The 72,089-nt window shown below is 36.1% G+C and overlaps 3 protein-coding genes and 1 pseudogene across 17 annotated transcripts; 2 read left to right on the top strand and 2 right to left on the bottom strand.

Annotated features, from left to right (window-relative positions):
* Positions 1 to 22,751: 22,751 nt before the first annotated feature.
* On the top strand, positions 22,752 to 26,356 carry LOC110823025 (pentatricopeptide repeat-containing protein At5g50280, chloroplastic-like). Of its 14 annotated transcripts, none has more exons than XM_022053292.2 (5): positions 22,754 to 23,282; positions 24,756 to 24,844; positions 25,072 to 25,160; positions 25,416 to 25,504; positions 25,957 to 26,356. In XM_022053292.2, exons 1-4 carry the CDS (start codon positions 22,867 to 22,869, stop codon positions 25,476 to 25,478), a joined length of 657 nt encoding a protein of 218 aa, XP_021908984.2. In that variant the 5' UTR covers positions 22,754 to 22,866; the 3' UTR covers positions 25,479 to 25,504; positions 25,957 to 26,356. The 14 variants fall into 14 exon arrangements, 4 of the variants coding, with proteins under 4 accessions (XP_088067780.1, XP_021908984.2, XP_088067777.1 ...); XR_002541318.2 differs by having other exon boundaries at positions 22,755 to 23,282; positions 25,416 to 25,761; XR_015816424.1 differs by having other exon boundaries at positions 22,752 to 23,282; positions 24,756 to 24,915; positions 25,393 to 26,356.
* Positions 26,357 to 29,653: 3,297 nt separating this feature from the next.
* CEP1 (Cysteine proteinases superfamily protein) lies at positions 29,654 to 31,747 on the top strand. Its single transcript, XM_022053305.2, has 4 exons — positions 29,654 to 30,234; positions 30,459 to 30,694; positions 30,808 to 30,948; positions 31,316 to 31,747. Exons 1-4 carry the CDS (start codon positions 29,787 to 29,789, stop codon positions 31,577 to 31,579), a joined length of 1,089 nt encoding a protein of 362 aa, XP_021908997.1. The 5' UTR covers positions 29,654 to 29,786; the 3' UTR covers positions 31,580 to 31,747.
* Positions 31,748 to 31,813: 66 nt separating this feature from the next.
* On the bottom strand, positions 31,814 to 33,726 carry LOC110823040 (peptide methionine sulfoxide reductase-like; annotated as a pseudogene). Its single transcript, XR_015816226.1, has 2 exons — positions 33,270 to 33,726; positions 31,814 to 32,318 (listed from the first exon to the last, which is right to left on the bottom strand). The product of XR_015816226.1 is annotated as a peptide methionine sulfoxide reductase-like (transcript).
* Positions 33,727 to 44,480: 10,754 nt separating this feature from the next.
* LOC110807947 (binding protein) lies at positions 44,481 to 64,580 on the bottom strand. Its single transcript, XM_088210670.1, has 14 exons — positions 64,344 to 64,580; positions 63,528 to 63,766; positions 62,434 to 62,603; positions 62,116 to 62,324; positions 59,804 to 60,012; positions 59,584 to 59,686; positions 57,977 to 58,140; positions 56,563 to 56,701; positions 50,790 to 50,966; positions 47,427 to 47,563; positions 46,592 to 46,918; positions 45,911 to 46,050; positions 45,722 to 45,819; positions 44,481 to 45,147 (listed from the first exon to the last, which is right to left on the bottom strand). Exons 2-14 carry the CDS (start codon positions 63,692 to 63,694, stop codon positions 44,671 to 44,673), a joined length of 2,517 nt encoding a protein of 838 aa, XP_088066796.1. The 5' UTR covers positions 63,695 to 63,766; positions 64,344 to 64,580; the 3' UTR covers positions 44,481 to 44,670.
* Positions 64,581 to 72,089: the final 7,509 nt, after the last annotated feature.

Raw genomic sequence — 72,089 nt, 5'->3', positions numbered from 1 at the left:
AACCAAAATAGGCTGAGTGCCTAGTTATAGGTCTATGGTGAATTTGATTTCCCCGTCCATTGGCAGTCTGAGTATTTCATCTGGAAATACATATGGGAAGTCTCGGACTACTGGAATCTCTTGAATACAATTCTCTTTCTTAAGTTTGCCTAGTTAGAGAAAACAGTAGGGTTAAAGTACTCGACGAATAAGAAAACTTGTCATCAAGGAATAAGTACTAAATGATTTTATTAATTTGTAAATGACTCCTCATTAGTAGGATTGAATACAACATTCTTACTAAAACAATCTACGGTGGCGTGATACGTCGCTAGCCAATTCCTTCCTAAAATTACATCAAAATCCCCCATGTCTAATTCTATTAGGTCCACACTCAATTTTCTATCTGCTATCTCTACGACACAAGCCCTATAGACAACTTCTCCCAATAGTGTCATACTCCCAGCAGTAGACACAAACAACATATAATTAAGTTTATTACTTAATACATTAAATTTGGATACAAAAATAGGTGAAACAAATAAATGCGATGCACTAATGTTAATCAAAACATGAGCAAGATAGTTACAGATAGTGTACATACCCTGTACCACGTCCGGGTTGGCTTCAACATCCTGCTGGATGAGATTGTAAGCCCTGCCCTAGATAGGAGCTCTGCCCTGATTCTGGTTCCTTGGCCACTCCCCCATATAATGTTGGGCACTACCACATATACGACAGGTATTGTTGAGGCGGTAGTAGAGTTGGTCCATGTGATCCCTGCCGCAATGTTGACAGATCTTACCACGTCCTGCCACTAGAGCCTGAGGGGGAGCCTGGATAACCGGCCTGGGCCTTTTATTCTGTTGGACAGACACAATAGGTGCTGGCCTGCGGGGTGGAGCTGAGGGTCTGAGGTTCCTTGCTGCCTGAGGGAGGGTGTGGAAGCTCATCTCCACCAGTTGTGCCTTGGCCAGAACGGTTGAATAAGTCTTGAGCTCCAGCACGAACAAATACTGGCTGATCTCTGGGCGGAGGCCCCACTAGAATCTCTTAGCCTTCCTGCCCTCATCCAACAACATCTCAGGGGAGTATCAGCTTAACTCCAGGAACTTACGAGCATATTCTGACACAGTCATGTTCTCCTAGACCAACTGGACGAACTCCATCTCCTTCAAATGTCGGAGGTGCTCTGTGAGGTACTCTGCATGAAAGGCTACTAGGAACTATTCCCAAGTAACTGGAATAGGCAGGGTGGTTTGTCTGAGTTCCCACCAACGGTCTGCTTCTCCCACTAGCATGTAGGTAGCAAGGGTGACCTTCTACTCAGAAGTCACCCCTAAAGTCTTGAAGGCCTTCTCTGTCTCTGCCAACCAGTACTCGGCATCTTCAAAAAAGGATCCCCCTACAAAAGTAGATGGGTTTAGTCTCTTGTACCTTTCTATGTAGCCTGAGTCAATCGTGGGAGGAACCAGGTCCCGTGGAAGAGGGATTGGCCAGGCTGAGGATAGACTGGGGGGCCCTGTGGTGGTACTTGTTGATACGGTTAGGGCACCAGATTATACTATAGCAGTGCTGGGTGGTACTGTGGCTGGGGCACCGGATCATACTGCGATGGTGTCGGGTGGTACTGTGGAGGAGCAAGGTCGTACCAGGGTGGCTCGGGATCCTCTCGCTGCAGGGGTGGCTCAACCTGTGGCAGCGAGGGAGGGTCAGGTAGCTCTCTCTTCTCTTCTTGGCCCTGCTGGGCAGTAATGAGTCTCTCCAACATCTCAAATATCATGTCAACATCTTCCCTAAGTGAACCATCCCCGGCTGCTCGGTTTAATGGGAGTCTTCCTTTCCTCATCTCTCTATACCTGCATTTCACAAGGAATGGTTGAGTGACAATTCATTGGTTTGGTTTTTCTCTAAATACCATTATGGAAGGGACGGGTCTGAGGAATGTGGCTCTGATACCAATTGTAACGACCCCGGAAATCCAAAACAAATATATAATAATTTAAGTGTGGAAACGAAATAAAAGGTTAAGGTTTACATCCCTTACACAATAACTTAAAAGTATTAAACAAACATCACAGAATAAAATCTCTGAAAGAAACACGAGAAATGATAAAAGTAATGGAAAATATAAAGTATTTAGCATCTACTCGCAATCTTCTTGCAGATCGGGCTCGAGAACCAGGTCCTTTTGATCTGAAATGGTTAAATAAGGGGTGAGCTATACTATCCCAGTAAGAACATCATACTATATCACCGGCGCAGAAGCAAAGGTTTGTAGAAAATTAAAAAAACTAATAGACACTAAATTTAAACCAATACATTTATTAAAAATAAAATCATTTACCTTTCACTTACAATTGTGAAATTTACGAAAATAATTTATAAAGACAATAACATCATACAGATCATAACTTCATGCACAATCAGTAACATAGAACATATCATAAATTCATATTCATTAACAATAACTAAATCATAACCGTTTCTCATTTCACCAGCCCACTAGTATCCATGGGGATCCATAGGGGTGTCCCACCTACACGTGAACCCTTTTCTTTAATAATCTTAATTACAAAGCCGTCCCCATACCCCGTCCGGTATGAGCGCCAAGACATTAAATCTCAATACTCCGTCCGGTATGAGGGTGAAGCGTGTTGTCCCCATACCACGTCCGGTATGAGACAACGTTCACAATAGGGTTTCCTATGAACCCAGTCCATCCACCATCTCCCAGGACATCTAGTGAGGCTATCATCTTATACGTTTATTAGATCACACCCTTTTCCTGTTTTCCCTTAGTCTCTGTTACTAAATCAAACATAATTACATAAACAAATAAACATGCATCCGATAATGCAATCATATCTTAAATCTCAAAATCAAGAAGTAGTCAAGTAAGGCAGTAATACATGCATTTAAACCATAAAATATATAAACCAGATACTATCATACTTTTAGACTGTAAAATAAATCAACATGAATCAATAGATAACAATGTCCGACTCAGGCTCCATTAACAATCTGTAATTAATTATGCACATCTTATTTAATTTGTACAAAATACTGTATTATTATTTATTCAAACTTTAATTCTATAATAGGAAATAGGGTGAGGGGTCCTTACTTGATTTGACGTAGAAAAACTAAATGGTTTACTGCGCCTACGGGCGGTACCTGGGTTCCTTGAATTTTTTTTCGGGAATTGAAACGCACTTACAGTACCTACAAATGTCCCAATTAAACCCAAAAATCAGTCTCAGGGCCTACTTGGCCAATTTTTAAAATCCGGCACAGCGACTCCGCCGTGCTCCAGCGACAGCAACGCTGTTTGCGGCGATGATCTGCCTAGGTTGGTTGTTTTCGGCCCTTTTCGGCCGAATTCAGCCAAATTTGTATCAGTTCCGATGAGAAAACACACTTAGAGCCCTCGGTTGGCCGAAAAACATAGAAAATCGAAACTCACCGGCAGCGGGGCTCTCCGGTGTGGTGGCTCCTCCGGCTTACATTGCGGTTGGGCGTTTTGCTCCAGTCAACCTGTAGAGAAGGAAACGGTGATCACAACAGTGGAAAAATCACATCGAACGGGAATCAGGAAGGGTCCCATCAGAGGCATTTTCTAAAATATCCTGCGGTGGTGCCGCGGGCTTTGCTAGCGTTTTCCAGCCAATTGACCGGTCTTTTACTCCGATTTGGTCATGGGTGTGTTAAAAATTAAATTCTGAGCAAATGGTGAAATTTTTACCTCGTTTGGCAGTCGAAAATTGCTCTAGTGCGACGGCGGGTGGCGACGGTCGGTTCCTCGGCGGCTGAGCTGTCTTCTCCGGTGAGGAGTTCTTGCGACTAGGGTTAGGGTTTGGGGGTAGATGGGGTTATTTATACCCATCCGTTTTTTATCCGAGCCGTCTATCGCTTTTGATCGGGACTGTTCGATCGCGATTAAATAGGGAGTGAATCTAGACCGTTCATCGCGATTCAATCTGGGCTGTCCGCATGCGATTCAATCTGGACCGTCCGTGCGCGATTTAATCTGGGTTGTCTGTGCACGCTTCCAATCTAGGTCGTCCGTGCGCACGAGAACATACCTCAGTCATTCGATCGCGCGCACGCAGATCGCCCACGTGGCTCCCCCCTCCCCCCCGCGTCAGCGCCTCTGTCACCTAGCGCGTCCTGATTAGTCGGGGCTACTGACCGGGCATCTGACGTGGCGCAATTTTTTTAAATTACGTTTTGATCCCCAATTTCTAATTTTTCTTTCAAAAATACCCTTAGAACACAAATTTTCACCCCTTTTTTTCAAAATTGTTTTCAATTTAGTCCTTAACAAATTTTTACCCCTTTTTTCATTAAATTAAAATAAAATAAATTAAAATAAATTAAATAAATAAATAACTATATAAAAAAATAAAAATAAAAATAAAAGAAATTATTGGGTGTTACATTAAGTACTTGAGAAGAACTAAAGACCAATTCCTCATCTATGGAAAATATGAGTTTAAATTGGAAGGTTATACCGATGCAAGTTTTGCTTCAGATAAAGATGATAACAAATCTATATCTATTTATGTGTTCATCTTAAATGGTGGTGTAGTGAGTTGGAAAAGTTCCAAATAAGTTACGGTAGCTAATTTAGTGACCGAAACAGAATATATAACGGCAAGTGAAGCTGCTAAGAAACTATTTGGATGAAGAAGTTCTTAACTGAACTTGGTGTGGTTCCTTCAATAGAATGTCCAATTTCATTATTGTGTGATAATATAAAAGCTATCACTCAAGCAAAAGAGCCGAGATCATATCAAAAATCCAAACATATTCTACGAAGGTACCACTTGATTAGAGAAATTATTGAACGTGGGGATGTTAAAATTCAAAAAGTTGATGGAAAGGATAATGCAGCTAACCAATTCACTAAGGCTCTTAGTGTAAAGGAGTTTGACAAGCATAAGTGGAAGTTGAGAATGAAGAACATGATAAATTGGATCTAGTGCAATTGAGAGATTTTTAGGGATATAATTATTATGCTCAATATCTAATTATTTGTGTAATATATTTAATACACTATTATTATTTGACAATTTATTTTAATATGTGACAATAATATTTTAATTATCATATTTATTATGTTATTGTTTAATTTATATGATAAAGTCATTGAATAAATTTAGAGACTTTATATTAAGATGGAGATCTTGATAATGAGAGTAAAATTTTTTATGATTTAATATAAAATATTCTTAATTGTTAGATCATCAAAATATGACAGTAATGATCCAGTAGGATTAATATATATGTAATAGTTTCTATAAAATAAATATTAGTTGATCTCATTAATTAAATTACATATATAGATGATGCATATGGAGATGTGATCATTAAACTAACCCAATTGAGAATTCCTAATGGCTAATATTACTTTAAACTGTCAATAAAATATTCTTTTAAAATAATGAGATGTAAAAATTTTTTTTAACTTGAGATCATCATAGTCATAGAACTATAGTTGAAAGGATATTAATTGTGATTAAATACTTGTAAAATTAGTAATTGATCAAGACAAAATCTATCGACTTTGATAATAATGACTAAATTAAGACCTTAGTCAGGACAATTGAATGAAAGAAGAAAAAAATTTCTTATGTCATTCAATAGTCAGTTATAATTGACATGAAACATGGTTGGTTACCTAATGAGATTTGATAGTTAAATTATATTCTAGGGTTAACGTGGAACAATAATAATGGAATGAAATATTACATCACTTTTTAATAAGTTTTTAAGAGTAATTATACACTTCATGCTATCTGTAACGGCCCCAGAATTTTAAAATGAAATATGTGTATTAAAAATGTCAAATGCGGAAGCGTAATAAAAATTTTAATTAACATCCCTTACACTAAAACCAAAAACGTGCTCAAAGTATAAAATAACAAACTAACTAAAAGAGAAACTCGAAAATAAAAGTTATAAATATAACTACGGAGTCTTCAGGCGTCCCCTTCGCCGTCTTCCTGCGGAACGGGCTCGGGAACAATGTCTTCCTGATCTGAAATGGTTAAATAAGGAATGAGCTACACTAGCCCAGTAAAGACATCACACTATCTCACCGTCACGGAGGTAAAGGTGGGTAGAAAACACAAAAAGACCAATGGAGCATAATTTACAACAAATTCTTTTATCAATAATAAAATCCTTTACTGTCCACCTACCTCGGTGAAGTTCATAAAACAACATACGAAAGCAATAACATTATCATCATCATGAAATTATATGAACTGTATAACATAATACTTATCACGCCTTTTGCATTTCAATCGTTACACAACATATTTTTCCTCATTTACCAGCCTACTAGTATCCATGGGGATCCATAGGGGTCCCGCTACTCGTGAACCCTTAACACTTGTAATCAGATTCCAGGGTCGTCCCCATACCCCGTCCGGTATGGGCGCCAAAACTATAAACCTCAATACCCCGTCCGGTATGAGGGTGAAACGAGCCGTTCACATACCCCGTCCGGTATGGGCACCAAAACACATAAGGTCTCCATACCCCGTCCGGTATGAGAGACCACAATCCTGGTAGGGTTTCCTACAGACCCGATCCGTCCACCATCTCCCAGGATATCTAGTCAGGCTGACTACATTATCCAATTATCAATTTACGTAACCTTTTATTCCCTTTTTTCTCAGTCAGCATCATCAAATCATACACAAACAGGCAAACCAGTAATGTATGCCAAATAAGACAACACACAACATCGGGTTCTCAGTCATTCAATCCATAATCAATAAAACAGTGAAATATGTACACGAAACTATGAAATGAAAACATCAGACATCATACTGCAAATAAAACTGTAAAATAGGACAAACAACAGCTGACCGACAAACACACCTGACTCGGGCTCCATTAGCGACCTTAAACAATCTCACACATCTATTGATTCATGAAATACCGTTTTAGCATTTATTGAACTTTAATACCGTGATAGGAAATAGGGTGAGGGGTCATTACTTGTTTTCGGGGTCTGAATACGGCTCTACAGTGCGCCTACAGGCTGTCTCTAATTTTTCCTGAATTTTTTTTCGGGAAACTGAAACACACTACTAGTACCTGCACGTGTCCCAAAAAATCCCAAATTAGACCCAGGGCCCCTTTCGGCCAATATTACAATTCCGGTACGGTGGCTCCGCCGTGCTCCGGCGACGGCGCTGCCGCTTGCAGCGGCGATTCGCCTTGGGTTGGCCGTTTTCGGCCGTTTCCGGTCGAATTCGGCCACACTTGCATCGGTCCCTGTGATAAAACAACCCTAGGGCCCTCGGGGGGCTAAAAAAATTACGAAAAACTGAAGCTTACCGGCGGCGGTGCTCTCGGGTGCGGCGGCTCTCCGGTGAGGTTCATGTTTTGGTGATTTGGCTCCGATCAACCTGTAGAGAAAAGAATGGTGATCACGGTGATATAAAAATTGTATCAAACGGAGGCCGGGAAGGGCCTCATCGGAGGCAAAAATCGAGGAGGGGCGCGGTGGCGCCGCTGGGTTTCAGTCGTGTTTGCTGGCCGTTTAGCCGGGAGTTTGGCTCCAATTTGGCCACAGGGGAACTCAGCATTGAAAAACGAGCTGGGGGTATGAAATTTACCTCGATCGGCGGTCGAAAAACTCCCCGGTACAGCGGCGGGTGGCGGCGGCCGGCTCCTCCGGCGTCTGGTTCGTCTTCTCCGGTGAGGGCTGGCAGCTAGGATTTTTGTGGTCAGGTGTGGGGGGTTTATTTATACCCTTTGCCTTTTAATCACAACCGTCCATCTTGATTTAATCTGGGTCGTTCGATCGTAATTTAATTTGGATTAAATCTGGGCCGTCCATCGCGATTAAATCTGGGTCATCCGTACTTGATTGAATCTGGGCCGTCCGTGCGCGTGCATCTGGGCCGTCCATGCACACGCTTGATCTGGGCCGTCCGTGCGCGCGGGAACGCATCTGGGCCGTCCGATCGCGCGCACGCGGATCGCCCACATGGCCTGTTCCCGGGTCGGCGTGGCCTTGTCACGCGACAGGTCCTGGTTGGCCAGGGCTGCTGACTGGGCCGCTGACGTGGCTGCTGACGTGGCACTAACGGGGCACAACTTTTTTAAATTACGTTTTGACCCGCGGGTTCTGATTTTCTTTTCAAAAATACCCCCATAATCCAAATTTTCACCCCTTTTTCCCAAAATCAATTTCAATTAAATCCAAATAATATTTTTACCCAATTTTATCATTATTATTATTTTTATTTTTATTAAATTAAATTAAATAAATCAATTAAAATTAAATAATTACAAAATAAATTAAAAATTAATAATAATAATAATAAAAATGATAAAATTAATGGTTGTTACAACTCTCCCCCCCTTAAAGAAATTTGGTCCCCCAAATTTGCCTCTTACTCTTAGTCGAACAAATGAGGATACTGAACTCTAAATTCTGATTCCAGTTCCCAAGTAGCCTCCCTGGGTGTGTGGTTCTGCCACACAACCTTTACAAATGATATTTTCCAGTTACGGAGTATTCTGCTCTCTCGGTCCGTGATACCGACCGGTACTTCTTCATAAGACAAGTCATCTTGGAGTGGAAGCGGTTCATGAGCCAAGACATGAGAAGGGTCCGGGTTGTACTTACGTAGCATAGATACGTGAAACACGTTGTGAACTCGGGAGAGCTCGGGAGGCAGTGCTAGTCTATAGGCAGCGGTACCAATCTTGTCTAAGATTTCAAAGGGTCCAATATATCGGGGGTTTAATTTTTCCCTCCTGCCGAACCTACTAATTCCTTTGAAATAAGTAACCTTAAGAAACACACGATCGCCTTTCTCAAACGCTAGGTCTCTCCTCCGGATATCTGCATAACTCTTCTGCCTACTTTGAGCTGTCTGAATGTTCTTCTTAATTTTAACTATCTTGGACGTGGTCTCCTCTACCAACTCCGGGCCGAACAATCTTCTATCGCCCACTTCCTCCCAACAAATCGGTGACCTGCACGGGTGCCCATATAGCGCCTCATATGGAGCCATGCCGATACTTGCTTGGTAGCTGTTGTTGTAGGCAAACTCTATCAGGGGTAGATGGTCGTTCCAATGGCCCCCGGAGTCAAGGACACAAGCTCGGAACATATCCTCAAGCGTACGAATTGTCCTCTCTGATTGTCCATCAGTCTGGGGATGGAAGGCAGTAACTAAGAGACAGCTTTGTTCCCATAGCTTGCTGGAAGCTACTCCAAAACCGAGAGGTGAACCTGGGATCCCTATCGGACACTACTGTTACTGGAACCCCATGCAATCTGACTATCTCCCGGATATACATCCTTGCCAACTTGTCCAATGAATCGGTCATCCTGATGGCTAGGAAGTGGGAAGACTTGGTAAATCGGTCAACGATTACCCATATGGCATCGTGTCCTGAACGCGCCTTGGGTAGCCCCGATACGAAGTCTATAGTGATATGTTCCCACTTCTATTCCGGGATCAGTAAAGGCTGAAGTAACCCACCTGGGTGCTGATGCTCTACCTTGACTTGCTGACATACCAAACATTTAGATACAAAGTCGGCTATGTCTTTCTTCATCCCATGCCGCCAAAACCGGGGTCGTATGCTTTGGTACATTTTGGTGCTTCCTGGATGCATGGCAAACTTCGAGCCATGGGACTCTGTCATGATATCCCTTTTTAACTCACTGTCATCTGGAGCACACACCCTGTCTTGGAAACGAAGTAGTCCATCGGCAGATATTTGGAATTCTGAGCTCCCTCCCTGTTCTGTATCCTTTTTGCAGGCTACCAGGGCGGGGTCAACTGTCTGGGCTTCCCTTATTCTCTGAATTAACTCGGGCTGGACTGTCAGGCGGCCCAAACATGTGACTCTCTTCAGATCATGAAGTCTAACCTGTTGTGTGGCCCCAATTGGTCTGCATTCTGAAACCATCAAATGGGCTAAGATACCTGTACTTTTCCTGCTGAGGGCATCTGCTACCACGTTGCCCTTACCCGGATGGTATAAGATGTCACAATCATAGTCCTTAAGGAGTTCCATCCACCTTCTCTGACGCATGTTGAGATCTTTCTGAGTGAAGATATGCTTCAAACTCTTATGATCGGTATAGATCTGAAAGGTCTCTCCATACAAATAATGGCGCCAAGTTTTCAAGGCGTGTATGATTGCGGCAAGCTCCAAGTCATGGGTAGGATAGTTCTTCTCATGATTCTTTAGCTGTCTGGACCCATATGCTATAACCTTTCCATGCTGCATCAGGACACAACCCAGGCCCAGATAGGAGGCATCACTATAAACTGTATATCCTCTCGATCCACTCGGTAAGGCTAGCACGGGTGCAGTGGTCAGCCGCTTCTTTAATTCTAAAAAACTTCTTTCGCAGCCTTCATTCCACTCGAACTTGGCATTCTTCTTTGTGAGTCGGGTTAGAGGAGCTGCTAGACTGGAGAATCCTTCAACGAACCTGCGGTAATAACCTACCATTCCCAAGAAGCTACGGATTTCCTTAACTGATGTCAGTTTCTCCCAACCAAGTACCGCTTCAACCTTTTCAGGATTTACTGATACCCCTTCCTATCTGCTATCTCCACGGCACATGCCCTGTAGATAACCTCTCCTAGCAATGTCTCCCCCCCAACGGTAGATACAAGCAACAATGAATCAAGTCTATCAGGTGATACACAAATTTTGGAAGCAAGAACATGTGAAACAAAAGAATGTGATGCACCAGTGTCAAACAAAACATGAGCAATGTGGCCAGATATAGTATACATACCATGTACCACGTCCAGGTCTGCGTCGGCATCCTTCTGGGTAAGGTTGTAAACTCTGTCCTGGATTTGAGGCCTTCTTTGATTCTGGTTCCTCGGGCATTCCCTTGCATAGTGCTGGGCACTACCGCATATGCGACAGGTGTTGCTGAGGTGGTAGCAGAGTCGGTCCCCGTGATCCCTACCGCAGTGCTGGCAGATCTTCCCACGTGCTGCCCCCGTAGCCTGAGGAGGGGGCTGGATGGCGGGTCTGGGCCTCTTACTGGGTTGGACAGGCGCGGTAGGTGCTGGCCTGCGGAGCGGGGCTGAGGGTCGGGAACTCCCCGCTAGCTGAGGGTGGGTGTCGAAGCTCCTTTCTATGATCTACGCCTTTGCTAAGACTGCTGAATATGTCTCGAGCTCCATTACCAGTAAATGCTGTCTGATCTCCGGGCGGAGACCCCACTGGAATTTCTTGGCCTTTCAGCCCTCATCCATCAATGTCTCCGGGGCATATCGGCTCAGCTCCAGGAACTTACGAGCATACTCCGACACTGTCATGTTTCCCTGGACCAATTGAGCAAACTCCATTTCCTTTAGGTGTCGGATGTGTTTAGGGAGATACTCCGCGTGAAAGGCCGCTAAAAACTGCTCCCAAGTAGCTGGTGTAGGCAGGGTGGTCCGCTTGAGCTCCCACCAGCATACTGTTTCCCCTACCAGCATGTAGGAGGCAATGGCAGCCCTCTGCTCAGGAACTACTCCCAAGGTCTCGAAAGCTCTCTCAGTCTCTGCCAGCCAGTATTGGGCCTCTTCAAAAGAGGATCTCCCTGCAAAAGTAGAAAGGTTCAGTCTTCTGTACCTCTCTATGAAGCTGGGGTCGATCAAGGAAGGAGCGGGGTCCCGAGGTAGAGGGACTGGGGCCGGCTGAGGGTGAACTGGAGGGCCCTGTGGTGGCACCTGCTGATGTGGTGGGGGTACTGGAATGTGTTGTGGCGGTGCCTGGTGGTACCGTAGCTGTGGTACCAGGTCGTACCGCGGCTGTGGTGCCGGGTGGTACTGTGGAGGAGCAGGCTCCTGCCGGGGTGGCTCGGGATCAGCCTGCTGTAGCGGGGGCTCAACCTGCGATAGCGGAGGAGGTCCGAGTAACTCCCTTCTCTCCTCTCGCCTTTGCTGGGCAGCTACGAGAGCTTCCACCATCTCAAATAGTCTGTCTAAATCCTCCCGAAGCAAATTATCTTGGGCCGCTCGGTTTAGTGGGGGTCTTCCTCTCCTCATTTTCATGTACCTGCATTCACAAGGAATGGTTGAGTAACGATCTATCGGTGAGTACTTCTCTAAGGCACTATTGTGTAAGGGATGGGTCCGAGGAAACACGGCTCTGATACCAACTGTAACGGCCCCGGAATTTTAAAATGAAATATGTGTATTAAAAAGGTCAAATGCGGAAGCGTAATAAAAATGTTGATTAACATCCCTTACACTAAAACCAAAAACGTGCTCAAAGTATAAAAGAACAAACTAACTAAAAGAGAAACTCGAAAATAAAAGCTATAAATATAACTACGGAGTCTTCAGGCGTCCCCTTCGCCGTCTTCCTGCGGAACGGGCTCGGGAACAATGTCTTCCTGATCTGAAATGGTTAAATAAGGAATGAGCTACACCAGCCCAGTAAAGACATCACACTATATCACCGTCACGGAGGTAAAGGTGGGTAGAAAACACAAAAAGACCAATGGAGCATAATTTACAACAAATTCTTTTATCAATAATAAAATCCTTTACTGTCCACCTACCTCGGTGAAGTTCATAAAACAACATACGAAAGCAATAACATTATCATTATCATGAAATCATATGAACTGTATAACATAATACTTATAATGCCTTGTGTATTTCAATCGTTACACAACATATTTTTCCTCATTTACCAGCCTAGTAGTATCCATGGGGATCCATAGGAGTCCCGCTACCCGTGAACCCTTAACACTTGTAATCAAATTCCAGGGCCGTCCCCATACCCCATCTGGTATGGGCGCAAAAACTATAAACCTCAATACCCCGTCTGGTATGAGGGTGAAACGGGCCGTCCCCATACCCCGCCCGGTATGGGTGCCAAAACACATAAGGTCTCCATACCCCGTTCGGTATGAGAGACCACAATCCCGGTAGGGTTCCCTACGGACCCGGTCCGTCCACCATCTCCCAGGATATCTAGTCAGGTTGACTACATTATCCAATTATCAATTTACGTAACCTTTTATTCCCTTTTTCCTCAGTCAGCATCATCAAATCACACACAAACAGCCAAACCAGTAATTTATGCCAAACAAGACAACACACAACATCGGGTTCTCAGTCATTCAATCCATAATCAATAAAACAGTGACATATGCACACGAAACTACGAAATGAAAACATTAGACCTCATACCGCATTTAAAACTGTAAAATAGGACAAACAAGAGCTGACCGACAAACACACCAGACTCGGGCTCCATTAGCGACCTTAAATAATCTCACACATCTATTGATTCATGAAATACCGTTTTAGCATTTATTGAACTTTAATACCGTGATAGGAAATAGGGTGAGGGGTCCTTACTTATTTTTGGGATCTGAATACGGCTTTACAGTGCGCCTACAGGCTGTCCCTAATTTTTTCTGAATTTTTTCCGAGGGAACTGAAACACACTACTAGTACCTGCACGTGTCCCAAAAAATCCCAAATTAGACCTAGGGCCCCTTTCGGCCAATACCGCAATTCTGGCATGGCGGCTCCGCCGTGCTCCGGCTACGGTGCCGCCGCAAGCGGCGGCAATTCGCCTCGGGTTGGCCGTTTTCGGTCGAATTCGGCCACACTTGCATCGATCCCTGCGATAAAACAACCCTAGGGCCCTCGGGGGGCCAAAAAAATTACGAAAAACCGAAGCTTACCGGCGGCGGTGCTCTCGGGTGCGGCGGCTCTCCGGCGAGGTTCGTGTTTTGGTGATTTGGCTCCGATCAACCTGTAGAGAAAAGAATGGTGATCACGGTGATATAAAAATTGTATCAAACGGAGGCCGGGAAGGGCCTCATCGGAGGCAAAAACCAAGGAAGGGCGCAGCGGCGCCACTGGGTTTCGGCCGTGTTTGCCGGCCGTTTGGCCGGGAGTTTGGCTCCGATTTGGCCACAGGGGAACTCAGCATTGAAAAACGAGCTGCGGGTATGAAATTTACCTCGATCGGCGGTCGAAAAACTCCCCGGTGCGGCGGCGGGTGGCGGTGGCCGGCTCCTCCGGCGTCCGGTTCGTCTTCTCCAGCGAGGGCTGGCGGCTAGGGTTTTTGTGGTCAGGTGTGGGGGGTTTATTTATACCCTTTGCCTTTTAATCACAGCCGTCCATCTTGATTTAATCTGGACCGTTCGATCGCGATTTAATTTGGATTAAATATGGGCCGTCCATCGCGATTAAATCTGGGCCGTCCGTACTTGATTGAATATGGGTCGTCCATGTGCGTGCATCTGAGCCGTCCGTGCGCACGCTTGATCTGGGCCGTCCGTGCGCGCGAAGATGCATCTGGGCCGTCCGATCGCGCGCACGCGGATCGGCCACGTGGCCCGTTCCCGGGTCAGAGTGGCCTTGCCACGCGGCAGGTCCTGGTTGGCCAGGGCTGCTGACGTGGTGCTGACGGGGCACAACTTTTTTAAATTACATTTTGACCCCCGGTTTCCGATTTTCTTTTCAAAAATACTCCCATAATCCAAATTTTCACCCATTTTTTTTAAAATCAATTTCAATTAAATCCAAATAATATTTTTACCCAATTTTATCATTATTATTATTTTTATTTTTATTAAATTAAATTAAATAAATCAATTAAAATTAAATAATTATAAAATAAACTAAAAATTAATAATAATAATGATAATAATAAATAATAAAATTAATGGGTGTTACACTATCTGATTGTTAAAAAGTATTGTTAGACGTCAATTTTGATTAATATATTAGTTTGACTAATTTACTACCGGTTTAATTTTAAACATAAACATATGGAGTCGCACACTAAAAAGTGTTCTAAATTTTGCTAAATAAATTAATTATTTAATAATTAAATTAAAAATTTTAATTTAATTAAATAAATAAAATTTTTAATGTAAATAAAATATTATTATATTTTTTGCTAGTATAGAGAATGTAATTAATATTAGAGACAAATTAAATTTTTTTATTTTATAAATAAAAAATTAATATTTATATTTTAAATTATTATAATAATATAATATCTGAGGTCATTATTGAAAATTATTATAAAATCTAATTTAAAATTAAATTGGTTTATAAAATTATTTTATTAAATAATAATAATAATAAAGGCAACATATATATATATATGGGATATATATAATTGGGTGTTAAAAAGAAAAAAAAAAGAAAAAAAAAAGTCCAAATTAGTTTGGACGGTACAACAAGTTGGACTTGAACTTTATATATATATATATGTATATATGTAATTTGGTGCTAAAAAAAAAAAAAGAAAAAGTCTAAATTAATTTGGACTTGTACAGGAGGAAAAAGTCCAAATAAGAATTAATAACTACTCACGCCACCTATATATAGGTGATATATATATATATATTAATAGGGATCGCAAAATCAGAGAAGGGAAGAAAACAAACCTAGCCGCACACACACCAAAAGAAAAGAAAAAAAATTGAGTGAATTAAAAAAAAAAAATTGTGAAAAAATTTTAACACAAATATTATTTAATTTGTTTGCGTATTCCATTAATTAAGGAATTGATCAGCAAATATCAATTTTAGTATAGATATGCATAGAATGTTTATATTTTCGAATAAATTTAATTTGAGAAACTGTTATAAGATATGTTTTGGATTGTTTATATATTCTATCGCGTGTTATGAATATATTACAATCTTATATCATAAGTAATTATAATTGTTACTTTTCATTCATTTATCATCACAAATATAAAAAATCTATATACTTATATCATAATGGTCATACTTTCTGTTTATCTATCACAACGAAACTATGATCTACTAAAAAATGTTCAATAACTCTTAAACAATTTAAATCCTAAAAAATAAGATAGTGTTTTAAAGTTTAGAAAATCAAATTTACACAAATGAGTGTTTTTTCATCTTTCGTTCTTTTTTTAACAAAATTTCATAACTTTAATAGTTCTTGGACGTGGCCTTGATCATCCTATCTGAAGATAATAAAAAAAAATAGTGAATCATATTAAGTAAGAATAATTTAAAATTTCAATATATAGATTGAATATAATATATTGATACTCATGAGAATCTGATTTCAATACATCGATAAACTAATCTACTATCCTCTTCAAATATACTTCAATTCATTCATGAAGCATCCACGATTACACAATTTAATTTCATGTATACAATTTTGATCCATTCTCAATTGATTTAGCACAAAAGTATAAATATATTGATTATACATTATCACATATAAAATACCTTTCCTCATATACATGTTTATATTGCTACAAATTTCCATGATTCACAAACAACCTACACACATTCACAGAAACTTGTTTTTTTTCATGTAATGTCATTCAGTTACAATCACAGAGAGAAATAATATTTTTCACTATCAATATGGACGTACCCATAATTACGCTTCCATAATGCATAACTACAGTTATTGTTACAAAATAATAAATACTATGTGAGATAGAGTTCATAATCATTTCCTATCCATTTTGGGCAATATATTTATTTACAACTCTCTGATGAGGAATCTTTACTAGATATACCCAGTATATTCCCTAATAAAATTTATTTAAGATTATATTTTGGTCATCCTACTTAATTATATTCATTTAAGTTTCGTGCGGGTTCTATTTTTTTATTTTCAAAAGCCTAATTTATTAATTCGTAAATCATTGAACATATTAATTCCGAATTTATTTTAATTTCAAAGATGATCAAAAGATTTTGATTCACACAATTAACTTCAAAATATTCATTTGATAAAATGATTTTAATCACTCCACAAACTCATATTCACCTAACAATTTTGGTAACTCATCGCGGTAGGATTTGCTATTAATCTTTAGTTATTATAGTTTCTTAATCATTAATTGTTAATGTGTAACATCCCTTACACTAAAACCAAAAACGTGCTCACAAAATATAAAAGATCAAACTAACTAAAGGAGAAACTCGAAAGTAAAAGCTATGACTATGACTATGGAGTCTTTAGGCGTCCCCTTCGTCGTCCTCCTGCGGAACGGGCTCGGGAACAATGTCTTCCTGATCTGAAATGATTAAATAAGGAATGAGCTACACTAGTCCAGTAAAGACATCACGATATCTCACCGTCACAGAGGTAAAGGTAGGTAGAAAACACAAAAAGACCAATGGAACATAATTTACAACAAATGCTTTTATCCATAATAAATCATTTACCATCCACTTACCTCGGTGAAATTCATAAAATAATATACGAAAGCAATAACATTATCATCATCATGAAATCATATAGACTGTATAACATAATACTTATCACGCCTTTTGTAATTCAATCATTACACAACATATTTTCCTCATTTACCAGCCCACTAGTATCCATGGGGATCCATAGGGGTCCCACTACCCGTTAACCCTTAACACTTGAAATCAGATTCCAGGGCCGTCCCCATACCCCGTTCGGTATGGGTGCCAAAACTATAAACGTCATTACCCCGTCCGGTATGAGGGTGAAACGGGCCGTCCCCATACCCCATCCGGTATGAGCGCCAAAATATATAAGGTCTCCATACCCCGTCCGGTATGAGAGACCACAATCCCGGTAAGGTTCTCTACGGACCCGGTCTGTCCACCATCTCCCAGGATATCTAGTCAGGCTGACCACATTATACAATTATCAATTTACATAATCTTTCATTCTCCTTTTCCTCAGTCAGCATCATCAATTTACATACAAACAAGCAAACAGTAATTTTATGCCAAACAAGACAACATACAGCATCGGTTTCTCAGTCATTCAACCCATAATCAATAAAACAGTAAAATATGCACGCGAAACAATGAAATGAAAACATCAGACCTCATACTGCATTTAAAACTGTAAAATATGTCAAATAACAGTTAACCGACAAACACACTAGACTCGGGCTCCATTAACGACCTTAAGCAATTTCACACATTCTTTGATTCAAGAAATACCGTTTTATCATTTTTGAACTTTAATACCGTAATAGGAAATAGGGTGAGGGGTCCTTACTCGTTTCGGGGTCCGAACACGGCTTCACAGTGCGCCTACAGGCTGTCCCTAATTTTTCTTGAATTTTTTTCGGGGAACTGAAACGCACTACTGGTACCTGCACGTGTTCCAAAAAATCCCAAATTAGGCCCAGGGCCCCTTTTTGGCCAATATCGCAATTCCGGCACGGCGGCGATTCGCCTTGATTTGGCCGTTTTCGGCCGTTTCCGACCGAATTCAGCCACACTTGCATCGGTCCTTGCGATAAAACAACCCTAGGGCCCTCGGGGGGCCAAAAAATTAAGGAAAACCGAAGCTTACCGGCGGCGGTGCTCTCGGGTGCGGCGGCTCTCCGGTGAGGTTCGTGTTTTGGTGATTCGGCTCCGATCAACCTGTAGAGAAAAGAATGGTGATCACGGTGATATAAAAATTGCATCAAACGGAGGACGGGAAGGACCTCATCGGAGGCAAAAACCGAGGAGGGACGCGGCGGCGCCGCTGGGTTTCGGCCGTGTTTTTGGCTCCGATTTGGCCACAGGGAAAATCAGCGTGGAAAAACGAGTCGGGGGTATGAAATTTACCTCGATCGGCGGTCGGAAATCTCCCCGGTGCGGCGGCGGGTGGCGGCGGCCGGCTTCTCCGGCGTCTGGTTCGTCTTCTCCGGCGAGGGCAGGACGCTAGGGTTTTTGTGGTCAGGTGTGGGGGTTCTATTTATACCCTTTTACTTTTTGATCTCAGCCGTCCATTTTGATTTAATCTGGGCCGTCCGTTTTTGATTGAATCTGGGCCGTCCGTGCGCACGCTTGATCTGGGCCGTCCGATCGCGCGTACGCGGATCGCCAACGTGGCTCGTCCCCGGTCGACGTGGTTTTGCCACGTGGCAGGTCCTGGTTGGCCAGGACTGCTGACTGGGTCTGCTGACGTGACTATTGACGTGGCACTTTTTTTTTTAACTTAATAAAAATATTTAATAATAAAATAACAAATTTTTCCAAATTTTTCGAGCGTTACATAATGCATTCCCATTATTATTATTATTTAAGGTAATACTTTTATTGCTAATATTACTGTCATGTATACATTTACCTAATCAGGGGTTTAATACGATTTTTCTTTAATTAACTTAATTAATTATCTAGACTTTTACCCCATTACTATTAGGTGAGCCCATTTCAACTTAGACCTATATTACATGCTTCTGGAGTAAAATTAATTATTACCTTTATTTATTTTTAATTTCTTTCCTTTTTTTTTTTTTTTTGCCCATTTTGAAAAGGCTGAACCCATCAGGGGTTTGGGTTTCACTCGCAACTTCCTAGAATTTGATCTGTTTTTTTTTTTATATATACATTATTTTCGATCGCAGGGGTTCTTTTTATACCGAACACGATTTAATCATGGCCGTTGATTTGAATGAGGCGATCTGGCCTCTTTCTGCCGTTCGATTTCCCACATCATGGTCCCATTCGTTCCCGATAACAACAAAATAGTGACGCAAGTTTGTCGCATGTCGCCCTCTGGTTGGCTCTTCAGTACAAGTGAGGTGTCAAACTTTGTCGTTTTATCCCAATTCACTTATAACATTTTTTCATAATTTCAGATTATCCCGAAGTAATCAATTTGTTTTCGATTTAATCCCTGTCGATTATTTCCCTTACCTTTTTTTTATTTATAATTTCGTAACTTATTATGTTATTTTCAATGAATTTATATGCTTATTATACATGGAAATTTAAATTAAAAGAAATTTGCCAGTTGTAGGTCAAACTAACCAGTTAGGATTAGGTTTGTGTAAGAAGGGATTAAGGAGGTTATAATCAGGGGATGCATCAAGTTATCTCAGTAGGACGACGTCTGCTCCTTTTCGGACCATCATTCCCACTCTTACTAAGCAGATAAGTACTTCCATTTACTCTTTCACCCTCTAATAAAACTTCTAAGAATTCCTTAACAAATAAATAAATACTCATTTCAACCCTTTAATAATTTTCAATTATATTTTTATGAAATAGATTTTCCGTGTGTTGGGAATTAGATAATACTTGTTAATAATTTTGCAAAGATTTCAATGTTAGAAAAATAAATACTTTATTTGTTAAATGAAAATAATTTCTTCTTAGTTTTGTTTTCTAAATTTATATACACCTTTTTTTTTTTTTTTTGTAAATTAGTCATGAGTATAAAGAGAATGACTGTAAACATGATGATAAGTTTAGAAATTTTAAAATATTTATTATTTTGTATAAAATTTTGATTATTCCGCAAACATACAATTCTTATATATGTTTTTAATATAGAAATAAAACTTATTCACTTTATAAATTAAATTTGGCTGAGTAATTAAATTGTTCAAAACGATACATAACCAATACTAAATTATGTTCTAAATATTACTCTCCCATTTAATTCAGGACTTCCAATTCAAGAAATTAAATCTTTAGTTTACAATTTAAGTCATGAACAAAAAATTATGTACTGGGTGATGAGAAAATTATGTGTGTGTGTATATTTATAGACATATATATATATATATATATAGTATTTGATGAGGATATTAATTTGTGTTATGGTTGATGAAGCCCATTTAGGTGCTAATTATTATTTTGATAATTGAAGTCATAGTTATATCATAAATTGCTTCCATGTTAAAACTTTTTCTAAAATTTTCTTTATTAACTACATTAATCACGTTTATATAATAAGAATAAGGACGTGTAATTAGGTTTCTAAATATTCTATTCCCTTTCAATTATGCATACATATAAACATATATATATATATATTATATTATATATAGAAAGATCTTAATTAATCTCCTCTGCCAACAACCTTTCTATATTAAAATTTCTCTCTTTTCATTTTCATTTTTAACTACATTAATTACGCTTATATAATAAGGGCGTTTACTTGATTCCTAGATATTTACATCCTTTGAATTATAAATACATGTATATATATATATATAGAGAGAGAGAGAGAGAGAGAGAATTTTGAGTATATCAAGCTTAATTCCACATTTATTTGGTAATCTCACGGATATATTATTGCCACGATATACTTTCTTAATTATTTCCCATTTCATCAACACCCCTACTAATCTATTTTATTGGGAAACAAATATTTATGGTTCCCTAAAAATTTTAAATACCTGTATAGCAGTTCTACCCAAATTTAATTACTACTTAATAAGCTAATTCTTACATAACTATATTTAGTAAATTGAGTAGAAATTAAATAAGGTTGTTACTTGTACTCCAAGAATTTCTAACTCTATATAAACATATATCATAATCTACTATATTTATTTATATTCTCGTACAAGCATTTACAAAAAAAAAAAATTTAAAATATCACATGGAGTCCACTAAGTTCTCTTCCGATATTCTTTTTGAAATACTATTTACATAATCAATAGAAACTATAGTAAGATGCAGGCATTCTTGATAAAGAATACAACAATCTCACGTACGAATTAACTTTTTTACATGCCTATGGCCAAAAAGCCATGATTTTAACAGGTTGTTGCATCCAAAGTATAAGTAATTGTGGTTACTATACAGAGTTTGTTTCAGTTTTTAAACCCAATTTTGATTTCAACATGAACTTCGACTTCTTACCTGCTCATTCATTGAAGCATGCGAGTACAGGCAAGGTCTTTTTCTTTGCGTAGACACCAACTCATTAAGAAGTCGAATTCTTATATATTATATTTGTTAACCAACTATTAAACAATGGCGGATACTACCCAATCCTAAAACTCGTTATTGTACAAGTACAATTACCATAATTGTAGTTCGATCAAATCCTTTGCATTATAAAATTCTCAAGTTATCAAAACCAAGATTATACAGTGATATTCCTACTTACCATTGCGAGATTTTTTATTAAGATATTTGGACTTGGAAGAGATTGCAAGATGTTAAACTTTGTAGGGATGAGTTCATTACACAAGGTACACCTATTGTATTTGCTTGCGGTGTATGTTATTGTCTCACATCATGTAATTGTATACTTGCGTTTCATCAAGACAAAGAGACTTGGGATAGGATTTCACCACCAGAGGAGGCCCTAACTGAGTTGACGAAGCTCGTGAACCATGAAGGAAAATTTAGCTTAGTAAATATTTGTTAGACAAGAGAGTACATTAGATTTTGGGTGATTCAAGATTATAATAAAAAAATATGGAACAAGAGAGTTAATAATAATTTAAAACTAAAATAATAGAGAAAATAAAGTGACTTATCCTTAAATTCTTTTATGGTTCAGATACTGTGGTTCTTATAGATTTTTATGAGATTGTACATTACAACTTCAAGGATGGTACTTCAAATATCATGAAACTAAAGAAATGTAGATATTGGTACGATTCTATTTTCATGTTTCAAACAAATTTTGAAACTATTGATTTATTTTAGAATTCAATGATAAAAGAGTAAGAAATGCAACAATAATTGTATTATTAGAACATTTAACAGTTTTGATCGTTTTCTAAAATCTAATAAATTTTTTTTTTCTTTTCTCTTAATTTGTTAAGTAGTGATTGTGATTATAGTAATTTTTGAATGTATATATGAATATTATATAATTTATTTTTCTTAATTTGGTTGCTATAGTGTATTTGGAGCAATTATTAATAATAGATTTTGTATTTACAATGACTTGAAGTTGCTTCCAGTAATTTTTAATTATTTATAGCTTAACATTATAAAATAATTTATTAACTGTAATATTAAATAATTACTTTGAGAAAATTATTTTTAAACGTTAGCAGTTATGAGACAATAAAGGGGTCGTAGACCTTTCCCCATCTGGCAGTCACGCCGGTGCCAAGCTTTTTCTTCGGGGTTTATCTTCACTAACATCGATAAGTTTCCATATCGCCATGACCTTGCTTCGAAACGTCTCCTGTTTCTCTGCTCGAAGCCATCCAACTCCATTACCAAAGGGTGCTGTGGGAGAAATTATGCCAGTTGCCCAGAGTCTACCGCATAATACCACTTTAGGGGAGATGTTAGGAGCTTTTGAAGGAAGAGTTAGTGAGAGAGATTGTGTGAAGACGTTGGTCCTGATGGGTCGACATGGTCAACTGATTTGCTTCTTGTGGTTTTTTGAGTGGATGGGATTGCAGGAGCCATCTCTGGTAACACCCCGCGCGTGTTCCGTTTTGTTTCCATTGCTAGGAAAGAGAGGGATAGGAAATGAGTTGGTGGTTTTGTTTAGGAATTTGCCTCAGACGAAGGAGTTCTGGGATGTTCTTGTTTATAATGCTGCCATTTCCGGTCTTCTCGCCTGCGGAAGGTATAATACCTTCTATTTTTTATTGCCTTCTTTTGCTTTTTTTTTTTTTTTTTGGTTCTTTCGTGGTTTTCCTTTTGTTATAGAAGTTTGAGTGGGCTGTTTGAGCAGTGAAATCTGCAATTGGGTTTTTTGAAATTTAATTCTCAAAAGTCTGTACTGCGTATTCAAACCTAAAACTTTAGTTACTAACTAGGTAGTTAAATTTTTTTTATCAGTGGAAACTATTGATCTAATTTGGAAGCAACATCCCTACTGAATAGTTATGATTTGAGGAACCTTAAAGATATTTTATTCATAATTAGAGAGAGAACACTTGAATCTCATAAAATTGAGAAGAAAAATGTTTGGTGAGTTTATGCATAATTCTTATTTAGATTCATATTCTATTCCTTATACCAGAACTAGAATCCCTCCTTAGGACCCAAACAGAAGTGACTGCCTCCCTCATTTACAGACCCGATACTCGTTCTAATTTCAAGTCGAGCACTTATTACATAAATAAAATAAAGACCAACCCAAGAAATAATTAACTAAGAAGTAGTAAACCAGAAAATACAAAAGATGTAGGTTGGTTCTTCTTTGCTTTCGTCTGGACATGTGTCACATGCTGATAAACAACACAAATCTCCCCTTCCGGCTCAGTAACATTTTCTGAGTGACAATGGCTCCTTTTTGTAAGGAAGATTGTAGCTGACTTACTAGCTCTCTAATCCTTGCATTTGGTGTCGTAGAAGACATTCCCCTTGTAAAGTTAACATTTATCACATTTGATACTTTCTACAATATGTAGTGTTAGCAACAGTTTGGTTCACCTGTGTTTTATGCCATATTGGTGGAGAAACTCCATGGGAGCAGCATCTTGAACTTTATTTTGGTCACTGGAAGCTGCAGGTACTGAATTGTATCTTATTATGGTTTATTTACACCCCAACGTTTTGTAGAGTGGAAATGAAAGTGTCCTAAGGCTCAGGGAGGTAATGTGCATCTCTGCTTTAGTTGCATCTTCATGCTATAGGTAAATAAAATAGGCTTCTAGTTTGCCAATAAAAGTTTCAGGAAGGGATAGGTTATTTCACCTATCTTCTGCCATATGGGTGGAGAAACTCCATTGGAGCATCATCTGGCCCATTATTTAGTTACTAGAAGTTCCAGAAACTAGATTGTGGATCCCATTCTAGTCGGTATCAACTCGACTCATTTGTTCAGAAATGAAAATGTCCTAAGGGTTATTTAGATAATGCGCATTTGCATTTGCATGCTATAGATACATAAAGCAGCTTTTATTTTCTGACTTAGTTTCTCATTGCAATAGGAAACGCTTATAAATTCTTTTTGCTATATGTTTTCTTTTGCTTGAAATGAAGCTACGTTAGTCACAGGATTTTTGGGTGGTAAATACATAGATAGTATCTCTTAAAAAAGAACTTTAGTATTAATTTTCGCATATTGACTTCTTTATATAATTGTTGCCAGGGTTGGGGGTGTGCTTATCATTCTCTCCAAACTATTATTTCGTGATTCAGACTTCAACATTACACATCTGTCAATCTTCCTTCACATAGGCAAGACAATACCATTGCTAAAAGGATGCCAAAATTTTAGTTTTGTTTTTCTTTCCAGGCTTCTGAATTAGGTCAAGCTTTGTTATCTCATTTTGCACCTTTTTTTTCTTAGTCTTTATGTCATAAATCACAAACTGGAAGTAGAATCCTCCAATTTGTGACCATCTTGATGTGATTAGATCTGATAGAAGTGCTTTTTCTTAGTGACATTCAACAGTGCCTTGCAGATGTTGGTGACAAGGATTCTTCTTTTATTGGCTTATGTGAATGGATTGGTGCCATTGAGCTGAGCTTTGTTTTGGATAAGCTTCTTGGTGTAAGTATGCCATAAGAAATCCTGTAAATATTCTAGTCTACATTATTTACAGGCTTCTGAAATTTTAGTTTTGTTTTTCTTTCCAGGCTTCTGAATTAGCTCAAGCTTTGTTATCTCACTGTGCACCTTTTTTTTCTTAGTCTTTATGTCATAAATCACAAACTGGGAGTAGAATCCTCCAATTTGTGACCATCTTGATGTGATTAGATCTGATAGAAGTGCTTTTTCTTAGTGAAATTCAACGGTGCCTTGCAGATGGTGGTGACAAGGATTCTTCTTTTATTGGGTCACGTGAATGGATTGGTGCCATTGAGCTGAGCTTTGTTTTGGATAAGCTTCTTGGTGTAAGTATGCCATAAGAAATCCTGTAAATATTCTAGTCTACATTATTAACAGACCAGAGTATGAGATGGATTACCAGTTTCAATCAGCTTGAAAGATCTCTCTAATAAGGGGCATATCTAGCCTATGGCTTTAGCAAGGGGCTTTCTCGAGCAGGTCAGTTACAAAATCATGAATGTTAGATCTGGATCTGAGCTGCCTGAAAAGTGTCAAGCTTTGGCCTTACACTTTGAGGATCAAGGAACACCCATTATGATTGGTAAGATAGATGAACTGCCATTCTTACAATCTAGCTGTTGCTTCTCTTGACAAAGGATGGTGCAAAATCAGATTCGTCACACCTGCTGATGAGTGCATTTTTCACCGAACTCTTAATTAAGAGTTCTGTTTAGCTCCTTTGGAATGGATTCTCATTCAGCATGAACTAACTGCTCGCTGCTTGGTGTTAATGCAGGTGGTGGTGTTCTTGCATATACACTTTTGGGAGTTGATTTTAATGAAGCAAGTGGAGATTGCGCTTTTCTTATACTTGACCCCCATTATAAAGACAGTGAAGATCTCAAGAAAATTATAGATGGTGGATTGTGTGGAAGGAAAAAAGCGGTTGATAGCTCGGGAAAGAGGTTCTTCTTACATGATAAATTTTACAATCTTCTGCACGCGTTCAGATTAGGAAGAGTGACTGGGACTTGACATCAGTTTGTGACCCTCAAAGGAAATAGGTTGTATTTCAGGCTACAAGGAACTTAGTTTAAACTACGGATAAGAGAGTAATGTGTGTGAGAAATATGTAGACTAATAAGATTACTGATCATTTGTTGCAGTTCTAGAAGGTCATTGGATATTTGGTTGAATTGAGTTGGTAAGTTTTTTAAAGATTAAATAAGAAACTAAAAATACTAGGAAAATAAGAATTTTAAGTCATTAAATAAGAAAAAAAAGTTAAAAGAGGTGTTTAGATTTTCCTTAAATCTATTTATTTGCATATTATTTATTTTATACATAGGTTAACTTATAGTTGGCAAAGATAATCTGAAGTACCTCTTATTTAATTAGTTTATAAACTTTAAATAAAAGTTTTTTGATGTAATTGCTGAGAATTAGTTGTTTCTTGATGCTTAATCCGAATTTAACTACTACTTAATAAGATAATTTTTATACAACCGTATTTAGTAAATTGAGTAATAATTAAATAAGGTTGTTATTTGAACTTCAAGAATCTTTATTCTATATATATATATATATATATGATAACCTTTTTTTATTATTATTTATATTCTAATTCAAATATTCACACCCAAAAAAAAAAAAAAAGTTAAGAAAATCACATAGAGTCCACTAAATTCTCTTCTTATATTCTCTATGAAATACTATTTAGATCATCAACAAAAATTGCGGCAAAAATGTAGGCTACTATATAAAAAAAATGCAATAATCTCACATATGAATCATCTTTTTTACGTGCCATAGCCAAAGAGCTAAAATTTTATCATGCTATTGCATCTACTATTGTAGATTTTATATACATATTGTTTCATTTTTCAGTCTACTTCTTGCCTGCTCATTTGTTGAAGGTTAAAGCATGCAAGTTTAATGCGAGGTCTCTTTCTTTGTATAGACACAAACTCGTTGTTGACTCGAATTCTTATATATTATATTTTCAAATTTGTTATTAAATAATGGTGAGTATTATCAAATCCTAAAACTTGTTATTGTACAATTGGAATTACCATAATGGTAGTTCGGTCAAATCTTTTGCATTATAAAATTTTCAAGCTATCGACCAAGATCATATAGGAAGGTTCCTACTTATCATTATGAGATTTTTGATTCAAAGATTTGGGCATGGAAAAGACTACAAGATGTTAAACTTCGTAGGGGTGAATTCATTACACAAGGTGAACCTATTGTATTTGCTTGCGGTGTATGTCATTAGCTCACATCACGTAATTGTATACTTGCATTCCATCAAGAAATAAAGACTTGGGATAAGATTTCATTACCAGAGGATGCGACAATGGAACCGATGGAGCTCGTGAACCATGAAGGAAAGCTTGACTTATTAGTAAGTGCTTGTAACATGGGAGATTATATTAAATTTTGCATGATTCAAGATTATAGTAAGAAAATATAGAGTAAAAGATTTATAAATGATTTAGAAGATTTTAATAAATGAAAAATTTGAAGTGACCTATCTTTAAATTCTTTTATGGTTCAGATACTGGAGTTTTCATAAATCTTTACTATATTGTAATTTACAACTTTAAGAATGGTGCTTCAAATGTTATAAAATTAAAGAATTGTATATAAGTAACTTGATTCTATTTTTATATTTTAGATAAATTTTAAAACTGTTAATTTGAATAATGGACGAATTTATCTTTATAACTTTATGATAAAAGAGCAAGAAGAATAACGACAATTGTATTCTTGGAACATTTAGTAATTTTTATCGTTTTATCAAGTTTAAGAATTTTTTTTTTAATTTGTTAAATAGTAATTGTGATTTAAGTAATTCTTCATTATATATATGAATTATTTAATAGTTTAAAAAATTTTAAATATATGATTAAAAATTATTTTTTTTTCTCCCTAGAACTCTGTTTTAAAAGCCTTGCAAAAAAACTATAAAGTTTAATTTTCAGATATATTTTATACTCATTGGCTAAAATATCATTTATCTAATATACTGCAATTCATGTTTAGTGAAAAGAAAATATTAAAATGTTAAAATAAATTGTTTATAAAAGGGTGAATAGAATAGAAAAATCAATAACATATATTATAAAAATAGAAGACAAATTCCAATGCTCTCACCCAAATTATTATTATTATTATTATTATTTTTTTTTTTCCTTTGATTTTCGTAATTATCTGCTAAAATATACGTGCGTGCGTATCATGTTGTAACAATCATGAATCCATGTACGTCACGCCATGCACGAAGTTATCTTACTACAACGTCTACTCCCTTTTGGCAAATCATTCCCACTCTTCCTTTTACACACACAAGCTTTCTTTACATAATATATATATATATATATATATATATATATATATTATATAACTACATACTTCCATGTTGTTTATAACCAAATTTCCAAGAATTCATAACCAAATAAATCTATCTCTACTCTATTAATTCCCAATTATATTTAAATGTTTTTTTTTTTTCCCCCAAATGTGTTATATTTTTATCAATATTTTCGTGTGAAATTGATGTTGCAAATTGACATATGCTTCTTAATAATTTTGCACGGCTTTGGATGTTAGAAAAAAAGTATAGGAATTTATTTAGTAAATTAAAATGTTTTTTAAATTTATATGTAAGATTTTATTAACAAAATTGCATAAATTAATCAAGTATAAGGAGCATGATACTAACACTAATAATAAATTTAAATTTTTTTAAATATTTATTTTTTTATATAAAAAAAAATTGTACTTTATTACATATATATTCATTGATACAAACATATATAAATTTTAGAAAAAAAATAATAATAATAATAAAACATATTTTCATGTACCTTTTTTTGAGCACTGAAACAAAATTAACTTCACTTTATTGTGGGATGTTAACGCTGATTTATATAATCTTACAATTTGATTTGATTTGATTTGATTCACGATTCGACAATTATAAAATGGGTGATGAGGCAATTATGGAATCGTGGGTGCTCATACACATATATTTACATATATATGTATACATATATTCACTATTGTGAGAATGATGAGTGAAAGGCACAGAAAGCCGTTAGAGAGTTGAGTTGTTCCAGTTGCACAAGTATCGTTGGTTCAATGGCCTCTACACGCAACACTTCCCCATCTCGTCTCGGTCTCATCTGATCCCTTCCACGTTATATCCTAACGTGCTCCACATGAACCCCCCCCCCCAAAACTTTTCTAAGTTTTTTTTTTTTTTTAAGTACATTAATCACCTATATAAAAACACGTTTACTTAGATTCCTGAATATTCTATACCATTTCAGTTATACATACACATATACATATACATCATATACATATATGTATATGTATAGAAATCTTTTGCAATCTCCTTCGCCAGCCCATTATTCTATATTTTAGTTCCATCTTCATATCATTCCCTTATATATTACATTACATATTGGTAATACCCATAAGGAACCTCTAACTTCTTCATTTATTATTCCTTGTATCTTCCTCTGTTTCCCATCACTATCTCTTATCTTCATTTCCCTATATAAACACCCTCCCCTCTAAGCTTCTCTTTCACAAAGTATCTAATACACAACAACAATGGAAACCAAAAAACTTGCTTTCATTCTTTTCTCATTCATTCTTGCAATAGGAGTGGTTCAGAGTTTCAATTTCGACGAGAAAGAGTTGGAAACCGAGGACAAATTATGGGATTTGTACGAGAAGTGGAGAAGCCATCACACTGTGTCTAGGAGTCTTGACGAGAAACTTAAGCGCTTCAATGTCTTCAAGCACAATGTCATGCATGTTCACAATACCAACAAGAAGGATAAGCCTTACAAATTGAAATTAAACAAGTTTGCAGATTTAACTAACCATGAATTCAAGAGCCTCTTTGCCGGATCAAAGATTAAGCATCACAGGATGTTCCAAGGGCCGCCACGTGGAACTGGGAGCTTCATGTATGAAAAAGTTGACAAAATCCCAGCATCCATTGATTGGAGGAAGAAAGGTGCAGTCACCGGTGTAAAAGATCAAGGCCAATGTGGTAAGCTTAAATTATTCATGTTTAGTTGTCCATCAATAACTTCTGAACATCTAAACAATGTTAAAAACAGATTCCATTGCCATATTGGGTTTTGATTGCTTAGTATTTTGATTGTATTAACATATTCTAACTATTTATTGGGTAATAAAGTAACAGTAAGGTGCTTGATATTCTAACCTACTCTCTGAAACTGATTGTTCTATTTGGGTAATTTTATTTTACAGGCAGCTGCTGGGCATTTTCAACTGTTGTGGCAGTTGAGGGTATTAACCAAATTAAGACAAATAAGCTAGTGTCACTTTCTGAGCAAGAGTTAATTGACTGTGACACTGAAAAAAATCAAGGCTGCAATGGAGGTCTTATGGAACTTGCATTTGATTTCATCAAGAAGAAGGGAGGCATCACAACTGAGTCCAACTATCCATACCAAGCTGAGGATGGAACTTGTGATAAAACCAAGGTTAATTCATCATATCGAACCTAGAAATTGGATTCGGTTTCACTAATTCCATAAAATTAACATGTTCACAATGACCAAAACAGTTCCCATAAATGAACTATATAACTATGCAGGAAAATTATCCAATAGCTTCCATTGACGGGTACGAGAATGTGCCAGCAAATAATGAAGATGCTCTGCTCAAAGCAGTTGCAAATCAGCCTGTGTCCGTGGCTATAGATGCAGGAAGTTCAGACTTCCAATTCTATTCAGAGGTAACTTTCATGTGTGTTTTGAATTTTTATTTTTCTTTACCTCTAAGCTTTGACTTCAATCGTACATGGTAAAAAGACAAACTTACATCTAGCTGCTTCTAATGGATGTTTCAATCAACCAGATATGCTATTCTCTAACATGGGTTTTTTAGGATCAGAGCAGGCAAAAGCTAAATCCAGCATATCAACATTAACCTGCAGATATCCTGCTCATTAACTTCTTTACAATTGCCGTTAAGAAACTCTTATGGAGAAAATCACACCATAAGTATTATAACAAACTTGCATAAGAAGATTTCAGAAATCAAGCTATTCTAGCAGTGAACCATCAAACATTTTGATCATTCTCTGTTGAATTTGAGTGCAGGGTGTATTTACCGGCGAATGTGGGACGGAGCTGAATCATGGAGTCGCTGCTGTAGGATATGGAACCACTCTTGATGGAACAAAGTATTGGATAGTTAAAAACTCTTGGGGAACTGAATGGGGAGAGAAGGGTTACATTAGGATGGAGCGAGGAATCTCATCTGAAGAGGGACTGTGTGGTATAGCAATGGATGCTTCATATCCCATTAAGAACAGCTCAACTAACCCTACTGAACCTCCACTCTATCCTAAGGATGAGCTCTAAGCAAAACTCTTACTCAATTTAGCTCTGATCTCATTCAAAGGCTGTCAATCTTCTGTGTTAAAAATTGAATGTACGATGGGTTCATAAACAAATAAAATTATTTGTCTCAAGTTTGGTGATGATGTACTCTATTTGTTGCAATAAGCATTTGGAATCATTTGGTGGCAAGTCTAAAAACCTACGTGAAAAGAGACTCTTGGTTGCACATGATAAATTAAAGAGAAAGATACCAAATTTAAGCAAATAAAAGAAGTCAGCTATTATTAGTAGATTTCCCGGAAATCTATACAAAATATAAAATGCAGACAATAGAACATTTTCACAACAGTAGATCTTTTTACAGCATATACTGTAATAGTAGCACCCCCTAGGTACTTGTAATACAATTCACACTTTTTATTTCAAAAAAAAGAAAGGCAATATACTATAGGAATAGCAACTGTCAAGCTTTCTAATTGATATATATGAAGCTAACACCTAAATATCAACCATAGCATCTGATTGGGTCAGTGCAACCTTTCTCAGCAGATTGTTTAATGCCCTTACCTCCCCTCTTTTCCAGATACTGCTGATGGTACTCCTCTGCCCTGTAGAATCTCTTAGCTGGCAGAATTTCCGTAGCAATCTTCTTATCTTTGAATTCCAATTGCCTAGCTTCCATAGACTCCCTGGCTAAACGAGCCTGGGTCTCATTGTAGTAGTACACTCCCGATCTGTATTGTGCCCCTATATCTCCACCCTGACAAATGAAACAAAATCTCAACGTTAATAGCTTTTCTCTTGTGTGCATGTGCAAATCAAGTCTTGAACTAATCATTTAATATTTAAAAAAGAAAGTCTTGAACCAAACACATGATCACATTCAAAGCTTACATTGAAACTACTCCGAGATAACAAAATTCTAGTCCTTATCAAGCAAGGTATCCCAGCATTGGGACTTCGTTTCCCATCAACAGACAGAAAGTCATCATCTCTATCCCATAAATTCCCACATCCCTGATACAGCTTACTTCTCCTAACAACATCCTTTTCACACATCAAAGACAACATTCAATTTCCTTATGAAACAACAAAATTGAATGACCAAAGTATTGAAAAATAACCCAGCAACAAATGTGCAAGCTCAGACAGCCTTTGCATGGAAAGTCTACTAATCCAAACCCTTGACATGATCTTTGATTAATACACAATTTCATTTATGTTCTATTTTAGTCTCAAATTAGTCTCCACTATCAAACCCTTAATGAGCGAGCATTCAGAAATAAGTTTATATATGGACTATGAACCGCCACAAGAATATGCATCAGCATTGAACCATTCTTCAGATATTTCCATCGTTTCTAAATATTAACTTAATTATCAGACTGCAAACGCAGATAAAAACTCGAGCATCCTTACCCAAACTGGTTTACATATTTTTACACGTAGATTAGCCTCCAACTAATCGACCGCGAGGCTCACCAGACAGTCTCCCTGAATATCTCTAATCCTTATATATTTTTCTAATAACATGAATAGCTATTCTGAAAATCATCCTCGACACGTTATAGCATGTTGATATATTATAAAATTTAGTAAATTTTACACATGAAACAGGGAAAAGAAAACAATCATTAAAAGGAAATTTTAAAGAGTATTGAAGCCACGGTCAGAACAGTAAGCCGAACTGAGAAGGTTGTCCAATAGTTACCTGGCGATTAAGGGTGGTGGGATCATGGCGAGCCCAGAAAACGGAGAGGAGATCGGAATACGAGCAGACTTGCGGGTCAAACTAGACGCGAACAACCTCAACGTGGTCGGTGACACCGGAGCACACAAGTTTGTAATTGGGGCCAGGAACGTGGCCCTGAGAGTAGCCCACCTCCGTCTTCAAGATACCGACCACTCGCTGAAACGCCAGCTCTACTCCCCAGAAGCACCCTGCTCCAAACTGCGCGAACTCATGACCCGGAGCATGCGGCTGGTCGAGATCTGGATCCAAAGCCGGGTTGCCGTTATTGCCAATCCTGGTATCTGCCATTTTTCTATTATCTGAAGAATCGGAGAAAAGTAGGCACCAAGAGCCAAGTAGGGGAGAAAAGATATGTTCGTTTCTGAACACGTTGCTTGTTTTATGCAGAAGTGGAATGATGCCACATCTCTTAATATATTAACTTTTCTTAATGGATATTTATGTTAAGGTACATGTATGCATAAACAGATACATAAATTTTAAAGCGCATATAAATGACATGAATTTAAGGTGCATTTAAGTAATATTTATGTATGATTCATCCTATATATGTATCTTCTTTCTCATATAATTTTTTTTTTTTTTTTTGTATTTTAAACACAATATAATAAGGAAAATTTAAATTTCTATTTATATTTTTTCTTCCTAAAATTATCTATCAAAATAGTATAGAATTTTTATTCTTGAAGGACCTATGGAAATGTAATATTGAGTGTTTGTAAGGAAAAGAAATCAAACACCTTGAAAGCAATAGAAGTATATCTTCAAACAAGTTTTTCGGGATCACAATGAAAGCCTATTTGGAGGCCTTCAATTTGTAGGAAGCATTAGAAAGTGGTAGAGAAGAAACTCTACTTGGAGATGAAGGTAGTGATAAGATGAAATGTGTTAAACTTCTTACACTGAAAAATGGAGTTTGAGATGAATAAAATGAAGAAATGTGGGACTATTAAAGAGTATATTGGAAAATTATTAAAGATTATGAATGAAATAAAATTATTTAGAGAGTTATTTTCATATAACAAAATGATTAAAAAAATATTGATAAGTTTATCGGTAAGGTTTGAACCGAAGATTTCAACAATTGAGAAGTCATGTGATCAAACACACCTCATTGTTGCAAGAACTTATCAGTAAACTACATGTACAAGAGCAAAGAATGATTCGCAAAGATGATGAGACTGTTGAAGGTGTATTCCAAGCCAAACAAAAAGGGAAGCATCAAGGGAAGGGATATAAGAAGAATGGGATAGAAAAGGGTAATGTTAGATATTTTCTAACATATGAGCGTAATTGGGTCTTGGTATGCGTATTAGGCTATTAATTTAATGAGCTCGTTTAAAAGTGATCAAATACAGTTAAACAGTATTGGGCCTTAATACATCGAGTTTAAATATGAGTTTTTAATGTGCAGATACTATTTTGTAATATTCTCGTTTTATGATGGATAAAATGAAAATTGTAAAAGTTTATTAATATAAAAGGCGATTATGGTTCCCAAATCATAAGATTGCCATTTTATTTTCTGAAATTCCATCACTAGAAAAAATTAGTTTTTGAGAGATCATATTAATTCGAAAGTACCTACCGCATGATGCAATTGAATCTTCCGCGATAGATTCGGGTATGTTTCTGTTTATCTTTTCTCATTAATCCAGTACGAGATTATGTATTTAGATTTACAAATCTATTGATTTGAAAAGTGTTTTTTTATTCTAACAGGTAAAGCTGCAGATATCCCAAAAAATTCTAGAAAAATAAATAAATTTCCTCCTTTTAACAGATGCCAAACAATAATTCACTTTAAAAAATAAAGATTCAAGTTTTAAAATAAAACTAATATAAAATGCAGGTATTGCAAAAAGTTGGAACATATAGAGAAAGATTGTTGGCCAAGAAAAATCAAACAAGGGGGAAGAAAGAGCAAACACAACATGCTAATTATACAGACGAACAAGAGTAGCAAAATATTTGTTTTTGGCTTCTCAGGTTTTTCACAACTCAAGTAAACATATCTAGTACATTAACAGTGGTTGTACCAATCATATGGCGTATGATGAAGGTTTGTTCAGCAACCTAGACAAATTTGTTAACACTAAAGTTAGACTTGGAAATGGTAAGTGGTAGAAGCACAAGGAAGAGGATCAATTGCAATCCACTCCAAGTAAGGTACTAAGTATATTCATAATGTACTTTATATATCTAGTCTGACGCAAAACTTGTTAAGTGTTGCACAAATGATTTCAAATAGCTATTCTTTAACATTTAAATATCAAAGCTGCAACATATATGACTCAAACTAACATATTGCACATGTTCTTATGATTAATAAATCTTTCACTTTGGATTGGAATTTAAGAAAATGATGGTACTTTTTATTACAAACATGAAAATTTGTTATTATGGCATAAAAGATATGACCACTTTAATCTTATTTCTTTACAACAAATACGGTCTCAAGACTTGAGAAAAGATCTGCAATTGATGCAAACAAGGCTAAAAACACTCAAGATACTCAAAGAGCATCAAAAGGTAAGTTGGAGCAAATTTCAAATGATGTAAACACAAATAGAGTTCAAAACCTAGAAAGTTTCAGTAGACCAGTAATAAGATCAAAGGCAAAGAAGCTTAAAGAGTTACTTCAAGTTTTCACTCAAAAACATGTGGATGATGGGCTGGCCAATTATGAAAAGTTCAAACATGAGATTTTTGAACAGTCCAAATTCATAACTTTAATTGGGTTTAAATAATTTGGGATAATTTGCGCTTGTTTGAGTCTTATTGGTAATGGGTGAATAAGCTTTGTGTATGAGCTAGATTAGTTGAGTTGTTTTAAGTATTTTGGATTGTTTTATTTTAGTTTAAATTAATTAAGCTCATATAGTCAAATGTAACTTATTTGGGCTTAAGTCTTGTCTTAGTGTTATTACAAGAATGAGCCCATAATTATATGGTGCCACAAACAATTAGTGGTGTTGGTTAAAAAGATTGGAGTTATAAGGAGTTACATGACAATTACATGCCTATAATTAGTTTAGTTATTGTTAGAGTTACAATTATAATTATCACATAATTAGCTTAGTTATTGTGGGAGTTACAATTATAATTATTGTGTTCTAACTTATCATTGATTTCTTTGGCTATAAATACTAAAAGAACTCTTCTTTGTGGACATCAAGAGTGGTAATCAAATATTTCAGAATTGAGTTAAGAGTGTTTTGACTTTCTTTTCACTTTATGCACAAGGTGTTGATTTGGAATACAATTGTTATCACTTGTATTCAATTTTGATTTCCTATTTCAATTGTTCTTAGTACTTGTTTGGATTGGGTTAAGGGGATATCATTTATCTTTCTTGGGTTCTATTTAACTTCTACTATTTGGGTAATTGAACAAATATGCTTCCTTTTTACTTATGATATAAATTCTGTTCTACATTGAATGAAGAGTTCTAAGGTTCAAGCAAGGGTCATGGGGTTCCGCATCAGCAATTCTCAATTATAGAAAATCCTATATGTGGCATCAGTGAATTCAGAAAGTCTCATGACTACCATTCCCAATCAAAGTCAACTTGGAGAGCAAAAGAAAAGTTGGAGTTGGTTCACACAGATGTTGGTATGTGGCCCTATATGCATCAAATCTTTCAACAAAAATAAATATTTGTGCTTTGCATTGATGATTATACAAGAATGACGGTTATTTCCTAATGAGAAAAGTACAAGTTTTTTATTTTTTAAAAGATTCAAGAATATGATTGAAGTGCAAAGTGGATGTAGATTAAAGGTTATAAGGTCAAACAATAGTAGAAAAACTCTTCTCACGAAAGAACATATTAGTCACTGAGATAGAAAGGTAATTGATGAATGACAAAGACTTGCCTAAAGAATTATGGGCAGAAAGTGAGCATAATTCAGTATACTTGTTAAATAGATTGTCAACTAAAGTAGTTAAGGGCAAACCTCCAATAGAAACTTGGTTAAGTATGAAACCTTCATCAAAACACTTAGAAATTTTTTATTTTATATGTTATGTACATGTGCTTGCAGCAAAGAGGACCAAACTTTATTAAAAGGCATAACCATAATTTTTTTTACACATAAGAGAACAAGAGACGAAAATTTTTCTTTTTTACTTGCTTACTAGTACACCTGGGGGGTCCATAGAGATGTTTCCCTACTCGTGAACTCAATATTCAATTTTAACAATTAACCAGTCATCCCCATACCCCGTCCAGTAATGGGCGCTAAACATTTCATCGCCTCAATACCCCATCTAGTATGAGGGTGAACCATATCTCCCAAACCTTTTCGATATGGGACTTTCCAGCTCTGTCCGACTAAGGTGACGTTCACGGTAGGGTTCCCTATGTATCGGGCTCGTTTGCCCTTTCCTTGAGTACCCAATAAGTCTCTCATATAAAGATTCTCATTAAGCAAAACAACTAATAAACACATACTAATATCTCATATTATATTTACAGATCAATTAGACGATATTTATGTAGACAATATAGTTTATCATAATAAGAGATTGAGTAACCAGATAATCGAATAAACTAGATAAATCGATAAGACCATTGAAACTATAAATTAAGAACATGCATGATGCGATTACAAGCAAGTAGGACAGTACAGAAAATAAATAAGAAATCAGGAATATTGTGAACTAATCGGTTTTGCCTCCACTAGTGACTTGTAATTATTTTTAAGATTTTTTAACTTTTTACAAAAATACAAAATCATACATCATTAAGTCTTAATTTACCGTAATAGGGAATAGGGTGAGGGATTCTTACCCGAATCGATGTTTCAAGATGTTGCATTATCTACTACGCCTCCTAACGGGTATTGGATTCCTGAATTTTTTCTACGAAATCTAAAACGTTCGTCACATACATAAAAATACTTCAAAATTTTAAAATTGGCATCCAAAATGCAGCAGCCTCAAAAGGTTATAGGATATATAACCTGAAATCAGGTCAGGTTTAAATCAGTAGAGATGTATGATGAATATGTTCATTAGAATTTGGAGCAAAAATGGGTTGAAAGCAATGAAAGAAGAGATTTGAAGTAGATACAAAACTTAGTTGATCTTGACATTCTACCATATGAGAATACGAATGCACTTTCAAACACATCAACTAAGTCATATGAACTCAAGACAAAATTCTTATCTAAAATCTATTTAAAAAATGCAACTTTGTGAAGTTTGAACTACCATCTTATGAATAAATAGCCAAATATAAGGAATGGATGCAAGTTATGCAGGAAAATATTTATGTGATAAAAAAGAATGGCACCTGGAGTTTAGTAAACATAACGAACTTTTTTTTGAAATAAAAGTATGTATATGTATTGATGTAAAGGTGCCAAGCGGGCATCATTTATTTACAAAAGATTTATAAATCAATTAAACAATCAATGATAGAGTCAAGATCATTAAAACATTCAATGTTATATCCTAAAATAGTAAACCGAAATAATGGAACCAATTGTCAGTGATGATTATAAAGTTGACTTCTTTTTCTTCGAAAGTACGATTGTTTCCTTCTTTCCAAATGACCCAAAAGATAGGGAAAGGGACAAATCTAAAATTTTTCTTATTGCAACTCAATCTTTTCCAAGCAAGCAACTCATCCAAGATTGATTCATGTCTAATCCATGATAATCCCATAACACCGAGAATAGTAGACCAGAGGTTGTGAGAGACCAGACATCCAAAGAGTAAGTGGTTACAAGTTTCAATGCTGTTTTGGTAGAAAAAATATATGTTCATCATTGTGAAACCTCTTTTCATTAAAATATAAAGTGTAAGAATACGATCCTTAACTGCTTCCCATGAAAAAAAAAAGATCTTGGAGATGCACCTGATTTCCAAATGACATTAGCTAGAAATTTTGACTGATTTTGAGAATTATTGCCGACCAAACTCTTGTACAGGGACTTAACTGAGAATTTTTTAGATTTGGTGTGCTACCAAAGGAGCATGTCGTTGCTATCAGGTGGATATATGACAGAACTTGGAGCAAGTTTTCACATTCCTCAATTTTTCAATATTGCAAATTTCTAGACACTATCACTTGCTATTGATTTAAAGTGGGTTTCCACAAACCGTAATCACCTGCAGATTCCCAGTCTGCAATTTCACAAACCAAACTTTAAAAAAAAAAAAGCATAGATGTAAAGTGGGATTTCAAGACCAAATTAAATCCTGAAACATAAAGCAAAGCTAATAGCCAAAGGGTATTGTAACACCCAAAACTTTTTATTTTATTCTTATTGGAATTTTATTTGATTTTATTTTATTTTAATAAATGATAATTATATAGTTTTAATTTAATTTAATTTAAATGAATAGAAATAAAAATAATAATAATAATAATAATAAGAGATAAAATTATTTTTTGGATTTAATTGAAAATGATTTTGGGAAAAAAGAGTAAAAATTTGGATTCTGTGGGTGTTTTTGAAAATAAAATCGAAAACTGGAGGTCAAAACGCAATTTAAAAAATTGTGCCACGTCAGCAGCCACGTCAGCAGCCCGGTCAGCAGCTCCGGCCAACCAGGACACGCCGCGTGGTAGAGACACTGACGCGGAAAGGCCATGCGGAATGGGCCACGTGGGCGATCTGCATGCACGCGATCGGACAGCTGAGATCCGTTCCCACGTGCACAGACGGCACCCAGATTGCACGCATGTAGAAGACCCAGATTTGATCACGCACGGACGGCCCAGATCGCATCGCGATGAACGGTCTAGATTCATTTTTAATTTAATCGCGATCGGATGGTTCAAATTAAATCGTGATGGACGGCTCAAATTAAAAGAGAAAGGTTATAAATAATCTCATCCACACCCAACCCTAAACCCTATCTGCCAGAACCCTCGCCGGAAAAGACAACCCAGCCACCGGAGGAACCGACCGCCACCACCCGCCGCCGCACCGGAGCACCTTCCAGCCGCCAAACGAGGTAAAATTTCTCCCATTGACTCGTTTTTCGATGCTGAACCTCCCTGTGGCCCAATCGGATGCTGAAAAATACCGCCAAAGCCCAGCAGCGCCACCGCGAGTTCCTTCGATTTTTGCCTCCGATGAGGCCCTTCCCAGTTCCCGTTCGATGTAATTTTTACATCACTGTGACCACCATCCTTTTCTTTACAGGTTGACCGGAGCAAAATACCAAATCGCAACTTGTGCCGGAGGATTCGCCACACCCGAGTGCTCTGCCGCCAGTAAGTCTCAGTTTTCTGTAATTTTTTAGCCCACCGAGGGCTCTAGGGGTGTTTTATCATAGGAACCAATGCAAGTTTGACCGAATTCGGCCGAAAACGGCCAACCCGAGGTGGATCGCCGCCGCGCCGGAATTCTGGAATTAGCCAAATAGGCCCTGGGTCTTATTTGGGATTTTTTGGGGACATGTGCAGGTACCGGAAGTGTGTTTCAGTTTCTGGAGAAAAAATTCAAGGAATCTAGGGACTGTCCGTAGGCGCAGTGAGAACCTGATTTCAGACTACCAAACAAGTAAGGATCCCTCACCCTATTTCCTATCACGACATTAAAGCTTAATAAATGATAAAACGGTATTTTATGAATTAATAGATATGTATAATTAATTAAGATTGCTAATGGAGTCCGAACCTGATGTATTTATCGGTCTGTTCCTATTTGATGTATTTTACAGTCTAAATGCAGTATAGTATTTTATTGTTTATTCTTTGGTTACGTATGCATGAATCACTATTTAATCTATTATGGTTTGAATTATTGTGAACCCGATGTTGTGTTGCCTTATTTGGCGTGCGTTACTGGTTTGTGTATTCATGTTGATTGGGTAATTGAGACTAAGAAAAATAAGGATTGTATATGAATTTATGAACAGATAAGTCGGCAGCCTCACTAGATATCCTGGGAGATGGTAGACGGACCGGGTCCATAGGGGACCCTACGGGGAACGTGATCTCTCATATCGGACGGGGTTGGAGACTTTAAATATTTTAGCACTCATACCAGACGGGGTATGGAGACTTTAAATATTTTAGCACTCATACCAGACGGGGTATGGGGATGGCCCGCTTCACCCTCATACCGGACGGGGTATTGAGGTTTATGGTTTTGTCGCTCATACCAGACGGGGTATGGGGACGGCCCTGGAATTAAGGTGAATGGTTCACGTGTAGCGGGGACCCCTATGGATCCCCATGGATGCTAGTAGGCTGATAAAAGAGAAAATTTGTTACTTGACGATTGAAATACAAAAGTATGATATGTGTTATGTTATACAGTGTGCATGATCTTATAATGTTTATAATGTTATTGTTTTCATGAATCTCACCGAGGTAAGTAGACAATAAAGAGTTTTATTATTGATAAATGAATTTGTTATGAATTATGCTATATTGGTCGTTTTTGTTTTCTACCAATCTTTACTACTGTGACAGTGAGATAGTGTGACATCTTTACTGGATTAGTGTAGCTCATTACTTATTTAACCATTTCAGATCAGGAGAACTTGGTTCCCAAACCCGTTCCGCAGGAAAACGGCAAATAGAAGCCTAAAAATTTATTAGTTTTCCTTATAGTATTCATTCATAGTATTTCCTTCAGTTAGTTTATTCTTTCATATCTTTAATACATTTTAATTATTGTGTAAGGGATGTTAATCATAATCCATTTTATTTCGCTTCCGCACTTAGAATAAATATATACATTTCTTTTTAAATTTCCGGGGCCGTTACAGGTATTCTCAACAACCTATTGTAGATTTTGGAGATACTTTTGCACATCTGATACGATATGAAACTAAAGGCTACTATAGACATTAGTAGCTCAACAAAGATGATAAGTATTTCATCTTGATGTAGAGTCTGTATTTCTAAATGGAGAATTATATAAAGAATTATATGTTAAACAGCTTGAGTGGTTCCAAATTGAAGGCAAGGAGAATTATGTGTACAAGCTTTTATATGGCCCTAAGCAGGCCCTAATAACATGATACAGTAAGCTGGATACTCATTTTATCAATTGTAGTTTCGTTAAAAGTGAAAACGAACATACTTAATTTGTTAAAACTGCAGAGGTTGGAAAATTTATTGTTGTTTATATTTACGTAGATGATTTGCTAATTACATGAAGTATTTTTATTTCTCAAAGGAATTATGATAAGGAATTACTAAAAAATTTTAAAATATAAAGTAGCAAATTAGTAGCTACTCCATTAGTTTTAAATTAAAAGCTGTCAAATAAGACAAAGACAAACTTATTGACTCAAAATTCTATAAAAGCTTGGTGAGAAGTCTATTTTATCTCACAGCTACAAGACATGATTTATTATTTATTACAAGTGTTCCATCATAAGTCATGCAAGATCTACGTCAGAAGCATCTTATTGCAGTAAAAGAAGGTCTTGAGATATGTTAAAGGAATTGATGATTATGATATGAACTATACACAAGCAAATAATGAAATTCTTGAAAGTTTTTCGGTCAATGATTGGACAAAATACCTGATGATTTAGAAGCACAATTGGATGTGTCTTTACTTTTGGTTCAGGAGAATTTTCATGGATGTCTAATAAGTAAGAGGTAGTTGCACAATCAACAACAGAACTGAAATACATAGTTGTTGTCGCTGCTATTAATCAGTCTTATGGTTGAGGAAGGTATTGGAAGATTTACTACAACCTCAAGATAATCTAACAGTAATCAAGGTTGATAATCAATTAGTTTTATGCATGGCAAAGAATTCTATCAATCATGGTCAAACCAAACATATTCAAGTAAAATATCATATTATCAAACAAGTGCAAAAGGAAGACGATAGTTGTTTAACTCATTGTCGTTCAAATGATCAACTTGTTGACATATTAATCAAGTCGGGGAAAAGGAAGGTTCGAGGAACTAAGGGCTAAATTGGACATGTCCAAGAAAACTCTTAAGAAAGAGTATTAACCTATTAAAACATTTTTTAGTTCAAAACAGTACATGAAGGAATTTTTAGATGTATTTAAGTGCATAAATTTTAGAGTAATATTTACGTATAGTTTACCATATGCATGTATCTTCTTTCCTATATAAACCTCTTTACCATTTTGAACACAATTTAAGTTTCTATTTGTACTTTCTTCTTCCTAAATATATGTATCACGTTATTAAATAATTTATTTATTTTCTTTTTAAAAATATTAAATTACTTAAAGTATAATATAATTTATTTATTTATTTAATTTTTTCCAAAAAAAAATTAAACACAGACCACAAATGCCGCTCCCCTGCTCTGCCATTCCCGAAGCCAGTCGATCACCATTTTCTCCTCCTAATGAATAAAAAAATGAATCCTAACTTGTTTGTACTAAAACTAAAATTGGAAAGGAAATTGAGGAACGTACCAAAGTTACCCTTGTCATCGTTTAGACAGAACAAGCTCTCCATATAACTCGCTGGGGAGAGGGAAGGTAATCAGATCTCTCTGGCCTTCAAAGAAGAAAATTCTATTTGGTCAAAGCTTGGCCCTAGAAATGGAAGGCTAGGACAAAGCATCAGAAGCAGAGGAGCGGAGCCTACTGAAACTAGTCTCGCCATATTAGTAACGGACCCTTACTGCGGCCTCTACTTTGCATCTTCAAATTATTTCCAGGGCAACTAATCAGTTTTTCTTGCCTAATATAATTTTTATAGCTATATACATATTGTTCATTATGAAGAAGAAATTATATATAAATAAAAAAGTTCATAAAGAAAATGCAAAGCAATCATCGCAGTCTAATTTTTTATAAAAAAAAAATTATGTAGAACAAATTAAGTGGAAAGAAATAAATTATATTTGTACAAAAAATAGTATAAAAATCATTTTACTTGAACAAAAAAATTATAAATAAAAAAATTACAGCAAAAAAATAATTAATCAATAACTGATACATAATTATCAATATTATCAAATCAAATAAATAGATAATTAAAATTTATATAAAATTGATTTTATTATAATATATTTGAAACTTATTTTTATCTTTAAAAAATTAAATAAACAATTAGTACATTTATATTGTTATATTGAATATGAAATAATTTAAAAAAATATATAAGAAAAGAATTGACATTTTAAATTTATAATTTTATTTGGTGCACATAGAGATCAGATTTGAATTAAGATACTCCATCAGGCAGCATCATTCTCAGATAGCCAGGTTCCTGGCAACAATTTTCCCACTTCATTCATGACTGTTACCAGTATCTTGTAGTAAGCCTCAATACAGTATGCGTTAAATAATAACTCAGAAAAAGAGGGAGAGAAGATTATGAAGAATTAGAGCTGGACTTCATTTTCAAAATTTCCTGGTCAAAATATTTTTCAAAGTACATTCAAAACTTTTCCTTGGTTTTCGACCTTCTTGGTTTCTTTTTCTGCTTCATGTATTCTTCGTATAACTGCAGGGATGCAGTAGCTGCATCCAATTCACTCCGCAATCTCTCTTTCTCGGCAATGTCACGAACAAGTATGAAATGCTCAGCGAGCTTCTTGCTCAACTCTTTCTCATCAACTGAACATTCAGTAGCATTAGAAGACATGGAAGATACAGTAGCTTTTGTTCTCTTGTTTGATCTTACGATACCATTCTTTGGGTTGAATGGTTCTCGTTCCAATGACAAGTCCATAAACGCCTGTTGAGGAGATACAGTGGAGAGGTAAACTTGATTATGAGACGTGTTCATGGTTGAAATGGTGGACCCCATGGTTGAAATTGCTGGATGATAATGCTTGCATAAGAGATTCAGTTCCCAAAGGACAGAAGCAAGTGCACCACTCAAATTGGGGTCTGTGGCATATGGCTGATATTTCTGCATGTCAGACCAAAACAGATCTATTAGATTAGCTGCTGGCAAATAACTCCGGAATTTCAATTAATTGGGAACCGTCATCCAAGGGGCTACAAAACCAGAATCTTGTTCCACGTAAAATATGCATATTTTTTGTTGAGGATGCACCTAATATACTGTCATGGCTTCATACGTAATTTATGATTGCATAAAAGACAAAGAAAAACGTCTAATGTTTACGCAAAAGACAAAGGAAAACAATTTATAGTGATGTTCAACCGTTTGAGGTTTACAGCAAGAAAACTGAAGCAGAGTGTAATTATTTTGTCATGGTAAACTCAGTTTCTTGAGTGGCTTCAGCAAGGATTGATCCCAAATTCAAAAAAATTAACTATTGTCGGTTGCAGCCACACAGGCACACATGCTACATATCTTACAAAATCTTCCTTGCTCAAATTATAGTGTGATATTTCCTTTTGACCCTTTTAAATGAATGGGAAAATTTATACATTTACTTTTGCAAGTTGTTCTTTAACTAATCATGACCATGACCCTTTCTTAATCACCAGAAAACAAGAAAACAAAAGGAGCATACCGCAATTGAACCAGACACTGAGCCACCTCCTGCATCATTTTCCAATAGATTCCGGCACTTGACATTTTTCCGAAGAAGATTCTTTAAAGTCACCAAAGCTACAAGATTTGCAAGAGTGACCAGATAATCAGTTCATAAGCAGAAAATTAGAAGTATACAACTGCAAGTTCAGAAATTATAATACCATACCAGCCATGGATTCCGCACACCCGAAGAATAATGAGAATGTGGCCAACCGTTTTACAAATGCAGCGGCTTTTTGCATGTCATGTTGCCTATCGTCACACAACATAATCTTCAAAGCCTCAGCTAACACTTCACCTTGGTCTCTGTCACAAACACAGTAAAAGATACTGTTAATGATGTGTTCAACCATTACCTTGCCAAAACGATCAAACTTTAACAAATCTATCCTAAAAAAATCAACATTTACCAAACCCATTCAAGAATATCAACCTTTAACAAATCTACCAAAAAACAAAACCATTAACAAGAACTACAGTTCCTGCTTATTCACCAAATGACCACGAGAGAAAGAGACAGAGAGAGAGAGAACTGAAAAATAAACCACTACAACAGGGAGTAGACATAGTGAACCAAGATTGCTAGGTCTCAAAATAGAGTGACAACATGCATAAAGCACACAAACTAAAAGAGTGAAATAAGTGTGGGATGAAGATTATAACTTGCATTGGAACTGCTTTTAGAATTAAAAAAACAAATGGAACAGGAATAATTAGTCAAAATGATTCCATTAGATTCAAGGATCTCACTCTCATGTTGGATATGAATGTGAAAGTGTTCAAAGATGTCTTCCACATTTAATCGCAATATGGAAAAGTCTTTGAGAATAAATAAAGTTGTGCTTACCTTCCAGGTCTATACTCAAGTATAAGATTGTAAAGCTGGACAAAGAATTCCTGTAGGTCCACATTCAAGGCATCAAGATTGCTCCTCATCACTTTAAAAGCAACAATGCAGCAGTGGAGACGTTCAGATACAGTCAATTGTTTTAAACATTTCTGGGAACTGTTACAGCTGCTATTTCCAGAAGCAAGCCTTTTCAGATAATTCATAAGATCACCTATGTAATCTAAGTCAATCAGATGAGACAATTTTCCTAATCCATTCAGACATGGAGCAAGCAATGGGCGTGACCCAAATGTACCAGCAGTTAAATTAGTATCTGCTTCTAAACTGCACAACATAAGAAGCGAAGTAAGCAAACGATTAAAATAAATAAACACAGTTTTTTTCAATCACTTAATTATGATCCAAAAAAATCTAGCTTTCTTATCCCCCGTCTGATTTTTTACCAAACATTTTTTCCAACCATCAATGCCAGATATAGTGGACATATATGTGCAAACTCCCATTTCAATGTACATCAGAATTACCATGTTAAAAAATTATAAGGACCGTAGTAAAAAAAAAAAGGCAATTATCGAATAAAAATTTAGGGGACGGATGAAAGGGGGGAGGTGATAATTAAGTCACCCATACTAGTTGACTTTAAACATCGACATTTTGTTAATTATCAATGTTGTTGCTTTCTTATCATCCCAAAAATGGTCTATCTAGTCAATAGAAAGAGCTGGAATTACCACGTTGATGAAATTAGCAACACATTTAACCATCCCAATGGAGCACATCACACTCATCCAAGCCCCACTCTATACTGTAATAACATAATGTATGAACGTACCTGCCTTCAGTTGACTGCAGTGTATTCTTCAGAATGCGAAAATATGTCTCAAATACAGCTGAAAGAGTCTCTGACTGCATCCTTCTCCTATCCATAACATCTTGGACGAATGAAGCAGACTTGTAATCAGAAGCAACCTATTAAATTATTACAAAAATTAATGAGGCGGGAGACATATGATAATTCCACATGAAAGCACCCATGCCATCTTTAACAAGGCCACACATTTTTAATTTGAAAGAGTTCTTATCATCCTTCTTGATGCAAGTAAACAAGTTGTCTTAAACACTAGTCTTTAGCTTGTCGGCTGTGGAGAATAATAGATTTTGGGTAGTGTAATTTCCCAACAATTAGTGCTTCATGAAGTATTTTGATAATAGCCATGGAAGCAAATACGTGATTTCATGCATTCCAATGGTTAGAGCTTTTGGATGCTGCTAAATGTTTACTGGGATCAAAAGAAAAGGGAAGGGTGTTGAAAGAAGACTATATGGGATGATCAGGAGACCGATATAATGCATATGAATTTTCCATGGGTGGACCAGAGAGACTTCAAGACGATACTTAATAGGAAAAGCATTTCCACACAATTTTCCCAAGCTTGCACAGACGAGTTTAAATCTTTTTCTTCATAGGCACAATCTTATTGATTTTCCCTTCAGCCAGAGCAGATGGATGTGATCTAATATGAGGGAGAGGCCCTCATTCTTGCCAGGTGTCTTCTTGTTTTGAATCGTAGGTTTTCAGTCTGCTCAGATAGCTTCTTACAAGAACCATCTCATACCGTTTTTCCTTTATATCAAGAAGCAAATGGCATTTGATGAAGCATATACTCATTCAAATTTGAAAACAAGTGACTGAAAGTTACTGACTTCAATGATATGGTTCAGTGGTGAGATGAGCAACAGATGGATCATCTCTATACTTTCGGAGCGGCTAAGAAGTTGAGAAGAAGAGTCACCTTCGATTATGATTAGAGTTAGATAACTTGGCCAGAGAAGGGTACATCTATATAAGCTGCTTATTGCCAAGGTGCTAGCAAGGAGGCTGGATAATGTACTGGCTGGTGCGGGTGGTGGATTCTCATAATGCTTTTGTTGGGGCATTGTGGGGTCAGGGAGCAGACTTCACAACTGATTAGATTGTGGATTCATTCATTAAAGATGACAAGAAAATGCATCTTTTTAAACTAGATATGGAGAATATTTCAAAAAAAAAAAACTAGATATGGAGAATATTTCAAAAAAAAAAAACTAGATATGGAGAAAACTTCCAACTGTCTTAAAACATCTGGTTCTTGTCTTCAGTGGCCCAACTGGATTCAAGCCTGTATTTTCACTAAATCCTGTGTGATTATGGTCAATGGGGGATCTAGTACTTCCTTTGTGGTTCTAATGGGGCACGGTTCAATTTCTTCCTGGTGTAAAGGCATTTGAAGCAAGAACTGTTGCCCCTTTTTGTTTACACTATGATGGAAGCTCTCAGTTAGTTAATTTCCAAGGCCTAGGAAGATAGATATATTTAAGAAGTTGATGTTTGCAGAGAGGTATGATTCTGTTGGGATAAGATATTCTTTTTTTTTTGAAATAATGCTGTCAGGATTAGACAGCTCTTTTTGACTGACAATACTGTCTTATTTTCACAACCAGAATGGGGATGCTTTCCTTAATATCACAAGTTTGCATTGTTTCCAATTTATACTCAATTTAAAGATTAACTGAGAGAAATCTGAATTAATCCCACATGAGATGGTGTTCGGAGGATGGTAGTTAGCATTTTGGGATGCAAGGTCTTCTCATTATCTGCAAAATACTTTGGCCTGCCACTAGGCGCAAGTTTAAAGACCAAGAAATCCAGGAACCCATGTTGGCTAGATTTAAGAAAAGAGTTGTTGGATGGAAGAGGGATTTTTTATCCATGGTGGGAAGGCTGACTCCGATCAAAAGTACTTAGATAGTTTTCTAATGTGTTAGGATTATGTCTCTATTTCTGGATCTGGCCAAGACCGTTAAGTGGTTGACGCCATGCAATGTCAATTTCTGATGAGTGAAACGAAAAATTGAAGAAGGTTTTATTTGATGGCTTTTTTGAGGGGCAGCTTAAACATCAGGTCTTTGACTGGCTTTGACAAGGTGTCAGGCAAATTATTGTAAAATTTCATGGCTTCTCGCTAGCATAGAAGAGGATTTGCGGAAGTTGGGAGGATGCAGAGATTGGGTTACCTTCAAGGTTGGAAATGGATCCAGAGTCTAATTTGGGGATGATTTATTGTGTGGTAGTAAATCTGATTGTCATTTGGTTATTGAATCTGATTGTTATTTGGTTTTGGAGGAGCAAGTAATGTGGGGTGTGGATCTTGAAAGGAATTTGAACAATTTGTAAGAAAAAGATTATACGCAGCTTCTTTATTGCCTTAGTTCCAGTCAAATCGACCCTCTCAGTGAGGATGAACCAATCTGGAACTTAATTGCTAAAGGTTCCTCCTTGGTTAAATCCACGTACCATCATATTGCTCAATCATCCATGGCTCCTAATTTCCTTCGAGGTAAATTCTTGTATCACCTTTTTCTTGTATGACCTTCTTTCTCTAAAAATCTGTCAGGCATGGTTATAAATTTCCTCAAAGTTATATCCCTTTTTTTTTTACAAAATATGGTATGAAATGATATTATCCAAGCACCAAGGGGGTGCTATCCCAATATAAAAAGTATTTATTGTCAATCAGAAAGTCAACAAGGTCCCCAAATCCTCCATTATATAAAAAGGATGACCCATAATAAAAAAAAGGGTCTGGAACCATCTATCACTAACCCTATCAAAATCATCTACCACCTCTTCAAAAGCTCTCATGTTCCTCTCTTTCCACACCACCCAAAAGATAGCAAGATGGGTGAGACTCAGACTTTTCTTCCCTCTACTAATACCCCTCCAGATCCAAATCTCTTCCCTTACCGGACTAGCCATATCCAACTGATCCTCAGTTTCACTCTCTAACAATACAAGGTAACTGTTTTTACTGTCAATCAGAAAGTCTAACAATACAATACAAGCTAACTGAACTTGTTTTGACATACTTGTTAAACATCTTTCGCCTCAATGTCTTGAACATTATCTAGACAATCAAATAGCACTGGATTAGTATAATCATTGGGATACTCATGATAGATTAAAGTTCAAATTCCATAATTTTATCAAAGCTTTCGTCACTTATTAATTGCATCTGTATTATAGATTAAAGTCAACATGTATTTGCTCCTGTGTTAGGTAATGTAAACAGAAGTCAAGCACTAAAAACACCAATAATGTGACAAAATATTAAACAAGAAGCATCAAGAATCCAATGTTCTCATGGAGAACCAGTACCTCCTCTCTCATCTTTGAAATCAATTCCTGCTTTGTTTTCTTTCTTTCATTTTCTTGCAATTGTTTTGATTCAGAAATCTTCCGTTTCTTATTTTTCTTGCTTTTAACTTTATCATCGGCATCGGCATCTGCATCTGACTTACCAAGATCCTCATCAAATGACAAAGACAAGAGCACCTGAAAAAAAAAATGTTAGACAAAGACAAACAAGAAAATAAGTAGAAGACAACAATTAAGAACTGAAAAACTTTCAAATACAAGTTTATTAAGACAAAAAGTTCCAGGACTTTTTCTCGCAATCCCAACCTCCCACCGCCCTCCCCCGGCACTCTTTTGGGACAGAAAGACAAGCAGCAGGCTAAACAGAAACTTCAGTAGCACTACCCCTCCCTCTCACAGAACAAAATGCTTTGCTGTTTATGGTGGATAGATTTTTTTTGTTCCATTATTTACCATCCTTACTCAGCAATAAGTCCCGCTCGTGTATTTTTACATACTTTCAAGCTGCAGGGCAACTAGAGTCAATTGTTAGTCACTGGGACATAACTTTTACTAATGCTTTTGGGGTTAGTTCTTTCAGGCACAAAACGCTCTTTTAGTGCTGCTTACCACCCTCAATCAAATGTTCAAGAGGGATGGTTAAGCACATTATGTGTTTACGCTATTTTACTAATAAGCCTTGTTGGTTTCCTGTCCTGGTTTAGATATTACTATTTCACCAAACTTTACTCCCCTTTGAGGTGGTGTATGGTTGGACTCCATCTGGGATTTTGTTCCATTTTCTTAGTTCTATAAAGTGCAAATAAGAGCATAAGCCTTTTTCTTGGATCACATTTTGAAGGACTACTGAGACTATTTATTCCAGGTGCAGGCTATAACCAAGTCCAACTACGGTGGCCACCACCAGGAAGTTCAATTTTCTATTGGGATCAACTTCTCCTCAAAGATCAGCCATATCGCCAACTTTCCTGGGCTTCTGAATCTCCTAGGATTCTTCTTATGTGAAAGTATAACTAAAAGGATGAGAGAAACAAATTACAAGAGTAGAGCATAAGATATCCTGTAGAAGTCCTCTTTAACAGAAAGGACACAAGTTTCTCTGGAACAATAATATCCCAAACATAAGGAAATATCTCTAAAACAATAATGAGCATTAGCCCATAAAGAGGCCAAGAATAGCAATCTACCCCAAAGAAATTGAGGACAAAAATAGTTTACTTTGAAGATTAAGTTGTTGTACTTAAACAACAAAACCCAAAATCCATAAAAAATAAAAAAATGAAAGAAAAATGGCACTCTCTCCAGAGGATCTTTACTTCCTTTTTCACCCAATCCCCTTTTATAGAAGAATAGAAAAAACTCTCATGAAACAAAAGCCAAATGCATCCAAGTGTCACTTGAAGCTTTCAAGCTATCTTAGAAGAGACTAAATGGAGGCCACTGGGTACACTCCTAAAGCACATGACACATAATCTAGAGGGAAACTCATGTTCAGCCTGCAAACTTGCAACATTCCATTAGCGTTGAGTTTGTTAAGCACAGCAACTTAGTCAAAAACTTTTACCTTCAAGTAAATTTTTACCATCCAAAAATTAATGGTGAAATTCATTCTTTTTTTTCTGGTACAAAAAGAAGTCTTATTAAGAAAAGAGGAGAATAATACAATAAGAACAGCAGATAAGTTATGCAGCTGAGACATGAAGTAAAAGAAAACACAGAACAAGGAAAAAAAGAATATAATAGAAACCGACAACTCATCACATGATCAAGGCATCCCAACTCCTATGGAGGGCAGAGAAAGGGATCTTCGAGTAATTCCCATGAACCTTAGACAAAAAAAATGCCAAGAAGGTCATCTTCTCCCAAAGGATCGAGCCCAGTATCGATCAATTATAAAAAATTCGGGGATTTCTTTTCAACCAAATATTCCATAATCCTGGAAAAGTGCTCTTTTCCATAACGGTCTAGCCTTTGCCCTAAACCCAAAAACTACAATGTTTGAACTAAGAAAGCAGTCCAAAAAAGGAGCGACCAAAGATAGGTTGAAGGTATCAAAAAGCCTACTCCATAATCTCCAAGTCCTCTCACAGTGGAGGAAGAGGTCATTTTGTGTCTCCCAACTGCTGTAACACATCACACAAATATCAGGGGACAAAGTAAAGTTAGGCCTAAAAATTTGCAGTAGCTCATTGGTGTTTAGCAGATGCGAGATGGCGATCCACGAATATCTTCACATTGGAAGGAACCTTAACCTGCCACAATATTTTGGTGAAGGTACTATGGTAACAGGCAAGGTTTTTGGTGATATGGTCAAAAAAGAATTTCACAACAATATACGTCTTATACTTTTATTTCAAAAAAAATCAAAAAAGAATTTCAAGTATATGTTCCTAATGATTCTAGAGTCTAAACCCCACAATTTGATTGTTGGGAAGGCTGGAAAGAGTTTAAAAGGTTTAACAAAGTGAGGAGCTCTTCGATTTCTCTATCATTCAGGCTATACAAATGATGGAAACTCCAATTTACTGTACTACAAGACAGACAAAATTCAATCGGTGCTTTGTGGCGAGAGGAAAGGAGGAGCAATAATTGAAATTTGGTACCCAATTAAACCCAGGTCTCCTGATGGTAGGAGGACCATCCAACTTAGGTCTCCAGTTTAGCTCCTCGCAACATAATCTACCAAAGAATTCCATGACCCCTTGCCTAAATTGTTCATTACCCTTCACAATTTGGTCATCTATCTCCATCTCCTCCACATAATTAGTCATTCTATGATGATTTGCCATACTATGGAAAGATTTTGTATTCCTATCCTCCTCCTTTGTCCACCTAAACTCGATTTTTGTCTCCAAGATATCTCTTCCATTTGTAATTTGTTTACCAATTGGAACTTATCCTTGTAAACATCGGACAGAACACCCTCCCCCTACATCTATCAATGGCCTCAATGTCCTGTAGTACAGATTGAGTATACATTCCCTTACTCCTCCCTCCTCCTTGCTCCACTTTTTAATTTTAGTCTTCATCACCTTCATCTTCTAAACCACCCTAAAGCTAGCCCTACCATTCACCATAACCTCTCTCCACCAATTGCTGATCTTATCACAAAAGTCATTAACCTGAATGGGCTGATCTTATCACAAAAGTCATTAACCTGAATGGGCAAGGACCCCACATGATCCCCCATCAGAGACAAGTTAAAATAGAGAAATAATTAGAAATGGTCAGTTGCAGAAGTTTTTGGCATAGTCCTTAATTTGCAGGTGGCAGGTAACCAACACCAAAAGCCTGTCAATTCTTTAACAAGCAGAATTGAGTCTCTGATTTGACCATGTTCATTTACCTCCAATAAGAGGTAAATCCAACAATTCTATCAAGAGTCTCCTTAAATTCTTCTATTCAAACCCTTAAGAAATGATCTCTGGACCTACTATGTCTATACAAAATCATATTAAAATCTTCTCACAACCCACGGGTAGTCCCATTTTTGTTTGCAATCCTCCAAGTCCTTCCACAGGGAAACCCTCTCTCCACCTCTGTTGCAGACACTAGTGAATACCCGTTTCCACTCATTTCTACAATCTTCATACAGGCATGAAATAGAGCATTCCCCCAACATCACCTCCTCACATTTAAGAACCCCATCCTTCTAAAGGATCAAAACCCACCAGATGTTCCCCTTACAGGAAGATCTTTCCAACCAATCTCCCTATTCTTCCAAAGATCACGGACAATTCAGTCAGAAATATATTCCATTTTAGATTTCTGAAGGCAAATCACATCAGGCTTTCATCTATTCAAACAAATTCTTATAACTTGTCTCTTCTTATAGTTGTTTATCCTCCTAATATTCCATGAAATAAGGCAACCAAACATGGATCAAACATCTTCAAGCACCTCCTCTCCCTTCTTTTTCCCTCTTCTTGAATTGCCGTAATTAATACTGGACTGCAGCCTTCTCAGTCGTCTAGAATCCGACACCCTGTCAGGAATCATTTAGGGTAAAGTAAAAGGAAGGGTAAGTTAGGAAATTCACACAAAAACACAACATAATAAGAAAAATAGGGCTGGGTTTGTCAATCCTGATCAGCTCATCAATCCCGCAGCCGATGCTTCAGCCATCTTCATTTCATCCTGCGACGGACGTCGTGCTCACCAACCGCGTAATTTCGACAAGTTGATTCCGCCAACAAGAACGTTTCCCTTATTGCATTTAGGCCTATAAATGGTCATCTTCCATTGTCTGTAAAGGAATGGAAATTAATCAATAAAAATATTTTGTTTTCCTTCTCTTCAACATTCTTCATCTTCTTCTCTGTTCTTCTTCTTCTTCCCTATTTTCTCTTCAGATCAGATCCATGTCTAAGGTGTCTTACACACCCCAGTTTATTTTTAGTTTTTGCTTTTATTCTCTCCCCTCTCACCTTGTCTTCACGAATTAAAGTGTTAGCCCGATGAATGACAAATTCGCCTCGTGTTGGGACAGTAGGCAAGTTATTTGGGCCCAAAGAGGCATACATGGGGAAAGTGTTACAATAAGAATTTAAGTCTTATCCCTCTAGCTATTGTATGTATTATTTGGAAAAAAAGAAACAAGAACTTTTTAAGACATTAAATTTTCTTTTAATAGGATCAAGGAAGTTTGGCTCCAAACTCTTAGGTTTTTTTATTAGCATCATCCTCTTTATACTTAGAAGGATTTAGGAAACTAAATAATGTTTGAGAAATCTGTAAAGGTTTGTATACAGAGGCTGCAGCCACTTGGTGCCTATATATCCTGCACTAATTTTAATTCCCAAAAAAAAGTAGTTTTTATCTTCCCAATAAAATACAAACAATTGGCAACTTCCTTGATTAATCAAAATCCTCTCCCCTTCAACTGATAGGCCTTTAAACAACCAAAGCCCAGTACACCTTTTCCCCTCTAGTAGAACTTCTTTTTGAATTTTGAACTTAGCCTCACCCAAAGTACCTTTGGATCACTTCTATAGACCCGTGACCTACAGAGCCTTGGTAAAGACTAGGCATGATAACCTCTCTCCACTGTACCTAAACCAAGAGAGGGACAAGTTTTCACACTCGATCGAAGTTGTTCTCAAACAAGAAAACCTATTTTCCTAGAAAAGTGTGAGTTTCTCCCACTCATTTTCTCCTAATTCAACCACATCTAGACACCTAAAAACATTCAAGTTCAACCCAGCACCTTGCCAATCACATCCAACTGACAACTAACCATCGACCTGAGTACCTGCCAAGTAGAACAACCTTCTACTACTCACCTTTCATATCTTTAACACAAGAAGTTCCTCCCTCTGTACATCCCCAACACAGTCAACAAAATTATTTAGAAAACCAATCCCCCTCAAATCAGTGAGAGAAATGGAGGATAATGTACCCTTTCCATTTCCTGAAATCCCCACATACCAGCTGCCCTAACTCTAAGATGACATCAGAAGATTTTCTCTAGATAGCCAAAGATCTCTATAGAGGATGGAGTAGATTGAGGAAGAGAGGCAATTAGGCTAGTTTGAAATCCAGTTTGGAAGCACTTTCTATCTCTACAGCTTTTATTCTTTCATAGATAGTTGTCTTTCTATTAAGAACTGCACGTACCTATAAAAGTCAAGAAAGGAAGTTTAACAAAGGTACTTCAGGCACTTGATTAAGAAATATGAAGTCCCTGGTTTCACTTATTAGAAAATGATAAAATTTACTTTTTTCTTCTGTTCTTATTTTTATTTTTTTTCTTTTTTTTGCGGTGTAATATTACCTCAACAGAATCAGGATGCAATTGACAATTATTTGTCTTCACATGGTCTGCAATTAATCGAAGAGTTTCCATGGTAGCTTCACCACCATGCTTTCCCTCATTAGCAAAGAGCGACCTAACAGTAGAACAACAGAGTCTCCTGCCAACAAGAAGGTAATAATTCAGTAAGTTATCAAAGAAACTGACCAACATAGGAGATCACCTACATGACCAGTATTACAAATGATCAGACTGGCAATGTAGTATCCCAACGTTAGTGGACATGCAATCAAGTAAACGACATAATCCAGGTAATGGTAAGTTAGAATCCTAGATGATGAGTATTACATAATTAGTAATAATCAACTTTAGTGGATTTGCAATCAAGTAAACCACATAGCCACATAGCCATGGTAATGGTCAGACTGGTAATATAAAGGTGTGGCGAAAATCAAAGCTGCAAATTTAAGCTAAAAATCCAGCAAATAAAAGAGTGGTTCAGGCAGGCACAGGCAATGATTAGTTAAAGTTGCAGAGTGGGCAGGTCAGTTAATTGAACAAAACATCAATTATTAGAACTTAAGAATAAAAACATCCAATATAAAGGCAAAAAATGTCAACACAATGGCCAAAGAAACAATCATGGTAAAAGGCATCAATAGAAGTGGTGTTCATAAAAGATTTGGACTGAAGAGAAGTGAAAACTTATTCAGAATAGAGCTGTCCCTTGCTAAAAAGTGAACAAGGACCATACTGTAGTGTTGTGGTGAGAGCCTCAGAAGTGGAAGCATGACTCAGCCCGTTTACTGGAAAACATATCAGGTATAAGAGGCCCTAATTTAAAGGTTATGCTCATGACTTAATCTTTATGCAAAAAATTCTTAAGCTGTTCCTTAGTAACATAAAAATTTTGCAGAAATCTCAATTTAAAAACAGGACGAAGCCATTATCTTATTGATTGGCCAAAAAAACAAGAAAATGATATTTTGTAAGATTCATCAACCATGAGGCAGAACAAAATCTAAAATATTTTGCACAACCAGCAAAACTACACCCTCCTTGATTCAATCAAACTCATAGTTAGAGAATGCCTATCCAACAAAGGATCCACTTTCCAGCATAGTTTAACAAATCTCTCTATTGAGGACTTATGTGACCTTATTGAAATCCTTACAGATATGTAGAAATATTTTGTATAAGGGTTGGCACCTCCTTGGTGCCTGTAATTAATGAATATACTTATACTTTTTATTTCAAAAAAAAAGTTTTAACAAATCTCAGCATACGGCTTCATAATGTGGTCAGATCATTTGCTACACCTCTGAACTCACTAATCAAATATTAACTTTGTCTCTGTCCTTGGGATATCCAAATACAGGAGCATAAGTATATAATTTTTAAAATGTTAAGAGAAAAGATTATAAATACTTAGAACCTTATGACATCATCTTGGGAGCTGATATTTTTGACAACAGCACCTAATAAGCTTTCACGGAAGTTGAAGTGGGGCACTGCATCAAGCAAAGTACAGATACAGCGCAAGGCCACGTGATGACATACGACTTGCTTTTCCAATGCAAGCAACTTCTGCAGGTATGCCTGTTAACATGCCTCCAATGGAAAAAATAATAATTATTAAAAAAAAATAAGAGATTAAAAGAAATTCAATGGCCATTCTCAAATGCAGATAGAGAAAAGAACGTTCCATTATGTATCTAAGAACAAAGCTTGATATAATATTTAGACCATACCATATTCAGGAAATATCTTTTTTCATATAAAAGCATGAAGTTGTATTAATATCAACAACTGGTACCAAAGGGATACATCCCGTATACAAGATATTTACAAGTCAATTAAATGGTCAATGACCTTTCCAAAATCTTCCATGTTATTAATGTCATGATCCAGAATCACAAACCCAAAAACATGGAACTGTCTATCTCTAATATTAACCATCTCCCACTGAATTCCATTGAAAGCTCTAGAAATTTTCTCTTTCCACACAACCCAAAAGATGGGTAAAAGGAATTAAAAGGAAATAAGTTTTCTTTTTACATAAACCCTCCCACGCCCATAACACATCCCTCACCGAGCCCACTATCACCCAATTGATCCTGAAGAGATTGTAAACCATTATCCAGATGTTATAAACCATCGGGCACCATAATACTATGTGATTACAAGATTCCTCATCCAACTTACATAAATAGCACTGATTAACCATAATTTTACCCCTCCATATCAGCCTGTCAATAGTCAAGATACAATTCTTACTCGCTTCTCAAGCAAAAAAAGCCACTCTTAGGGGAGCCTTCAACTTCCAAATCTGTTTAACCAGAAAAATAGCATTATCATTCTCTTCTCCTGTAGACAAATACTTGTAAAAAGATTTGACTGATAAGTCCCCTTGTTTCCTCAAATTCTGCACCAGCTGGTCTCTATGATCCTCTAACTAGATCTGAGATAACAGGAATAATAAGGCTTCATAATCTTCAACTTCCCAATCATTCAGGTTCCTCATAACATTCACGGACCATTCCCCACCCCCAACCACCACTGAATAGGCCCCCTCCACCAACATAGTTCTCGAGGATGTGATGGCAAAGATCCTTGGGAACTTATCTTTAAACCTTCCCACACCAGCCCAATCATCTTCGGAAAAACATATACTATCACCCTTGCCCACCTTCCATCTTGTACATTCAATAAATTTTTGCTTCCCCATGCTGATTTTCTTCCATAAACTCATGCCATGTGGCCTAATCAGCTCCCTCACCTCCCCCCCTCCCCCACCATATTCAAGAAACATCAAAAATAATATTTGCAAGGACTTTCTTATTTCAAAAAAATATTTACATGGACTTTACAACAAGTTGTCCAAATCTAGAATATAGATAGAGCTATATAAAAACCAGGTTGCAAACTACCTGATTTCTTAAAATGAAAAAAAAAAAAAGAAAAATCTCAAAGTTCCGAATTTTTATGTGGATCTTTGGCACTAAATTTACTTAGATAACATAAAATAGTATAAATTGAAACCTTGTAAGCTTTCAAAAGTGTTGATTCATAGAGTCGCATCTTTTTCACTTCCTTGGAAACTTTCATCTCTAACTCCTTCTCAGTTGGAAGTCTAATTCGATAACTGTAATAGGCATCAACAAGAAAAGTAAAAATACTGCAATGATGCTGGCACAGATAAAAAGGACAAATCATGAATAAATTATATATAAAACCATTAAAAAAAAATCACGGATTTTACCCAGGGATAATGTCCTTAAAAACTGCCAATAAAGATAACAACCCAAGTTTGACAACAGAATGGTTGTCATCTGTAGAGATTTGTAGCATCTCCTTCAGAGATCTTATATTGGAATCTGGGTCTGAAAGCAAGGCCATTCCTAGCTCTGCAAGCTTACGTTTTTTACTTTCGAGCGCTTCTTCAGCTGTTAGATCTTCTTTCACCTCTGCCTGAATCAAGATAATGGATTAGGTCATATAAAATGAAGTACATGCTATATAATAGCAGGCTGAGATACTGTAACATGCCTAAAACAATGTAATGGGGAAAAAAATTCTGGTGATCACTGAAGATCTTTTATGGTACTTTCTTGAATGCTATAAAACTAAGGTGGCATTTGGACCGAAATTATACAGCTACACAAGACAAGGGGTCCAAACCCATATTTTGGTGGGAAAATATTGCAACTACCAAACATAAGGTATTATTGTATGGAACAATTTACTCCATGGAAAAGCACGGGATAAAATTATTCCAAGAAAGACAACAAAAAGAAAATTTTGTTTCAGCTGAAATAGCCTCTCCAAGTCATCCCTCCTCTCGATTTTTCCCCTCTCACATGGAATTCAACCAGCAATTGGCTGCATTAATTTGGCAAGGTCAAGCCAAGCTGACCTATGTAGCTATTTGTTGGCATAGCCAACCAGGTATTTGGCCAGACCAAGCTAGCTGATCTCACTGCTCAACTGATCAGGCTACTCAAATTAGGTGATCCAATCAAGCTTACTCTATTGATCCGACCACTTGCTTTTTAATTTTATTTAGACTTTTAATAGATTAAACTGTTAAAAACTACATGACGTGCAGTACAGCAACCAATCCACTTTTATCATAGATTTTATTTAATTATCTTTTTAGTAAAAGACTCTACTAATTGGTTGTAATAACTAGATTATTGAAGCTTACATTTAATGATTTTATAAGTTACAACTACTTATAGTTGAGGATGTTTAGAGTAGTCAAATGAGCTTAAATTTTTCTCAACCAAGTGTTTGGATGCGTGCTAACTAAAAGCCACAGAACTCTTACTCAAAGTAGAGGGAAAAACCCAAAAGAGAACAAACAAACTGCACCCAGCTTCTTTCCTAGGAAGAGCGAGAAATGAAAGGTCCATTCCGAATAAGATTGTGGACCAAAATACATTACAAGGAGAAACTTTTTTTAGTTAAAAGATCAATAACTTTTACCAGACACTTACAGCTTAGTAGATTTATTAGAGTCTAAAAGCTAGAAAAAGATCAATATCCAAACATTTTTTTCAGATTAACCACTATACGCTTAGAACTAATTGCAGCCAAATTCTTATGAGCAAAAAGCACGGGGAAAAGCCAACCAAACACCCTTTTATATGAATAATTTAATTAAACAAATAACAACCAAACAATTATTGTTTCTTTGAGTTTTATTGTATTTCATTGAAAATTTTGTAATATTTCAACAACTTGCATGTGTAATATTTTCTTTATCAGGAAAAATAAAGATAAAATTGAAGGGGCGTGTGGGGGGCATAACCCAAAAAAAGCATGACTTTACAGAAAAGGCATTGCCAACAAATTACTGGTCTGGGTTTCTTCCTCAAATAGGATAACGAACTTTAAAAAATGACATTAATCTGCTCGTGTAATATTGTATCAACTCAGAAAATGTAAAATGACACATCAAATAGCACAAATTTCAACCTATTGTACATTGTGCCATCAAGTTCAATTGCATACACAGTAAACAACATAATTTCCATCATTAAATATTGTTTAGTCCTGCTTCATTCTGTATTGTCATGTTTGATCTGTGCATCATACACTATTTTAGATAATATCAAGTTAAAGATTTTTATGCAAAGAGATGAAGAACCTTGTAAAGTTGATGCCAATAAGACTAGAACGCATACAAAACTCAGTAGAGATACAAACGAAATATCTGAGTAGATGCTACTTAATTAGTATAATTCACATCCAAAAATTGATACTCAGCAAGGGAATAACTGAAATCAAAGTTAAATATCAACCTCATCCAAAATGAGCTGCAGCCTCACTTCTTATCTATCTATCTATTTATTTTTATCAAATGGTATAATTATGATCAGGTGCACATCTTTTTTCTCTAAAAAGGAAAATATGGCACATGCAATGAGCGAAGGAAAACAAAAACAAAATCCCAAGTAACAGATATTTTTAGATTTCAACTAGGTGTTTCCAGTATATTCAATGCCAGAATGCAGAAAAATAGCTAAAGTTCTTTTACATATTCATAAAAGGATTACAATCACAAAGTACCAGTATTGCTGCCTGTGGCGTTTGCTGCACTTGTTCGGTTTGAGACAAATCTTTCCCCTGCTTCTTAGCATCTTTCTTACCTTTTTTAAGTTTTGCCCTCCTTTCTGCTTTTGTCAGCTTAATTATGCTTTTGTCTACACCATCCTTTCCAACACCACCATCTTCATCTTCGATTTCACCATTTTCAAATATTCCTGATGTTTTTGGCACTGCCCAATGCAGCAATAATATGAACCATTCATTATTAGCCAATAAACAAAGCACTTTCACCCCAAAAAAAAGATTAATTGAAAGACAAAAGTAATGTTGGTAAAATACATGTCCGGTAGTAAAGTTTGCCATCTAAAGTTTTGACAGGAAGGGCATCAACTCGATCAACTTGAAGCCCAATTTTGTCACTTTCTTTCTGCTGCACCTTCTTTCGTAAACGTTTTTCATATAAAGCCTCCAATTCATCTTCTTTTACATCCGCTACACGAGTGACATGCCTGATGACATTCAATAAAGTTGATAGTGGAATTTAAAAAAATAAACCAAATAACCACTAGATATAAGATAGAGTCCTATCACAGAACACAGTCAAGAAAAACAAAGAATACTCTTAAAAAGAGGCAAAAAAAGCTATCAAAAAATACCACATGTTTACATTTAAAATTGCATATTCTATTCAACTGAAATTTTCAAATGTTTATGTTTACAACGTTCTTCGAAATGACTGCATTGGTGCATTTAAAGAACATAAACTACATCAAGCATCCTAAAACCGAGATTCACTGCAACTCAAAACATAAATGAACTCATGAAAAACAAAAACATTTAAGGACAAAAAGTCCACCCTCCAAAAATTTACAGCTCCATTTGGTAATATGAAATTATTTTTTAAATTTTGTTCCTAGATTCATATATATTTATATAAATAGATATATGGTAGTATGTATTTGTCCACAACTGAAAGAATGAACAAATAGAAAACAGTTCTCAAAAGAACAATAAAACCAACTTCTTATAGTTTCCAAACTCATGACACATTGTCACTAACTTTGTCTTCACTTTCAACCTCCATAACTATTCTTATTAGTGAAAATATTAAATAAGACATAGGTAATACCTTCCTCTACCAAAGTTTAGTTTTTGTTTTTCGAGGAATCAAAAGACTTAAACTTCCTACGCAAAAACAAATCCACTGAATCTATTACACTAAAATAAAGCAAGTAAATTAAGGCAACGAGAGAATCGACAAATACTATTTTCCAAAAAAAAAAAAAGTAAAAATGAACATACTAACATAAAAATTTGCAACCGAAGGCAACTGCAAATTACTAGAAATGATAGATGAAACTATTATTTTAACTAAACAACTAATATAGACAGCAGAAAAAAATTAATCAACAAAATAATAAAACTGTACGAACTTGGTGATGGATTGAGTGTCTAAGCGAGAGACAAAGCCGGCATATTCACGATTTTCGTCGACAAACTGCAAATCCTCATCGGAGACCTCAATATCATCCTCTGAAATCTCAGGGGGAAGCTCTGGCGGCAGTATTACCTTCTGTATCTTCTGCTTGCCCTTACCCATGAACACCACAGCAGCAGCAAGAACGGGTTTTTGAATGGTACTGAAGCAGATGGATGGCAAGGGTTTAGGGTTCTAGAGGAAGAGAAAATAAAATTTATGAGAGATTTGAAATGCATAAAAAACGACCAAATCCTTACTATTAATAATAAAACACCCAAACCAATACAAACCAGCAACATCCAGAAGCAGACACCAAAACAAAACTTGATATTTAAAACAATTGCAGCCAACAGACTTCAAAATCAGAACCCATATCATAAAAACAGTAGCATTCATCAAGCACCCAAAGTTCAAATAAAACAAGCCGAAGGTATGCAGCAAACTTCAAATGGTTAGCGTGACTTCGAAATCAAGGATATATTTGCTGCATAGCATTAAACATAATCAACAGAACCCATTGGTTGCTATTATTCAATACCAAGACCTCAAGGGTCAGTATTAAAGTCTATAGATATAGAAATCTGCAACAAAAAAAAGATAGAATAAGCATCAAAACTTAATCTCTAGAACTTTCAAATTGCATAATCTCGAACACTTAGCCTGAAAGTCAACAGAATACTTAGGGACATGGAAGTGGAATCTCAAGCAAATATGATTGCGCATCAAGGACAACAACAAAGGAGATATAAAAGACAGAAAAATAAACTACCTTGAAGTTGAGGACTTGAGCGTGCTCTGCAGCCGCTTTTGCTCGCAGTCACGCACAGCTGACCGGCTAAAGGCAACGGTTCGCTGTTTGTTCCTGAGTTTACTCCTCAGGCGCAGCCTTAAATTGATCGGCTCCCACTGTGAATGTCGGCGAGGTTAGGCGCGAGGGAGTCAGATGTTAGGTCTGTTTTCTTTTCAACCTTTTTTCTGAACAGAAATAAGAAAACTCCAGGTTGGAGGAAAAAAAAATGTGGGTAAATGCAATGGGCATTATAAATTATTCAAATTTTATGTAATTAATTTATAATTTAATTTATGATTTTATGAACCCTTATAAATACGTACTATTACTATTAGTATTATTATTACTATTTATAATGCTTATATATGAATATTTTTTTACTAATTGATTTGTTTATATTATATTTTATATTTTTTGTTAATATATTTCGAATATATTTTACGGTAATTTTATGTTAAGATTTTTACTGAATATAATTTGTAAACCTTGAAAGTATGGTAAAAATTATTTATTATGCACATCTTATACTAAAATTTAATTAAATATTATGTTTCTTCATCATATCTCCATAAATGATTGAAAAGATAAAGTATATAATGATAAAAGGCTCCGTTAATTTTAAAAAACTTAAAAGAGTATTATGATAATAAAAATTAGCAACTCTTCTAAAAGTATATTATAATTTAAATATAATGATGCAGCATTCTATAAACTCTAAATTTGTGATAAAAAAAAATTATTGACAAAATTATATATGAGAAATATTCTCTAATTTTCATGACTCAAATATATTCCTGCAATAGCAATGTCAAGAAAAATATTTTAGAAAATGTTATGAATTAATCTCATATGTTATTGTGGTTTAAAAATAATTAGTTATTATGAAAAATTATAAAAATTACCCAAATGATTATACTTTATTCTCTAAAATAAATATTTAATATTTTTCTATGTGAACATGATTGGAATTGATTATTATACTCGTAATAATAATTCTTTTAATATATTCAGCAGAAATAAAAATATCATAAAAAAATAATAATCATAATGACAAAGCATATGATATTATCGTGATATAAAAAAGATCTATTAATACTATATTATCATACGTTTAAATTACTATCTAGTTTGTATTTATTAAATTTTATTAAAAAAATATAAATAAATAAATAATTATATCCTTTAAAAAATATAATATTAATAAAACTTATGAGTCTGACATATTTTGATGTATTTGATTTCTTCAAAGAATTATGAAAAAATAATTCATAACCTATTTGGAAACAAAAATATGAAGATAAAATAATTATTTATAGTATTATCTTATCGTTTTATCTTAGTTATTTTTGTATTTAGATTTAAATATTAGCATATAATATTAAACAATCTTTTTTATATTATGATATTATTCATTTTCATTAAGAAAAATGGATGTTCCTCAAAATTTAGTTGGCCCAAAAATCAAGAATGAAGATATTTGTATAACACCCGAGCCTGAAATTTAGGCCCGGTATAATTTAATCATTATAATGAAATAATTTTTTTAAAAAAATAATTTTAATTTTTTGTTTAATTTTTGAAGAAAATTGTGTTTTGGATGCATTTGAAAATATTTTAAAAAATTAAGGCCAAAATAGAAATAAGGGATGATCTAATTAAAAAAAATGTGGAAAACTAGAGTAAAAGTAAAAATAATGAAAATTTGACCGCGTGGACTGCCACGTCAACAGCATGGCTGGTCGCCGTGTGTTGCATAGCAGACATGTGGATATGCGTCCACACAGGAAGCCACGTAGGTGATCCGCGTGCCAGCAGATCCAACGGCCCAAATCTCCTCCCACATGCACGGACAGCCAATATCCGTTTCCTCTTCAAGTGTGATCAAACGACTAGATTTGATCATATTGTGCGGTTCATATTAAATCTTCAAATAAGAGCGATTTAACGGCGGTGAATGAGTCACGTGTCCCTGCACGGATGGTCCAGATTGATGTGGAGAAGGTATATAAGCATCGTATCCCCAAAACTCTAACCCTTGCTGCACCCAAGCTCACTGGATAAGAAGAAGAAGGATGACCAAAAAGAAAAGCAACCACCGTTGCTGCCGCATCAGAGCCACCGCCGACGCTAAAAGGTAAAAATTTTCTCCTCTTTCGATCGAAATTTGATTTCAAGCCTCCCCACACCCATATCGGAGCCAAAAAGCTCCCAAAAAAATCGAAAATCGAGAGCGAAGCTCGGCCAAACCACCGCGGCTACAACCCAAAAATCACTCCGGTGAGTTATTTCCCGTTTTCCATTCCCTTTGATTTTTCTACCATTGTGTTTCTAATCTTTTTCTAGTATAGGTCGATCGAAGAGAACCCCCGGTTGCGAGAAAGGAATGACGGAGCCACCACACCAGAAAACTCCTTCACTGGTAATGCCTCGGGTTTTTCCTTTTCTGGCCAATAGAGACTACCTAACCCCATTGTTTGTAAGTTTTCGTGCAAAACCGGCCAAAACAGCCAGATCGAGATGAGACGCCGCCGTGGGCGGCGGCGCTACCGTGCAAGAACCTTAAACCGGCCAGAAAAATTAAAAAGTCATATTTTTGGTCTTTTTGGGATATTTTAGAATATGTGAAGCGTATTTTTTATTTTCGTAGAAAAAATCCAAAAAATCCAAGAACTACTAAGAAGCGCAGTGAAAAAGGTGGTCTTTCAAATACCGATCCACAATAAAAATCTCTCACCATTTTCTCCCGTTATGGTAAATTAAAGTTTAATAATTAATAACGGTGTGTTTTTGTAAAAATTAGAAACTCTTAATTAATTGAATACAGGTTACTAGTGGAGCCGGTAACTGGTCAGTATGTAATTGTTCTAGCTGTGTTGCATGTTTATTCTTATACTGCCTAAATTACTATTATTTATTGATTTTAATTGCTTTATCGCTTATTGATTGCTTAGCTATTATTCTCACACATTGACTAATTTGAAGTAAATGCCCTAATCCGGTTTTCTTAATTGTTTGTATTGTCTGTTTACATGTCATAGTATTGATCTGTAAATATGAAATAATTACGTGTAATTAGTAACTAGTTAATGACGTGAATATGTGCATAAAAAGCTTACCGGGTATCATGAAAAATCGTGTACAGACCCGATACATACGATAAATCCTACCATGAATATTACCTCAGTCGAGCGAGGTTGAGAAGTCTCATATCGGAACAGATTGGGAGGTATAGTTCACCCTCATACCAAACAGGATATTGAGGTAGCGGTACATTTGATGCCTATTACTAGATGCGATATGGGGACGACCAGTTAATTAATGAATTGGATATTGGGTTCATGCATAGAGGGAACCCTTATGGACTCCTAGAAGTATCAATAAGTAGGTAAAAAAGTAACGTTTCCTATCACTTTCCTTTAAATATGTAATAAATTATTATCCTGATTATTACCTTCATAAACCGGTTTTGGAAACTCAAAAAGGTGAGTATAGTAATATTTTTTTATATTAAATAAATTTATTTTAAAAAAAAATGGCTCAATTGGTTATTTTACGATTTTTACTAATATTTAATTTTTCGTATCGGTGTTAAGTATTAATATTCTTACTAAGTTAGTATATCTCATCCCTCCTATTTAACCACTTCATATCAGTAAGATCAAGATTTGGATCCTAAATCGCAAGAAGGTTATGACTAAAAGTTGTCTCCCATATTCCATCAGAGTTGCCCAGCGAATGTTAACCCTATAGGATTTTAGTTTCTTTTCTATTTTCGTTATTTTAACTTTCTTAAAATGGTTATTTCCGTATTTTTATTGGACATCCTGATTTACTGTGCAAGAAATGTAAATCTTAAATTAATAATTATTTCTGCTATTATTTTACTAATTCAATATCTTTATTTTCATTAAGTTTTGAGTCTTTACAATTTATCTCTTTAATTGTGGAATAATACTTACTATATTAAGAGACAAAAATTATTTTTTACATTTAAAATAGTTAAAGTTAATGTTAACACAATATGTGATAATATAAAAATTATTAATGGGTCTAGAAGAGTAAATATATTACTACATAAAGAACAAATGTTTCTATAAATAATGTAATGTTGTCTTATAAATTTAAAAGAAATTTATTGTTTTAAAAATATTTGCCAAAATATACATATATTAAGACATGCAATGAGAAAAATATCAGAGTATTTTTGCATTACAAATATTGTAGACCAATAGAAAACATGCATTAAAAAATTACCAGCAATTTCTTCATGTTTGTACTCTTATGAACATTTATGCAATTGAAATAAATGCAATAGTAGAACTAAAATTTATTAATTTAAATATTTTTAGAATTTGACGTAATTAGTTGGAATATTTCGGTTGAATAATAATTCATAAAATAATTAAAAATTCACACAAATAGCCGCTAAAGAACCAGAAGATTTTTGAATTGTGTGAATTTCATGTTCTAAAGGCAAATTAATTGTTAAACTAAAATTATGACGTCTTTAGAAACAACGCAATAAGATATGTAGGGCCGTAGATTTGCCACGTGGACTATTTAGTTATTTTATGATTTTAGTAGATGTATTTAAAAGATGATGATCATCAGTGTGTTTATTATTAACTTGCAACGTAGCATTCATTATGTTATGTGTTCAGATAATTCAATTACAAGAATAATTTTTGAATTATACAATAAAGAAAATTCGTATTGATAATGTTGGTTAATTTACATTTAAAGTTTCTAATGATTGTTGTAATAATTATTTAATATTTTATAATTCAATGCCTTTAATTAATAGTCAGATTATTACGTATGAGAACAAAACTCTATTTAGGAACATCTTATTTTTCTAATTATGATAAGTTATATTCCATGATGAGGAGCCAAATATTTCCCATATTATAATTTTTTTAGGGCTGAGTATATATCTTCCATTTACTGCACCAAAATGGGTCCTAAAAAAAGATTGCAAATATACATTGGATATAAATTTCTATCTAATATTTACTGAAAATACTTTTATGATGTAGATTGTTGATTATTATTTTGATCCAATATAGTTTTTCTAGTATTAAAGGGAGAACAAAAAACAAAAAAAAAAAAAAACAACTGGATAAAAAAATTAATTAGAATGCATCATCTTTATCACATCTTGATCATTGAACAAAATATAATTTATTTACAAATCGACTACTTAGATGCTTTTACTAACTTTAAAAAATTACTAAATCACATATGCTACCTATAAATGTACTGATTAGTATCAGATGTCATCACAAGAAAACCTGTTGATTGGCAAATGAATATAAAGCATGTGTTGAAACATGATAGACTAATTAGTTCCAAAAATAAAAATCTTTAAAAAAAAAAAAAAAGAAAAAAGAAAAAAGTGCAAATAATCAAGATGTTCAAATTGATAAGGAAATTACCAATTAAGATTTATGAGTTAAGGAGACAGACATTTCTGAAGAGCCCAATGTGAATGCTCCTGAAGAGCCTAGTGACATAATTATGAATTAAGCGACAACAACCTAATATGTACCCTATAAATAGACATTAATTCTCAACAACTAGATGTGTTAACTAAAATCGTAAGCAATCTAGTATTCCTAACGCTTATTAGTGAGCTGAAAATGAATAATACATATTCTCTAGTTTGAGAAAAAGTATTAAAAAAGAAGTAAATCAAAGTACTAAAGAGAAAATAAATTATTGTGTTAAAAGTAAAGTAGATCAAGATATAAGAGCAAATTATATCATTTGTAAATTATTGTTTATTTTAATTTTTATTCTAAAAATATTTGCATACAGTGTTAGATTATATAATATAATTACACATCAATAAAAAAAATATTATTAGTAATGGCTGAAGAAAGGAAACTAGAGGGGTTTTGATAGAAAGATGGTTATGAAAATAGAAGCAAAAGAACAAAAAAAAAAAAACAGAGGGAGGAGGTCGAAAATTGAAAGGGAATATCAAGGAAAAGAGACAGAACAGATGCAAAGGTATGGGAACTCTTTGAAAGGGGGCATCCTTCTTTGGGTTCGATATAGGGGCTTTGAAATAAAAAGGCAGAGAGTTTAGTGGCCATGGGAAGGAACGAGCTAGAGGAAGTGTCATGAACCATACCACGTCTTATAGAGTAACGACCGGAACATACTTACTTAAATTGTAGCGCCCGGAAAGGGGCCGAAAAAAAAAAAAAGAGCCACGTCGGCAGCCACGTCAGCAGTCCCGGCCAACCGGGACCTGCCACGTGGCAAGACCACGTCGTTCTAAAAAGGGTCACGTTGGCGATCCGCGTAGGCGCGATCGGACGGCCCAGATCAAGCGTGCGATCGGACGGCCTAGATTTAAACGCACGGACGGCCCAGATTTAATAAAAAACGGACGGCCCAGATTAAAACAAAATGGACGGTTGAGATCAAAAGGCAAAGGGTTATAAATAGAACCCCCACACCAGACCACAAACCCTAGCCGCTTGCCGCTCGTCGAAGAAGACAAACCAAAAGTCGGCCGCCGCCACCCGCCGCCGCACCGGAGGAATTTTCGACCGCCGATCGAGGTAAATTTCGTACCCCCGACTCGTTTTTCCACGCTGATTCCTCCTGTGGCCAAATCGGAGCCAAAATCTCGGTCAAACAGCCGGAATACACTGCCGAAGCCCAGCGGCGCCGCCGCGCCCCTTCTCGGTTTTTGCCTCCGATGAGGCCCTTCCCGGCCTCCGTTTGATGCAATTTTTATATCACTGTGATCACCATTCTTTTCTCTACAGGTTGACCGGAGCCGAATCACCAAAACATGAACCTCGCCAGAGAGCCGCCGCACCCGAGAGCGCCGCCGCCGGTAAGCTCCTTTTTTCTGTTATTTTTTGGCCCCCCGAGGGCCCTAGGGTTGTTTTCTCGCAGGGACCGATGCGAGTGTGGCCGAATTCGGCCAGAAACGACCTAAAACAGCCAACCCGAGGCGAATCGCCGCCGCCAGCGGCGGCGCCGTCGCCGGAGTACGGCGGAGCCGCCGTGCCGGAGTTGCGATTCGGGCCGAAAGGGGCCCTGGGCCTAATTTGGGATTTTTTTGGAACACGTGTAGGTACCAGTAGTGCGTTTCAGTTCCCCGAGAAAAATTCAGGGAAAATTAGGGACAGCCTACAAGCACACTGTGAAGCCGTGTTCGGACCCCGAAACGAGTAAGGACCCCTCACCTTATTTCCTATCACGGTTTTAAAGTCCAATAAATGATAAAACGGTATTTCATGAATCAACGAATGTGTGAAATTGCTTAAGGTTGCTAATGGAGCCCGAGTCTAGTGTGTTTGTCGGTTAACTGTTATTTGGCCTGTTTTACAGTTTTAAATGCAGCATGAGGTTCGATGTTTTCATTTTATAGTTTCATGTGTATATTTTACTATTTTATTGATTATGGATTGAATGATCGGGATATTGATGCTGTATGTTGTCTGTTTGGCATAAATTATCATTTTGCTTGTTTGTATGTGATTGATAATGCTGACTGAGGGAAAAGGAGAATGAAAGATTATGTAAATAGAAATTGTAATCTGTGGTCAGCCTGACTAGATATCCTGGGAGATGGTGGACGGACCGGGCCCGTAGGGAACCCTACCGGGATTGTGGTCTCCCATACCGGACGGGGTATGGAGATCTTATGTGTTTTGGCGCCCATACCGGACGGGGTATGGGGACGGCCCGTTTCACCCTCAT

This window comes from Carica papaya, chromosome 9, assembly GCF_054855325.1.
Source record: "Carica papaya isolate Zhongbai chromosome 9, ASM5485532v1, whole genome shotgun sequence".
Taxonomy (NCBI): Eukaryota; Viridiplantae; Streptophyta; class Magnoliopsida; order Brassicales; family Caricaceae; genus Carica; species Carica papaya.
Note: the sequence above shows the minus strand (reverse complement) of the source record. Positions and strands in the feature narration are given on the sequence as shown.

What these genes read in the sequence shown, in the direction of transcription:
- LOC110807947 (XM_088210670.1), bottom strand. Translation starts at nt 63,694, where the DNA reads ATGGGTAAGGGCAAGCAGAAGATACAGAAGGTAATACTGCCGCCAGAG. An exon ending in TGCATCCTGATTCTGTTGAG is followed by an intron (nt 50,967 to 56,562) that starts GTAATATTACAC and finishes TTTTTTTTTCAG; the next exon opens with GTGCTCTTGTCTTTGTCATT. An exon ending in CTGCAGTCAACTGAAGGCAG is followed by an intron (nt 46,919 to 47,426) that starts GTACGTTCATAC and finishes TATGTTGTGCAG; the next exon opens with TTTAGAAGCAGATACTAATT.
- LOC110823025 (XM_022053292.2), top strand. Translation starts at nt 22,867, where the DNA reads ATGACCTTGCTTCGAAACGTCTCCTGTTTCTCTGCTCGAAGCCATCCA. An exon ending in GTCAATCTTCCTTCACATAG is followed by an intron (nt 24,845 to 25,071) that starts GCAAGACAATAC and finishes AGTGCCTTGCAG; the next exon opens with ATGTTGGTGACAAGGATTCT. An exon ending in TTTTGGATAAGCTTCTTGGT is followed by an intron (nt 25,161 to 25,415) that starts GTAAGTATGCCA and finishes GGTGCCTTGCAG; the next exon opens with ATGGTGGTGACAAGGATTCT.
- CEP1 (XM_022053305.2), top strand. Translation starts at nt 29,787, where the DNA reads ATGGAAACCAAAAAACTTGCTTTCATTCTTTTCTCATTCATTCTTGCA. An exon ending in GAACTTGTGATAAAACCAAG is followed by an intron (nt 30,695 to 30,807) that starts GTTAATTCATCA and finishes ATAACTATGCAG; the next exon opens with GAAAATTATCCAATAGCTTC. An exon ending in ACTTCCAATTCTATTCAGAG is followed by an intron (nt 30,949 to 31,315) that starts GTAACTTTCATG and finishes ATTTGAGTGCAG; the next exon opens with GGTGTATTTACCGGCGAATG.